Below are 72,089 nucleotides of genomic sequence, written 5' to 3'. Positions count from 1 at the left end.
AAGGGTTAGGGATGTGACAACTCACCCCCACTCAAGAGAATCTCGTCCCGAGATTTAGAAGTCGTCGGGAATAACACAGGATACTCAAGTCGGAGACGATCCTCTCTTTCCCAAGTTGCCTCCTTTTCGGAATGATTTGACCATTGGACTTTAAGAAACTTGAGGTTTCGACGTCGAGTGGTACGCTCAGCTTGATCAAGAATACGCACGGGGTATTCTCGGTATGAAAGGTTATCTTGGAGATCAAGCGTTTCGTGGTCCACTTCACGGATAGGATCCCAAAAGCAACGCCTGAGTTGCGAGACGTGGAAAACATCATGAACCTTGGAAAGATGCGGAGGAAGTTCCAACTGGTAGGCAACTTCTCCTCGTTTGGTAAGAATGCGAAAAGGACCAATGTAACGAGGAGCCAATTTGCCCTTGATACCGAATCAATGGGTACCCTTCAAAGGTGTAACCCGAAGGTAAGCCTTCTCGTCAACTTCAAAGGTCACAGCCTTATGATGACGATCATATTGGCTCTTTTGACGAGACTGGGCAGTTTTCAACTTTTCACGAATAATGCGAACCTGCTCTTCTGCATCCTGGATCATATCCGGGCCAAAGAGTTGCCTCTCTCCGGTTTTTGACCAATTTAGAGGTGTTCGACATCTTCATCCATAGAGAACTTCAAAAGGGGCTTTGCCCAAGCTTGATTGGTAACTATTGTTATAAGCGAATTCGGCGAATGGAAGGCACTTTTCCCAATTCATACCGAACGATATAACATAAGCTCGGAGCATATCTTCTAGGATTTGATTCACTCTTTCTACTTGACCACTTGATTGGGGATGGAAAGCAGTGCTAAAAGATAGGTGAGTCCCCATGGCATTCTGAAAACTTTCCCAGAAGCGAGAAGTAAAGATACTTCCATGGTCCGAGTTAATCTCCAGGGGAACACCATGAAGAGACACTATTCGAGAGATATATAATTCTGCTAGCTGGCTAGCTGTTATACTCTCACGAACAGGAAGAAAATGAGCCACTTTGGAAAGAAGGTCAATGACCACAAAGATAGCATTATTTCCTTTCTTGGTCTTGGGAAATCCGGTAATGAAATCCATGCTAACTTTATCCCATTTCCATTCAGGAATAGCTAGAGGTTGAAGGGTGCGAGCAGGCCTTTGATGCTCTGCCTTAACTCGACGACAAACGTCGCAGTTAGCAACGAACTCAGCAATTTCTCTCTTCATCCTAGTCCACCAGAACCTCTGGCGTAGGTCCTGATACATCTTAGTACTACCGGGATGAATGGTGAGAGGAGAATCATGAGCCTCCTTAAGGATTAACTTCCTTAGATGTGGGTTCTTAGGAACCACTAATCGATTCTAGAAGAACACAACACCTTGATCGTTCATGGAAAATTCTTTAGCGTTTCCGCTAAAAATATTCTCCTTGATCCGTGATATACCCTTGTCACGCTTTTGGCCAGCTATAATTTGATCCTTAAGAGTAGGCTTCGCCACCAGGGTAGAAAGGAATCCTTGAGGAACAATATGAAGATTCAGCTTCCGAAAGTCCTCATGGAGATGTGGTTGACCTTGCTGTAGCATCAAATTGTTACAATAAGATTTACGACTTAGCGCATCGGCCATAACATTGGCCTTCCCCGGGGTGTAAGTTATCCCTAAGTCGTAATCCGAGATCAACTCAACCCACCGTCTTTGCCTGAGATTCAAATCCGGCTGGGTGAAGATATATTTCAGACTTTGGTGATCAGTGAATATTTCGCAACGATTACCCAGAAGGTAATGTCGCCAGGTTTTTAGTGCATGGACCACAGCTGCAAGCGCAAGGTCATGTGTGGGATAATTTTCCTCATGTGGACGCAACTGTCGAGATGCGTGTGCGATCACATGACGATCTTGCATGAGAATGCAACCTAATCCTTGTCGCGAGGCGTCGCAGTAGATAACAAAGTCCTTTGAGAAATCTGGTGGTAGCAACACAGGTGCGGAAGTCAGGCGTCTTTTCAGTTCCTGAAAACTATGCTCACACTGTGGTGTCCACTCGAACTTTTTATCCTTCTTGAGGAGTTCAGTTAGAGGCTTTGCAACCTTGGAGAAATTCTCGACAAAGCGGCAGCAATAGCTCGCTAGACCAAGAAAACTCCTAACTTGCTTAACCGATTCAGGTTGAGTCCAATCAAGGACAGCTTGAACTCTCTCGGGATTGACAGAAATACCCTTACCAGAGATTACGTGGCCTAGATAGGTCACTTCTGGTAACCAGAATTCACATTTTGAAAATTTGGCATAAAGGCGATGCTCTCGAAGTTTCATCAATACCAGCCTTAGATGCTCGGCATGTTCTTGTTCATTCTTCGAGTAGATGAGAATATCATCGAGGTATACCACGACGAATTTATCCAAATACTCCATGAAGATTGAGTTCATCAGTCGAGAGAAGGTGGCTGGGGCATTGGTTAAACCGAAGGACATAACGGTGTACTCATATTGGCCATAACGAGTAACAAAAGCCGTTTTTGGAATGTCCCCGTTCTTAATCTTGATTTGATGGTATCCCAACCTCAAATGAATTTTGGAGAAGACTGAGGATCCAGCGAGCTGATCGTACAGATCGTTGATCCTGGGGAGCGGATACTTGTTCTTTATGGTGACCAGATTAACTCATCGATAATCTACAACCATCCGATCCGTTCCATCTTTCTTCTTGACGAAGAGGACAGGACAAGCCCAAGGAGAAGAGCTAGGACGAATGAAACCCTTGTTCAAGGCCTCATCTAATTGCTTCTTAAGTTCGGCTAGCTCCAGGGGTGCCATCTTATATGTTCTTCTAGCTATTGGGACAGTTCCCGGAACAAGATCTATCACAAACTCTACATCTCTGTCAGGTGGAATTCCTGGCAGTTCCTCTGGAAAAACATCCGGGAAGTCACGGACTACCGGAATGTCTTCAAGTTCCGGAAGAGGGTTGGCATTTAGGGAATAGAGTTGGCATTTGGCAACTCGAGTAGAGACAGTTACTATCTCACCCGAGGGATGGGTAAGCTGGACATTTCTAGAATGAGTATCAATCTTGGCATAGTGAGCTGACATCCAGTCCATGCCCAAGATGATATTAATATCCGAAGATTTCAAGGCTATCAAGGAGGCTAGAAAAACTAGCCTGTCTACTAGAATTTCATTGTCATAGGTTATCCTAGAGGTTTGCCATTTACTACCAGGGGTTTGGACAACCAATGGAATTGGCATATCACAAAAAGACATGTTATGCAACTGTGCATAATTTTCTGAAATGAAGGAATGAGAGGACCCAGTGTCAAAGAGAACAGACACTGGGTGATGATTAACAAGAAGCGTACCCAGCATGACGTCTGGATCCTCTACAGCTTCTTCTGCTGACACGTAGTTCACACGGCCACGTGCAGGAGTTGGCTTCACATAATAAGCTTTGCCCGACTTGGCCTGCCCGACGGACTTTTCGGGTTGCTTGGCACCCACATTCTGAGGACACTCACAGGAATAGTGCCCTGGTTCTCCACACTTGTAGCATATCACCTGGTTGGCACGTGGTGCAGCATTGCTAGCTGGACCACCATAAGCTTTTGCTGGAGGGTTGGCCTGATTCGTCTGAGGCGCCACGTAGGATGGCCTCGGAGTGTATCTTGGTGGCAGAGAACTGTTTGGAACCCACAGCCTGCGTTTTGGAAACGCGGAACCAGAAGATGAGCCAAAGTCACGGGAGTGCTTCCTTGTGGCTTCGAAGTCAGTATGACCAGTCTCGGCACTGATCGCTTTGTTGACTAGGGCTTGAAAGCTTGCACACTCATGGAGGCGCAGATCACGATGGAGCTCAGGGCTCAGACCCTTACGGAATCTTGCTTGCTTCCCGGCGTCAGTAGACACCTCCTCTGTTGCATCGCGGGCGAGATTACCGAACTCGCGGCTATAGGCTTCCGCAGACAACTTGCCCTGAGTGAAGGCACAGAACTCCTCTCTCTTTCTGTCCATCAGGCCCTCTGGAATATGGTGCAGACGAAAAGCGGCACTGAAGTCTGCCCATGTGGCCACTGGTTCAGCGGGACGCATAGCTTCAAAATTCTCCCACCACAGATTGGCGGGTCCTTCCAGGAAATACGCCGCAAAGGTCACCTTGTCGGCCTCAGACACATTCGCAGAGCGAATCTTGCGTGAAATGCTGCACAGCCAGTCATCAGCGTCGAGGGGATCGACGGAATGATGAAACTTTGGAGGATTCAGCTTCACAAAGTCATTGAGGGACACTACGGCATTCCTAGGCTGTCGAGCCGTATTCTGCTCAATACGCTCTAGTAGTCGATTGGTCTCCCGTTTTTTTCTTTCTGCCTCAAGCATCACTTCCACCGGAGAAGGCGGGTGAGGCAGGTCTTGCTGCGACGCTTGACTACCCTCGCCTTGCTCATGAGCAGGGGCATGGTTCAACCTGGTGAACACCATCCTGACAAACAAACTCATAGCTTAGACCAACATCATATCAATACTAGCCATGGATTAAGAATGTACTGGACACACGGAATGCGGAAATGAATATCCGAACAGCATGGTAACAAGCAACTGCTATATATACACCATGGTTCATACCCATCCTTACATAGTTCAGTACAAACTTACTCGAAGAGCAAACTACTGAAATTATGAAACTACTCATCAGAGGTTTACAAGCTTCCTATACATTATTTATCTAGGCCTCCGGAATTCATTTCACATTACAGACATACTTCACAAGTCATGCAGGACTGTGAACGTATGGCTACTACCATACTATCCTTCCGCTCACAGCTCAGGCATCCGCATAGAACATCTCATAGAGATTACCTCCATGACCTGGAAGCTCAACCTGCGGATCAGGAAACACTCTAGCCTGAGATCCCTAGGATCCATAAGGACACGGATGTGGCCTTGGTCCCCTGACTGGTGGTAAGAGGGGTCCCCGAAGAGGTGTGACTCCTCCTATAGCTGGCCAGTCAACGTGGGCCGGAAGATGGGTCCTAACAGGGTTCAGCATCTCCATCTCTCCATACCCTGTCTGGACTACCAGTGTCAGCTGCGTCAAAGCTGTCCACACACGGGCACGGGTAGCATAAAGCTCCATACGGAGAGCACGAGCATCCCTGTCTCTGTTCTCTAGCATCTCAACAGTGGACTGCAGTAGTGGATCCTCCATAGAAGAATCAAAATAGACTCCACTGAGGTATCCCTCTTCACCAGGCTGAGAGGCCGAAACATAGCAGAACTCTGAATTCTGTAGCAGTGCATGTCTCGCTCTCATAATAGACAGCATTGAATAGGCAGCATCTTGTACTGCCATGTCAACAGTGACTCCCAACCCATAGGACCAATGGATTGGCTCCTCAGCTCCAGGGTAGTCTGGAAATACCCTAACAGTGCAGATGTACTGGCTCTGGTTGAAGTCTCGGTACTGTTCCTCCACTTGGTACTCGAGGTACCAGCGGTAACCGCACACCGACATCACCCTGACCAGCATGGCCGTATGACCCGGCACATCAATGCACCTGGTCAGACGTACCACCTGACGAGAAGGGCGGCCAGGCATCTGTAAATAGAGAGTAATGCAAAAGCATTAGAGCTCCAAATGAAAAATTGGGCAGCATAACGGCTGTAAATGCTCAAAAACAAATTTTGAGACAACCCAAAAATGGAATAGCGTAACCACTCAACTATCAAGTTCAGCTCTCTGATCATCAAACCTACTTCCTTTTCCTAGGAATGACAAAAACCACATATCTCTTGACCCGTAGTCCTATAATCTACCGATCAGAAACACGAGCCTAGGAGAAGATGAGTAACCTAGTCCTTAATTCCCGCAGAAAAGACGAGGATGACCAGAATAGAATAACTTGAGAAGAGAACAAGAGCCTTACGTTCCCTTCCACAAACAATTCCCTTATATATAACTAAAGCAATTCTAGACTCAGCTTCGACCAGTTTGGCTTAGTAATCCTACAGTCAGTCAGGCTCTGATACCAACGCTGTCGGGACCCCGATCCTAAGCCATAGGAATCTAGCCTGTAACACATCGCATCCCTTTGCGGTCTCACACACGGTTAACTCCTCGGCTGCAGCCTTACCTTAGCCGGGACCGTTTGCGTCTTTTGACTCACGTATGCAATAGTGTCGCTAGCATTCCAATGTCAAAGAACCCGGATCGACATGTCTAGTCATAAACCAAAGTGGCAGTACCGCACAAGGACAGGCATACATGACCCAACAAAGCAGGTGTCGGTCATCAGCGAATGTAGACGAGTCGTAGCAAGCTAAAAGGACTCCATTACATCGCGTGACATTTCCCCAAAGAGGACAGACACAGCAGCTAAGAAGGACACATGCCGGTCAACCAATGTGTCCGGAGCAGTAGCGAACTACCAAGGCTCATTGGATCACAAAGGGGCATTTCCTTGTAAGGAGTGCTACTAAAGTTCACGACTAGGTAATCGAACCCCATACATATCAAGTACGACACACGTACGCATGGCATACCAATATGTATAGATACATCGATGGCATCACAACATAACCATAAACATACAACCTTTATTTAAGAGGCTCAGAAGAGCCACACACATAATATTACACATTAAGGGTCTCACGACCCATAATAGCAGTCATTCAGTTACAAGCCAGCGGAAGAGTTTAAACTGTCTGAGTACAGACAGGGCAACTAGAAGGCACATGGCCTGACTATACTACAGATCCAACGTAGGGCCAGATCGTAGCTGGGACACCAGCTACTCGTCATCGTCGATGTCTACGAAGAACCCTCCATTAGGGTCATTAGCAACCTCTGCAACATGTATTAAGCAAACATGAGTATGAAGGTACTCAGCAAGACTTTAGGATAACTAACTACTCATGCAAGGTATCAAAAGGTATTGTGGGGTTTCATGCGGAAAGCCAGCATTTGACTCGTGGCTAGACAACTTGCATTTTTAAATAATTTTGACAACTTGATTTCTCGCACACGAGTCCACTAACACCACAACAATACACTATCGTGGAATCATTCCGTCTCCATACGGAAATGCCGTCCACGACACTCACGCTTATCTTAGCAATTTTATGAGTAGCCATTGAAGTTATCTATGAACAACATATGTCTCCAAGTAGTCCATATCCGCGGACGCGGCTATTCGAATAGATCATAACCCTGCAGGGGTGTACTTCGTCACACACGCTCTCGCCACTTATCGCCATGTGCACGTCATGCACCTCGGCAACCTTCAAGCGGAAGCCCAGCGAGTGAGTCGGCCACGACCGTTAACCACACTAGTACCTAGTCCAGATTTATCGCCTATCTGAGAGTAACCCGTACGGAAGTCCGACCGAGGTTTCCGCCACGGCCTCAAACGATGTGCGCAGGGTTCCCAAGCCCACCATCCGGGTGCCACTTGGTACACCGTGCCACTGCCTACCGCATCACGGCCCACCTCTCAGGTCAGCACCATGCACGACCTCCAGCATTACTATAAACACCAGAAACTACTTGCAACTCCTGGACCGAGTACTACGCGATTAATAGGCCGAGCGGGGTCATATTTCAGGGCCCAGCATGTGGTAGTATCTAGTCTTGGATTACATACACGGAACTCAGTTCCTAAGGACGGTTCCAATGAAACAACCCGCCATGTACTCCTACACAGCCTTTCACCGGTACCTTTACCAAATCAAGTTCAACACACAAACTTTGCTCACCGAACACCTTCCACAATTCTGTTCATCTCCCAGATGACAAACCATACACAACTCTAAGCATAGCATGCATAGCAGGATAAGGCACATCATAGCTCAAGCAACTACCAGGTATGCTAGGTTGCAAGGTTCGGCTATTTACTGTGACAAGGTTAGGTCATGCAAAGGAAGTGGGTTCAACTAACGTGGAAAAAGCAGTTGTAACATTTGATCCTAATGCAATAAATAAGTGCAGGAGCAAGAACATGGGAATTATCGGAATGATCAAAAGGGTTGCTTGCCTTGTTGCTCAGAGGAGGGACGATATCCGTCAGACGGATATTCGGTGGAATCCGAGGGTGCGGAGCCTACCGAGATAAATGGCAACATTCAATAACAATCATATGCAATCAAAATGACGCATGAGCATGGCATGAGAATGCAGGGTGATAAGTTATTATAATCAACATGTATTAGGTTTAGAGTTGATTTGAATCATATTCGGTATCACTTCAAACGGGGTATTCACGGTTACCGATTTAATTGATTCGACCTGATGCTCAGATCAACTTGATGTTAGCATGCATGAAATGTCATGTTATGGTACTGATTTGTAAGTAGGACAATGTGTGATCATGGCATTCATATTGAAATTTGAATATTTTCCAAATTCCATTTAAAAAGTAATTATAAGAATCGATTTATTCCTTATTCCACATTTTAGGGTTCTGTAACTTTTTCAAACATGGTTGAAAATGGCATAATCAGAATCCTTGAATTTTTCTGATACTTTTTCATATATAAATTATTTTCATTGGAGTTACAGATTAATTTCTATGATTTTTACAAGTTTTAGCAATTTCCTGGAATTATTTCTATACTGGAAATTCTCTTTATTGCATCAGACTGACGTCAGCAGGTCAGCCGACCTGTTCAGGTCAAACCTGACAGGGGGGGCCCACTGGTCAGCCTCTCTGGGACTAATCCCGCGCTGACGAGTCCCTTAACTGTGTTGACTTGGCCTTGGGCCCACTATCAGCGAGAGATTAAGCTCCTAATCTGTTGGATTAGCTTTGCCACGTCGGCCCCCACCGAAGGGTGGTCGCCGGCAACCAAGCCCGCGGCGGAGGGCTCGCCGGAGACGACCTAAACGGCGCTGCACAGCACCAATTCGAACGCGGTTTGCAGCTACGGAACGCTGGCGAACTAGCCGATCTGGCAGGGGCATCAGGGGAGGCTAGGGTCGCCGGGAGAGGCACCGGCGACGAGCCGAAGCGGCGGCCGAAGCTCGGCCTCCCGCAGTTGATGGCTCTAGGGCACGGGGAGGACAGCGGAGGCGCTCATCACACTCCTGGAGGCTCCAGGAGCTCGAACCCTAGCTCGAGCGCGTGGATCAGACACCACAGCGACGGCGACGACATGACCGGCGGCGAGGAGCTCTCGGCCTTGGTGGGGAACGGGGCTACGATGCACGGAAGAGCGTGGGGGGAGAGGGGAAACGATGACGAGCTCACGGCGGTTCCGATGGTGTTGCTGAGGGGCTCGGGGGTGCGCCGGAGGGAGCGAATCGACGGGAGAGGTCCGGCGGCCGGAGGTGGAAGACGATGGCGTTGGGGGCAATGCAGAGCTCGGGGAAGCTTCGGCTTCTGCAGAGAGGACCAGAACGACGAGACGGAGCTAACGGACTACTCGGAGGAAGGTTCCCGTGGCTAGAAGCGCTGCGGCTCGAGCTCGAGCTCGTGGTAATGGCGGCAGCAGGAGGGAGGAAAAGATCCGAGAGGAGGGAGAGAGCTATCACTAGGAATGGATAGAGGAGGCCTCGGGGAGCTTATCCCCGTCGTCGCGCTGTCCCGGGGGGCTTTGGAGCTCGCCACGGCGAAGCAGGAGGTGGAGGGGCCGCCGTGGTCGATCTCCCCTCTGCCAGAAGGCAGAGGAAGAAGACGACCCTGCCCCTGGTGGGCTGGGCCTCCTCAGGCGACAGGTAATGTTTTTCTTCCTCTTATTTTTTTCTGTTTTGTTCTGTTTTGCTAACTAATGTTTTGCTATTTATTTCAGCTCCAAAATGGTGGTAAAAATTATTTTAAACACACCTAAATATTTGTTATAATATTCCCAACCATTTCCAAAGTTTTCAACATTTTTGAAAATTTATAGTTTCTGATTTCAAATTTAAAGTTTGAAACCAGTGGCTTTTGCATTAATTTAAAATGCTTAAAGTGTCAAGAAAATAGTTTTCTCGAATGCTCATTTACTTTCACGATTTATCAGAAAGTTTGAACATTTCTTGAAGCCATTTTGGGTTCATTGATTTCAACTAGTTTGAGATTTTCTTTATTTAAAGTAGTGGCTAGGGTTTTTGAGTTTTTCCTTTGCCACTTTCTTGTTCTTGATTGGATAATTATTAGATGCAAATGCAAAGAAGACATGAGCACAAGACTAACTTGCTTAAGGGTTAGGGATGTGACAATGATACTTCGAAAGAAATTGTCCGTTTTGTACACTAAGTGCATCCAGTTTTTGTTGTAACCCTCTCAACTTTTTAGCACATTCTATGTGGGTGAAATGATGATACCATGCAAACTTTCAACCTTTTCAGAGTTCATATGTAGTGATTTTCAATTTCATGGTCATTTAGCTCAAAAAAATCAGTAAATGCATGAAAAATACCAAATGAAGTCAGAAATTGTTGAAAATTGATGATGTGGCTTTGAATGGTGCATTTTGAACACAAAAAAGTCTCGAGTTCAAATTAGTTCAAAAAATGAAATCCCTTGTAATAGATGATTTTTCGTATGAAACCCTGATACTTCGAAAAAGATTGTCCGTTTTGTACACAAAGTGCGTCCAGTTTTTGCCGAAACCCTATCAACTTTTTATCTCATGCTATGTGGGTGAAATGATGATACCATGCCATCTTTCAACCTTTTCGGAGTTCATTTTTAGTGCTTTTCAATTTCATGGTCATTTAGCTCAAAAAATAGTAAATGCATGAAAAATACAAAATGAAGTCAGAAATTGTTGAAGATTGATGATGTGGCTTTGAATGGTGCATTTTGAACATACAAAAAGTCTGGAGTTCAAATAAGTTCAAAAAATGAAATCCATTTGTAAGAGATGAGTTTTCGTATAAAACCCTCATACTTCAAAAGAGATTGTCCGTTTTGTACACGAAGTGCGTCCAATTTTTGTCGTACCCTCTCAACTTTTTAGTACATGGGATGTGGGTAATATGATGATCCCATGCCAACTTTCAACCTTTTCAGAATTCATTTGTAGTGCTTTTCAATTTAAAGGTCATTTAGTTCAAAAAAATCAGTAAATGCATGAAAAATACCAAATGATGTCAAAAATGGTTGAAAATTGATGATGTGGCTTTGAATGGTGCATTTGATAATTTTTGTGACCTAAAAGCAAAAAGAATTACTGAAAAACAGTAAGTAGGAACAAAATAAAAAAAACAAAAAAAACACTAGAATTCTCATCAAAAAATGCCACCTACTGGGCCACCACGGCCTGAATACGACTAGAAACCCAACCAACTGGTTGGGCCAGGATTCAGGCCCGTAGAAGGCCCAATATGCACATACGCAGTGACAGATTAGGCCCGAAAGCCCGTAGTTGAGAGGAGCTTGACAGGGTGTGCGCAATAGCGCTTATAAACCACTCAGGAGCTCTCTCGGCTAGCGAGGTGGGATTAAAAATTTGGCCCCGGACGGCACCACACTTTGGTTCGGTTGGTGGCTCCAACCGGGACCAATACCACCCTTTCGTCGTGGTTTGAGCCACCAACCTATACTAAAGGCTCTTCTTCCCTTCCTTTTGGGCTGCTGAAAATTGACCGTTAGTCCCGGTTGGTGGCTCCAACCGGGACGAAAGGGTGGCATTGGTGTCGGTTTCAGCCACCAACCGGAACCAAAGGTGTTCACATATATGGCGGGACTTATCGAAATTTCCAACAACTCCCATTTCCCCCGTTCTCTTCTCTCCTCATCGTCACCGTCGCCCCCGAGCCCGTCCTAGTCGCTGCCCCGAGCCCGTCGCCGCTGGCCCACGCCTCCTCCATGAGCCCGTCGTCGTCATTGTCGTTGCCCTCGAGCCCGTAGTCGCCCCGAGCCCATCGTCGTCACTGTCGCCCACGAGCCTGTCGTCGCCGTTGCCCCCGAGCCCATCGCCGTCACCATCACCGTCGCCCATCGCCGTTGCCATCGCCTTGAGCCCGTCGTCGCCCCGAGCCCATCGGCATCGTCGTCGCCCCCGATCCCATCGCTGTCGTCGTCGCCCTGAGTCCATCGCCGTCGTCGTCGCCCCTGATCCCATTGTCGTTGTCGTCGCCCCCGAGCCCGTCGTCGCCCCCGAGCCCTTTGCCGCTGTCACATCCCTGACACTTTAAGCAAGTTAGTCTTGTGCTCATGTCTTCTTTGCATTTGCATCTAAGAATTTTTTTCAACAAGAACAAGAAAGTGGCAAAGGAAAAACTCAAAACCCTAGCCACTACTTTAAATAAAGAAAATCTCAAACTAGTTGAAATCAATGAACCCAAAATGGCCTCAAGAAATGTTCAAACTTTCTGATAAATCATGAAAGTAAATGAGCATTAGAGAAAACTATTTTCTTGACACTTTAAGCATTTTAAATTAATGCAAAAAGCCACTGGTTTCAAATTTTAAATTTGAAATCAGAAACTATAAATTTTCAAAAATGTTGAAAACTTTGGAAATGGTTGGGAATATTATAACAATATTTCAGGAGGTCTAAAATAGTTTTTACTTTTTGTTTTCGAGCTGAAATAAATAGCAAAACAATAGTTAGCAAAACAGAAAAACAAAAACAGAAAAAAAAATGGGAAACTCTTACCTGTCGCCTAGCCTGGCCCGGCCCATCTCCCTGGCTCGTCCCCTCCCTCGCGCCAGTAGGAGCAGGAGGTGGCCGCCGCCTCCTCCGGCGCGGCCACGCACCTGTGCGCCTGCCTGGCCGCCGCCTCGCGCTGGCAAGGCCGAGGATAAGCTCCCCGAAGCCTCCTCTATCCATTCCCAGCGCTAACTCTCTCTCTCCTCTCGGATCTTGCCCTCCTTCCTACTGCCGCCATTGGACCCGAGCTCGAGCTCGAGCCGCAGCACCTCTAGCCATGGGAACCCTCCTCCGAGTAGTCTGTTAGCTCCGCCTCGTCGCCCTGGTCATCTCTGCAGAAGCCGAAGCTTCCCCGAGCTCTGCATCGCCCCCAACGCCATCGTCTTCCACCTCCGGCCGCCGGACCTCTCCCGTCGATTCGCTACCTCCGGCGCATCCCCGAGCCCCTCAATAGAACCATCGGAACCGCTGGCATCAGGCTGACGTCAGCAGGTCAGCCGACCTGTTCAGGTCAAACCTGACAGGGGGGCCCCACTGGTCAGCCTCTCTGGGAATAATCCCGCGCTGACCAGCCCCTAATTGGGGTTTGACCAGGCGTGGGGCCCTCTGGCAGCGATGAGGGGAGGGAAATTACACCCTAATGGTCGGCCACGTCGACGCCCACCGGAGGGTGGTCGCCGGCGACCAAGCCCGCGGCGGAGGGCTCGCCGGAGATGACCTAATCGGCGCTGCACAGCACCAATTTGAACGCGGTTTGCAGCTACGGAACGCTGGTGAAGTGGCCGATCTGGCAGGGGCATCAGGGGAGGCTAGGGTCACCGGGAGAGGCACCGGTGACGAGCCGGAGCGGCGGCCGAAGCTCGGCCTTCTACGAGCGATGGCTCTAGGGCACGGGGAGGGCAGCTGGAGGGCTCATCGCACTCCTGGAGGCTCCAGGAGCTCGAATCCTAGCTCGAGCGCGTGGATCAGACACCAGAGCGACGACGACGACATGATCGCCGGCGAGAAGCTCTCGGCCTTGGTGGGGAACGAGGCTACGATGCACGGGAGAGCGTGGGGCGAGAGGGGAAACGACGACGAGCTCATAAATAGAATTTCCAGTATAGAAATAATTCCAATAAATTGCTAAAACTTGTAAAAATCATAGAAATTAATCTGTAACTCCAATTAAAATAATTTATATATGAAAAAGTATCAGAAAAATTCAAGGATTCTGATTATGCTATTTTCAACCATGTTTGAAAAAGTTACAGAACCCTAAAATGTGGAATAAGGAATAAATCAATTCTTATAATTACTTTTTAAATGGAATTTGGAAAATATTCAAATTTCAATATGAATGCCATGATCACACACTGTCCTACTTACAAATTAGTACCATAACATGACATTTCATGCATTCTAACATCAAGTTGATCTGAGCATCAGGTCGAATCAATTAAATCGGTAACCGTGAATACCCCGTTTGAAGTGATACCGAATATGATTCAAGTCAACTCTAAACCTAATACATGTTGATTATAATAACTTATCACCCTGCATTCTCATGCCATGCTCATGCATCATTTTGATTGCATATGATTGTTATTGAATGTTGCCATTTATCTCGGTAGGCTCCGCACCCTCGGATTCCACCGAATATCCGTCTGACGGATATCGTCCCTCCTCTGAGCAACAAGGCAAGCAACCCTTTTGATCATCCCGATAATTCCCATGTTCTTGCTCCTGCACTTATTTATTGCATTAGGATCAAATGCTTCAACTGCTTTTGCCACGATAGTTGAACCCACTTCCTTTGTATGACCTAACCTTGTCACAGTAAATAGCCGAACCTTGCAACATAGCATACCTGGTAGTTGCTTGAGCTATGATGTGCCTTATCCTGCTATGCATGCTATGCTTAGAGTTGTGTATGGCCTGTCATCTGGGAGATGAACAGAATTGTGGAATGTGTTTGGTGAGCAAAGGTTGTGTGTTGAACTTGATTTGGTAAAGGTACCGGTGAAAGGCTGTGTAGGAGTACATGGCGGGTTGTTTCATTGGAACCGTCCTTAGGAACTGAGTTCCGTGTATGTAATCCAAGACTAGATACTACCACATGCTGGGCCCTGAAATATGACCCCGCTCGGCCTATTAATCGCATAGTACTCGGTCCAGGAGTTGCAAGAAGTTTCTTGTGTTTATAGTAATGCTGGAGGCCGTGCATGGTGCTGACCTGAGAGGTGGGCCATGATGCGGTAGGCAGTGGCACGGTGTACCAAGTGGCACCCGGATGGTGGGCTTGGGAACCCTGCGCACATTGTTTGAGGCCGTGGCGGAAACCTCGGCCGGACTTCCGTACGGGTTACTCTCAGATAGGCGATAAACCTGGACTAGGTACTAGTGTGGTTAACGGTCGTGGCCGACTCCCTCGCTGGGCTTCCGCTTGAAGGTTGCCGAGGTGCATGACGTGCACATGGCGATAAGTGGCGAGAGCGTGTGTGACGAAGTACACCCCTGCAGGGTTATGATCTATTCGAATAGCCGCGTCCGCGGATATGGACTACTTGGAGACATATGTTGTTCATAGATAACTTCAATGGCAACTCATAAAATTGCCAAGATAAGCGTGAGTGTCGTGGACGGCATTTCCGTACAGAGACGGAATGATTCCACGATAGAGTATTGTTGTGGTGTTAGTGGACTCGTGTGCGAGAAATCAAGTTGTCAAAATTATTTGAAAATGCAAGTTGTCTAGCCACGAGTCAAATGCTGGCTTTCCGCATGAAACCCCACAACACCTTTTGATACCTTGCATGAGTAGTTAGTCATCCTAAAGTCTTGCTGAGTACCTTCGTACTCATGTTTGCTTAATAAATGTTGCAGAGGTTGCTAATGACGCTAATGGAGAGCTCTTCATAGACATCGACGACGACGAGTAGCTGGTGTCCCAGCTACGATCTGGCCCTACGTCGGCTCTGTAGTATAGTCAGGCCATGTGCCTTCTAGTTGCCCTGTCTGTACCCAGACAGTTTATAACTCTTCCGCTGGCTTGTAATTGAATGACTGCTATCATGGGTCGTGAGACCCTTGATGTGTAATATTATGTCTGTGGCTCTTCCGAGCCTCTTAAATAAACTTTGTATGTTTATGGTTATGTTGTGATGCCATCGATGTATCTATACATATCGGTATGACATGCGTACGTGTGTCGTACTTGATATGTATGGGGTTCGATTACCTAGTCGTGAACTTTAGTAGCACTCCTTACAAGGAAATGCCCCTTTGTGATCCAACGAGCCTTGGTAGTTCGCTACTGCTCCGGACACATTGGTTGACCGGCATGTGTCCTTCTTAGCTGCTGCGTCTGTCCCCTTTGGGGAAATGTGACGCGATGTAATGGAGTCCTTGTAGCTTGCTACGACTCGTCTACATTCGCTGATGACCGACACCTGCTTTGTTGGGTCATGTATGCCTGTCCTTGTGCGGTACTGCCACTTTGGTTTATGACTAGACATGTCGATCCGGGTTCTTTGACATTGGATTTCTAGCGACACTATCGCATACGTGAGTCAAAACACGGAAACGGTCCCGGCTAAGGTAAGGCTGCAGCCGTGGAGTTAACCGTGCGTGAGACCACAAAGCAATGCGATGTGTTACAGGCTGGATTCCTACGGCTTAGGATCGGAGTCCCGACAGCGTTGGTATCAGAGCCTGACTGACTGTAGGATTACTAAGCCAAACTGGTCGAAGTTGAGTCTAGAATTTCTTTAGTTATATATAAGGGAATTGTTTGTGGAAGGGAACGTAAGACTCTTGTTCTATTCTCAAGATATTCTATTCTGGTCATCCTCGTCTTTTCTGCGGGAATTAAGGACTAGGTTACTCATCTTGTCCTAGGCTCGTGTTTCTGATCGGTAGATTATAGGACTACAGGTCGAGAGATATTGGGTTTCTTTTATTCCTAGGAAGCAGGAAGTAAGTTTGATGATCAGAGAGTTGAACTTGATAGTTGAGTGGTTACGCTATTCCATTTTGGGTTGTCTCAAAATTTGTTTTGAGCATTTAGAGCCGTTATGCTGCCCAATTTTGCATTCGGAGCTCTAATGCTTTTGCATTACTCTCTATTACAGATGCCTGGCCGTCCTACTCGTCAGGTGGTACGTCTGACCAGGTGCATTGATGTACCGGGTCATACGGCCATGCTGGTCAGGGTGATGTCGGTATGCGGTTACCGCTGGTACCCCGAGTACACAGTGGAGGAACAGTACCGAGACTTCAACCAGAGCCAGTACATCTGCACTGTTAGGGTATTTCCAGACTACCCTGGAGCGGAGAAGCCAATCCATTGGTCCTATGGGTTGGGGGTCACTATTGACATGGCAGTACAGGATGCTGCCTTCTCAATGCTGACCATTATGAGAGCAGGACATGCACTGCTGCAGAATTCAGAGTTCTGCTATGTTCCGGCCTCTCAGCCTGGTGAAGAGGGATACCTCAGTGGAGTCTATTTTGATTCTTCTATGGAGGATCCACTACTGCAGTCCACTGTTGAGATGCTAGCGAACAGAGACAGGGATGCTCGTGCTCTCCGCATGGAGCTTTATGCTACCCGTGCCCGTCTGTGGACAGCTTTGACGCAGCTGGCACCGGTAGTCCAGACAGGGTATGGAGAGATCGAGATGCTGAACCCTGTTAGGACCCATCTTCCGGCCCACGTTGACTCGCCAGCTATAGGAGGAGTCACACCTCTTCGGGGACCCCTCTTACCACCAGTCAGGGGACCAAGGCCACATCCGTGTCCTTATGGATCCCAGGGATCTCAGACTAGAGTGTTTCCTGATCCGCAGGTTGAGCTTCCAGGTCATGGAGGTAATCTCTATGAGATGTTCTATGCGGATGCCTGAGCTGTGAGCGGAAGGATAGCATGGTAGTAGCCGTACGTTCACAGTCCTGCGTGACTTGTGAAGTATGCCCGTAATGTGAAATGAATTCCGGAGGCCTAGATAAATAATGTATAGGAAGATTGTAAGCCTCTGATGAGTAGTTTCATAATTTCAGTAGTTTGCTCTTCGGTTAAGTTTGTACTGAACTATGTAAGGGTGTGTATGAACCATGGTGTATATATAGCAGTTGCTTGTTACCATGCTGTTCGGATATTCATTTCCGCATTCCATGTGTTCAGTACATTCTTAATCCATAGTTAGTATTGATATGATATTGGTCTAAGCTATGAGTTTGTTTGTCAGGATGGTGTTCACCAGGTTGAACCGTGCCCCTGCTCATGAGCAAGGTGAGGGTAGTCAAGCGTCGCAGGAAGACCTGCCTCACCCACCTTCTCTGGTGGAAGTGATGCTTGAGGCTGAGAGAAATAAAAGGGAGACCAATCGACTGCTAGAGCGTATTGAGCAGAATACGGCTCGACAGCCTAGGAATGCTGCAGTGTCCCTCAATGACTTTGTGAAGCTGAATCCTCCAAAGTTTCATCATTCCGTCGATCCCCTCGACGCTGATGACTGGCTGTGTAGCATCTCACGCAAGATTCGCTCTGCGAATGTGTCTGAGGCCGACAAGGTGACCTTTGCGGCGTATTTCCTGGAAGGACCCGCCAATCTGTGGTGGGAGAATTTTGAAGCTATGCGTCCCGCTGAACCAGTGGCCACATGGGCAGACTTTAGTGCAGCTTTTCGTCTACACCATATTCCAGAGGGCCTGATGGACAGAAAGAGAGAGGAGTTCTGTGCCTTCACTCAGGGCAAGTTGTCTGTGGATGCCTATAGCCGCGAGTTCGGTAACCTCGCCCGCTATGCAATAGAGGAGGTGTCTACCAACGCCAAGAAGCAAGCAAGGTTTCGTAAGGGTCTGAGCCCTCAGCTCCGTCGTGATCTGCGCCTCCATGAGTGTGCAAGTTTTCAAGCCCTAGTCAACAAAGCGATCAGTGCCGAGACTGGTCATGCTGACTTCGAAGCCACAAGGAAGCATTCCCGTGACTTTGGCTCGTCTTCTGGTTCCGCGTTTCCAAAATGCAGGCTGTGGGTTCCAAACAGTTCTCTGCCGCCAAGATACACTCCGAGGCCATCCTACGTGGCGCCTCAGACGAATCAGGCCAACCCTCCAGCAAAAGCTTATGGTGGTCCCGCTAGCAATGCTGCACCACATGCCAACCAGGTGATATGCTACAAGTGTGGAGAACCAGGGCACTATTCCCGTGAGTGTCCTCAGAATGTGGGTGCCAAGCAACCCGGAAAGTCCGTCAGGCAAGCCAAGTCGGGCAAAGCTTTTTATGTGAAGCCAACTCCTGCACGTGGCCGTGTGAACTATGTGTCAGCAGAAGAAGGTGCAGAGGATCCCGACGTCATGCTGGGTACGCTTCTTGTTAATCATCACCCAGCGTCCGTTCTCTTTGACACTGGGTCTTCTCATTCCTTCATTTCAGAAAGTTATGCACAGTTGCATAACATGTCTTTTTGTGATATGCCAATCCCATTGGTTGTCCAAACCCCTGGTAGTAAATGGCAAACCTCTAGGATAACCTATGACAATGAAATTCTAGTAGATAGGCTAGTTTTTCTAGCCTCATTGATAGCATTGAAATCTTCGGATATTAATATCATCTTGGGCATGGACTGGATGTCAGCTCACTATGCCAAGATTGATACTCATTCTAGAAATGTCCAGCTTACCCATTCCTCGGGTGAGATAGTAAATGTCTCCACTCGAGTTGCCAAATGCCAACTCTATTCCCTAAATGCCAACCCTCTTCTGGAACTTGAAGACATTCCGGTAGTCCGTGACTTTCCGGATGTTTTTCCACAGGAACTGCCAGGAATTGCACCTGACAGAGATGTAGAATTTGTAATAGATCTTGTTCCGGGAACTATCCCAATAGCCAGAAGACCTTATAAGATGGCACCCCTGGAGCTAGCTGAACTTAAGAAGCAATTAGATGAGGCCTTGAACAAGGGTTTCATTCATCCTAGCTCTTCTCCTTGGGCTTGCCCCGTCCTCTTCGTCAAGAAGAAAGACGGAACGGATCGGATGGTTGTAGATTACCGACCAGTTAATCTGGTCACCATTAAGAACAAGTATCCGCTCCCCAGGATCAACGACTTGTATGATCAGCTCGCTGGATCCTCAGTCTTCTCCAAAATGGATTTGAGGTTGGGATACCATCAAATCAAGATCAAGAACGGGGACATTCCAAAAACGGCTTTTGTTACTCGTTATGGCCAATACGAGTACACCGTTATGTCCTTCGGTTTAACCAATGCCCCAGCCACCTTCTCTCGGCTGATGAATTCAATCTTCATGGAGTATTTGGATAAATTCGTCGTAGTATACCTCGATGATATTCTCATCTACTCGAAGAATGAACAAGAACATGCCGAGCATCTAAGGCTGGTATTGATGAAACTTCGAGAGCATCGCCTTTATGCCAAATTTTCAAAATGTGAATTCTGGTTACCTGAAGTGACATATCTAGGCCACGTAATCTCTGGTAAGGGTATTGCTGTCAATCCTGAGAGAGTTCAAGCTGTCCTTGATTGGACTCAACCTGAATCGGTTAAGCAAGTTAGGAGTTTTCTTGGTCTAGCGAGCTATTGTCGCCGCTTTGTCGAGAATTTCTCCAAGGTTGCAAAGCCTCTAACTGAACTCCTCAAGAAAGATAAAAGGTTCGAGTGGACACCACAGTGTGAGCATAGTTTTCAGGAACTGAAAAGACGCCTAACTTCCGCACCTGTGTTGCTACCACCAGATTTTTCTAAGGACTTTGTTATCTATTGCGACGCCTCGCGACAAGGATTAGGTTGCATTCTCATGCAAGATCGTCATCTGATCGCATACGCCTCTCGACAGTTGCGTCCACATGAGGATAATTATACCACACATGACCTTGAGCTTGCAGCAGTGGTCCATGCACTAAAAACCTGGCAACATTACCTTCTGGGTAATCGTTGCGAAATATTCACTGATCACCAAAGTCTGAAGTATATATTCACCCAGCCGGATTTGAATCTGAGTCGAAGACGGTGGGTTGAGTTGATCTCAGATTATGACTTAGGGATAACTTACACCCCGGGGAAGGCCAATGTTATGGCCGATGCGCTAAGTCGTAAATCTTATTGTAACAATTTGATGCTACAACAAGGTCAACCACATCTCCATGAGGACTTTCGGAAGTTGAATCTTCATATTGTTTCTCAAGGATTCCTTTCTACCCTGGTGGCGAAGCCTACTCTTAAGGATCAAATTATAGCTGGCCAAAAGCATGACAAAGGTATATCACGGATCAAGGAGAATATTTTTAGCGGAAACGCTAAAGAATTTTCCATGAACGATCATGGTGTTGTGTTCTTCTAGAATCGTTTAGTGGTTCCTAAGAACCCACATCTAAGGCAGTTAATCCTTAAGGAGGCTCAAGATTCTCCTCTCACCATTCATCTCGGTAGTACTAAGATGTATCAGGACCTACGCCAGAGGTTCTGGTGGACTAGGATGAAGAGGGAAATTGCTGAGTTCGTTGCTAACTGCGACGTCTATCGTCGAGTTAAGGCAGAACATCAAAGGCCTGCTGGCACCCTTCAACCTCTAGCTATTCCTGAATGGAAATGGGATAAAGTTAGCATGGATTTCATTACCGGATTTCCCAAGACCAAGAAAGGAAATAATGCTATCTTTGTGGTCATTGACAGTCTTTCCAAAGTGGCTCATTTTCTTCCTGTTCGTGAGAGTATAATAGCTAGCCAGCTAGCAGAGTTATATATCTCTCGAATAGTGTCTCTTCATGGTGTTCCCCTGGAGATTAACTCGGACCGTGGAAGTATCTTTACTTCTCGCTTCTGGGAAAGTTTTCAGAATGCCATGGGGACTCACCTATCTTTTAGCACTGCTTTCCATCCCCAATCAAGTGGTCAAGTAGAAAGAGTGAATCAAATCCTAGAAGATATGCTCCGAGCTTGTGTTATTTCATTCGGTATGAATTGGGAGAAGTGCCTTCCATTCGCCGAATTCGCTTATAACAATAATTACCAATCAAGTTTGGGCAAAGCACCTTTTGAAGTTCTCTATGGACGAAGATGTCAGACACCTCTTAATTGGTCAGAAACCGGAGAGAGGCAACTCTTTGGTCCGGATATGATCCAGGATGCAGAAGAGCAGGTTCGCATTATTCGTGAAAAGTTGAAAACAGCCCAGTCTCGTCAAAAGAGCCAATATGATCGTCATCATAAGGCTGTGACCTTTGAAATTGACGAGAAGGCTTACCTTCGGGTTACACCTTTCAAGGGTACCCATCGTTTCGGTATCAAGGGCAAGTTGGCTCCTCGTTACATTGGTCCTTTTCGCATTCTTGCCAAACGAGGAGAAGTTGCCTACCAGTTGGAACTTCCTCCGCATCTTTCCAAGGTTCATGATGTTTTCCACGTCTCGCAACTCAGGCGTTGCTTTTCGGATCCTATCCGTGAAGTGGACCACGAAACGCTTGATCTCCAAGATAACCTTTCATACCGAGAATACCCCGTGCGTATTCTTGATCAAGCTGAGCGTACCACTCGACTTCGAAACCTCAAGTTTCTTAAAGTTCAATGGTCAAATCATTCTGAAAAGGAGGCAACTTGGGAAAGAGAGGATCGTCTCCGACTTGAGTATCATGCGTTATTCCCGACAACTTCTATATCTCGGGACGAGATTCTTTTGAGTGGGGGTGAGTTGTCACATCCCTGACACTATAAGCAAGTTAGTCTTGTGCTCATGTCTTCTTTGCATTTGCATCTAAGAATTTTTTCAACAAGAACAAGAAAGTGGCAAAGGAAAAACTCAAAACCCTAGCCACTACTTTAAATAAAGAAAATCTCAAACTAGTTGAAATCAATGAACCCAAAATGGCCTCAAGAAATGTTCAAACTTTCTGATTAATCCTGAAAGTAAATGAGCATTGGAGAAAACTATTTTCTTGACACTTTAAGCATTTTAAATTAATGCAAAAAGCCACTCGTTTCAAATTTTAAATTTGAAATCAGAAACAATAAATTTTCAAAAATGTTGAAAACTTTGGAAATGGTTGGGAATATTATAACAATATTTCAGGAGGTCTAAAATAGTTTTTACTTTTTGTTTTGGAGCTGAAATAAATAGCAAAACAATAGTTAGCAAAACAGAAAAACAAAAACAGAAAAAAAAATGGGAAACTCTTACCTGTCGCCTAGCCTGGCCCGGCCCATCTCCCTGGCTCGTCCCCTCCCTCGCGCTAGTAGGAGCACGAGGTGGCCGCTGCCTCCTCCGGCGCGGCCACGCACCTGTGCGCCTGCCTGGCCGCCGCCTCGCGCTGGCAAGGCCGGGGATAAGCTCCCCGAGGCCTCCTCTATCCATTCCCAGCGCTAACTCTCTCTCTCTCCTCTCGGATCTTGCCCTCCTTCCTGCTGCCGCCATTGGAGCCAAGCTCGAGCTCGAGCCGCAGCACCTCTAGCCATGGGAGCCCTCCTCCGAGTAGTCTGTTAGCTCCGCCTTGTCGCCCTGGTCATCTCTGCAGAAGTCAAAGCTTCCCCGAGCTCTGCATCGCCCCCAACGCCATCGTCTTCCACCTCCGGCCGCCGGACCTCTCCCGTCGATTCGCTACCTTCGGCACATCCCCGAGCCCCTCAACAGCACCATCGGAACCGTTGTGAGCTCGTCGTCGTTTCCCCTCTCACCCCACGCTCTCCCGTGCATCGTAGCCTCGTTCCCCACCAAGGCCGAGAGCTTCTCGCCGCCGGTCATGTCGTCGTCGTCGCTGTGGTGTCTGATCCACGCGCTCGAGCTAGGATTCGAGCTCCTGGAGCCTCCAGGAGTGCGATGAGCCCTCCAGCTGCCCTCCCCGTGCCCTACAGCCATCGCTCGTAGAAGGCCGAGCTTCGGTCGTCGCTCCAGCTCGTCGCCGGCGCCTCTCCCGGCGACCCTAGCCTCCCCTGATGCCCCTGCCAGATCGACCACTTCACCAGCGTTCCGTAGCTGCAAACCGCGTTCAAATTGGTGTTGTGCAGCCCCGATTAGGTCGTCTCCGGCGAGCCCTCCGCCGCGGGCTTGGTCGCCGCGACCACCCTCCGGTGGGCGTCGACGTGGCCGACCATTAGGGCGTAATTGCCCTCCCCTCAGTCGCTGTCAGAGGGCCCCACGCCTGGTCAAACCCCAATTAGGGGCTGGTCAGCGCGGGATTAGTCCCAGAGAGGCTGACCAGTGGAGCCCCCCTGTCAGGTTTGACCTGAACAGGTCGGCTGACCTGCTGACGTCAGCCTGATGCAATAAATAGAATTTCCAGTATAGAAATAATTCCAGTAAATTGCTAAAACTTGTAAAAATCATAGAAATTAATCTGTAACTCCAATGAAAATAATTTATATATGAAAAAGTATCAGAAAAATTCAAGGATTCTGATTATGCTATTTTCAACCATGTTTGAAAAAGTTACAGAACCCTAAAATGTGGAATAACGAATAAATCAATTCTTATAATTACTTTTTAAATGGAATTTGGAAAATATTCAAATTTCAATATGAATGCCATGATCACACATTGTCCTACTTACAAATCAGTACCATAACATGACATTTCATGCATGGTAACATCAAGTTGATCTGAGCATCAGGTCGAATCAATTAAATCGGTAACCGTGAATACCCCGTTTGAAGTGATACCGAATATGATTCAAATCAACTCTAAACCTAATACATGTTGATTATAATAACTTATCACCCTGCATTCTCATGTCATGCTCATGCGTCATTTTGATTGCATATGATTGTTATTGAATGTTGCCATTTATCTCGGTAGGCTCCGCACCCTCGGATTCCACCGAATATCCGTCTGACGGATATCGTCCCTCCTCTGAGCAACAAGGCAAGCAACCCTTTTGATCATCCCGATAATTCCCATGTTCTTGCTCCTGCACTTATTTATTGCATTAGGATCAAATGCTTCAACTGCTTTTGCCACGATAGTTGAACCCACTTCCTTTGCATGACCTAACCTTGTCACAGTAAATAGCCGAACCTTGCAACATAGCATACCTGGTAGTTGCTTGAGCTATGATGTGCCTTATCCTGCTATGCATGCTATGCTTAGAGTTGTGTATGGTCTGTCATCTGGGAGATGAACAGAATTGTGGAATGTGTTTGGTGAGCAAAGGTTGTGTGTTGAACTTGATTTGGTAAAGGTACCGGTGAAAGGCTGTGTAGGAGTACATGGCGGGTTGTTTCATTGGAACCGTCCTTAGGAACTGAGTTCCGTGTATGTAATCCAAGACTAGATACTACCACATGCTGGGCCCCGAAATATGACCCCGCTCGGCCTATTAATCGCGTAGTACTCGGTCCAGGAGTTGCAAGTAGTTTCTGGTGTTTATAGTAATGCTGGAGGTCGTGCATGGTGCTGACCTGAGAGGTGGGCCGTGATGCGGTAGGCAGTGGCACGGTGTACCAAGTGGCACCCGGATGGTGGGCTTGGGAACCCTGCGCACATCGTTTGAGGCCGTGGCGGAAACCTCGGTCGGACTTCCGTACGGGTTACTCTCAGATAGGCGATAAACCTGGACTAGGTACTAGTGTGGTTAACGGTCGTGGCCGACTCCCTCGCTGGGCTTCCGCTTGAAGGTTGCCGAGGTGCATGACGTGCACATGGCGATAAGTGGCGAGAGCGTGTGTGACGAAGTACACCCCTGCAGGGTTATGATCTATTCGAATAGCCGCGTCCGCGGATATGGACTACTTGGAGACATATGTTGTTCATAGATAACTTCAATGGCTACTCATAAAATTGCCAAGATAAGCGTGAGTGTCGTGGAAGGAATTTCCGTACGGAGACGGAATGATTCCATGATAGAGTATTGTTGTGGTGTTAGTGGACTCGTGTGCGAGAAATCAAGTTGTCAAAATTATTTAAAAATGCAAGTTGTCTAGCCACGAGTCAAATGCTGGCTTTCCGCATGAAACCCCACAACACCTTTTGATACCTTGCATGAGTAGTTAGTCATCCTAAAGTCTTGCTGAGTACCTTCGTACTCATGTTTGCTTAATAAATGTTGCAGAGGTTGCTAATGACCCTAATGGAGGGTTCTTCGTAGACTTCGACGACGACGAGTAGCTGGTGTCCCAGCTACGATCTGGCCCTACGTCGGCTCTGTAGTATAGTCAGGCCATGTGCCTTCTAGTTGCCCTGTCTATACCCAGACAGTTTATAACTCTTCCGCTGGCTTGTAATTGAATGACTGCTATCATGGGTCGTGAGACCCTTGATGTGTGATATTATGTGTGTGGCTCTTCCGAGCCTCTTAAATAAAGTTTGTATGTTTATGGTTATGTTGTGATGCCATCGATGTATCTATATATATCGGTATGCCATGCGTACGTGTGTCATACTTGATATGTATGGGGTTCGATTACCTAGTCGTGAACTTTAGTAGCACTCCTGACAAGGAAATGCCCCTTTGTGATCCAACGAGCCTTGGTAGTTCGCTACTGCTCTGGACACATTGGTTGACCGGCATGTGTTCTTCTTAGCTGTTGTGTCTGTCCCCTTTGGGGAAATGTCACGCGATGTAATGGAGTCCTTGTAGCTTGCTACGACTCGTCTACATTCGCTGATGACCGACACCTGCTTTGTTGGGTCATGTATGCCTGTCCTTGTGCGGTACTGCCACTTTGGTTTATGACTAGACATGTCGATCCGGGTTCTTTGACATTGGATTGCTAGCGACACTATCGCATACGTGAGTCAAAAGACGCAAACGGTCCCGGCTAAGGTAAGGCTGCAGCCGTGGAGTTAACCGTGCGTGAGACCACAAAGCAATGCGATGTGTTATAGGCTGGATTCCTATGGCTTAGGATCGGGGTCCCGACAGCCGCCGCCCCGCGCCTCCTCCCCGATCCCGTCGTCATCGTCGCCCGCGCCACGCCCAACCCGTCGTTGTCACCCATCGTCGCGTGGAGCCTGCGCCACCCCGAGCCCGTCGTCGCTACATTTTGAAATATTCAATATGCATTTTTGTACATTTTCAAATATTCACTATGTACATTTGTTTATGTATAAGAATAACATGATAGATGTTTCTTGTTTATGATTATACATAAACAAATACTAAAATAGGACTCATGTCTACTCCATGATTGGTACCAAAATAGGACTCCTATAGCTCAGATGACATTTAGTACAACATCTTTGGTATGGGTCTTAAAAAAATTGAACATTGTTGGATCATGTTGTATTGCTAACCGATTTTGTTGATACCCCTCCAAGTAGTGTCGAGACACGGTTCAAATTTGAGTCCCTGACTTGTTAGCGATGAAATTGTAGAATCTGTGACTTGCAAAGATTCCTTCATGGATGAACTAAACACACCCCTTCAAGTAGTGACGAGACACGGTTTTTTGTTCATAGATGATTTTTTTTGTTTATAGAGGAAAGTTTTTGTATAGAATCCGTTGATTGACATTCATGAGAGAGGCGGTCCGGACGTCGGACATTCATGTTTGTATATTAATTGTCATGTTGTAATATTTGCAGAAACTATGGATCCAAGAAAGTTGGAACAAGAATAGTTGTTGGGTGAGATAATCGCGATGGAGGTGAGATCTCTTGGTATCTCAACAACACCGATGGTATGGAAAGAGAGGATGATGGCTCCAGTGATCGAACAATGGAGGCGGAAGGACATGATCATGATGACTCCGGTGACCGAATGCTGGAGGAAGAAGGAGACCATGATGACGGCTCCGATGACCGAATGGAGGAGGGAGCTGTTGCAAAGTCTGGATCGAGCCAAACTTCGGTTACGAGAAGAGTCCCGAAGAGAAGGTTGCGCAAGGATGAAAAGTTCATGATCACAGCACTCGTGGACGATGGCCTATCGATTCTACCCAAGCGGACTAAGGACACATTTTCTGCTCAGTGCGGAGCTATTGTTACGGACGACAACATCCCGATCAGCATCAAGCAATGGAATAAGCCTAAGGACGATGACGTTCCTGAAGGTGATTATGTCACCGATAGGCAGAAAGATTATCTTTGCACCATGCTAAAGACAAATTTCACCCTACCACCAGACGAGGATCCGAATAAGCCAGTTATAGAGCCACTGGTCAAGGCGTGTGCTCTTAAGAAGATGGCAGATCTATTCAGGAGGTGGAAGAAAGAGTTGAAATCAAAGTTTGTCGACAAAGGGAAGACTCCAGAATTCATAGGTCGATTTGAGAAGATGAGAGATCACTGGCCCGCATTTGTAGCCTACAAGACATCGGACAAGAGTAAGAAAATATTAGTGACAAACAAGAACAATGCTGCAAAGAAGCAGTATCACCATCACACGGGGTTAGGTGGCTACCTCACAGCCCGTCCATTGTGGGACAAAGCTGAGAATGACCTCATTGCTAAAGGGGTCAAACCACAAACATTTAACTAGCCATGCCGTTCAAAGACTTGGTTCTTTGGGGTTGGGGGAACTTTGGACCCTGAAATAGGGAAGTGCACTTGGACAGACGAGCAACTTGCAATACCCATCAAGGAGCTTTAGAAGTGTATCACCGCAGTGCAGGAAGGGATCGACGTTCATTCCCGACAGAGAGAAGGACAAGCGGACTAAGGCCCTAGGGAATGCTGAGCACCCTGGACGAACACGTGGGTCACCAGGCTCCATTCCGTGGAAGGTTAGGTTTCCTGGCGCAGGCGGTTACAGAAGACGATAGAGAAAGAGGAAAGCGGAGCTGAGCGACATGCAGAAGATCAATGCAAGACTACAAAAGCTAGAGGAACTTGAGAGCCAACGAGCTGCCAGACAAACATCTCAGCGGCACGAAGCTACCCCATAAGCTACCACGCCATCTCAGCGGAGAAGGAGCGTGGCTTCCACGAAGCTCATTCAGCCTGACTTCATAGCTCCTAGCTACCTCGTGGATACTATCACGGAGGCTCAACATTGTGAGCTGATGATGAAATGTCGGAACTTCATTTTCAAGGCTGCTATCGGCTCTGTTGCACCTCCTCAACCCAACGGAACTTTTCACTGCCTTCCGATTCCACATGGCTTTGTTGTTGTGATGGTGGATGAAGTAATGGAGAATTTGAGGAGATCGAGCTTGACCACCCTACAGGTGAAGGGGAGCATAAGCTGGTTCATGCTCTGAGAAGTACATGTCTATGGCAAAAGGAGTACATCAAGCTTCCAAACTGGACGCCTCCGCCTCCTCCTCCGGCGAGTCAAGGCACTCCGCCTCCTCCTCCTCATCATCCTCCGGCGAGTGATCACGGCCCTCCGCCTCCTCCTCCTCCTCGGGCGAGTGATCAGGGCACCCCTCCTCCTCCTCCTCCTCTCGCGAGTGATCAGGGTACTCCGCCTCCTCCTCCTCCAGCGAGTGATCAGGGAACTCCTCCTCCTCCTCCTTTGGAGTGTCAGGGCACTCCGCCTCCTCCTCCTCCTCCTCTGGCGAGTGATCAGGGCACTCCTCATCCTCCTCCTCCTTCTCTCAAGCGGAAGAGAGACGCCGCCGCTCCGACGGCTAACAGTGATGCAAGGTTAGCAAAACGAAGAAGTGGGAAAACAATTCCCCAGCTCGGCCAACAGGAGAAGCAATCGTCCCGCCCGCTCAAGGTGTCTAGCGATATCATCGTCGCTAATCATCCGGGGATGGTGCCCGGTACCAATCCTAATGATTACTTGGAGGATGATGTAATTTTTGAAACAGTTGAGGTAACAAAAGAAATATATAAATACATGCATGGGAAGCCTCTCGTCAAACCTGGTCATCCTCCTCTAACACCGATGATGCATAAATTGCATGAATATTACATGAAATCATGCAGGGGGTCTGGGAAAGATACTATCTATTTGACAATGAAACCAGAGCACAAATTCATTGGAGTTCCAGTGATGCATGTTGAATTTGTGGAGTTATTTCAGTTATACAATCAGCTGACCCTCGACAGACAACTCATGACTTCCTACTGTTTGTAAGTATTACTTCAATTGTGAAGTCTCTAGCTCAGCGTGTTCATTGCATGTATATATAATTATCCTCACTATATATTATGCAGATTGAAGATCGTCAAATTAAAAAGAGCAGGAATCATTGATGTTGGGTTCCTTAGCCGAGATGTCGTAAATGAATGGTCGGTACGAAAATGAATCAAAGAGACCGAGGAGAACTTGCTAAAGTCGTTCCTTATAAATCAAAACAAAAGGGAAATACTCTTTCCTTACAACTTCAAGTGAGTGTTGTTGTCTTCTCTGTTTACTCGGTTTCGCTTACTCGAGGTTAAGTAATGTAATTTATGAGTTATATATGCATGCACACTTACCACTTTATTCTGCTATCCATTAAGCTTGACGGGGCAAAAGTAATTGTCTTAGACTCGAGACGTAAAGATCCCTGGTATTATCCGAACATGACTTCAATGCTCAAGAAGTAAGTTCAGTCAATACCGCGACCATATCGGCATGCAACTTTCGTTAATTTCCTGATATCAAGTAATCATTTCTTTGCCTGGCAGGGTTTGGAAGAAGTTCATCAGAAAGGCTCCCGGTCTAAACAAAGAGTTGTAATTTACGCACCCTAAAGTATGTAGTACTTGATAGTTCCCCGCATCTCTAATTGATTCAAATTTTCATCAATATATCATTACCATGCTTGCTTATCAGTTTGATTGAACTCTATTCTCGTAAAGTGCTTGTATCACGAAGGTGGGACTGATTTATGTGTATACTACGTATGCGAGTTCATTCGCCTCTCGACCTCTGAGCGGGCGGGCTTATCTGAGAAACAATATCAAGTCCGTAAATAATATTCACAATTTTATTTTATATATTACCATCAATTCTTTTGAGTTTTATTCATATATATGCATGTATTGACCCCCTTCTATAAATTAGATCTCACATATGTGGGATGAACTCCTAACACATGATCGCATACGAGCAATTCAAGAGGAATTGACGGGATTCTTTATTGACCACGTCATACCTAAAGGCGGAGAATACTATGTGGATTATTTGTGATTGGATCTTAGGTAGATAATGTTAGGGATTGTAAAAGATGTTATATTGTAAAAGATGTTAGGCATTGTAAATGGTTTCTTTCATTTTCTTAGTAGCTAGCGTCAAGTTCTCTCTATATGTATAGTAGCTAGCGTCGACCAAGCAGAGAGAAAGAGAGGACACTTCTCTCCATTAGCTAGCTAACACAATATGAAACCATTAAATTAACCTTCCATAAACCCCCAACCCCCACCCCCATTCAAAAAAAACCCAGCTCCGGCCAGATGCTGACGCGTGGATGCCATTTGATCCCGGTTGGTGTGACCAAATAAACTCTTACCATGCGAAGTTCAGTTACGTCAACAGTAACAAAACAACTAGACTATCACACGATCAATAGCAAAAGAAGTACATATATGTCAACTACGGTCGGGCGATGAGACGACAAGCAACAGGTGTGACAGGAACGGGACCAAGCGGGAGGCACGTCGCCGGCGGCAGGGATGGACGGGGTGGCCCTGCTGACCCATTGGGCCAGTAGGTGCCGACTCCACTAACCCAAACTATGGTTCGAGGCCGACCCACATAACCCGTTGGCCTCGATTTTTTGGGTCGGGTCAGTGACCCGACGGGCTGACCTGGCCCATTCCCATCCTAACGGTATACTGGTCCTCCATGATGTGAGGAAAGTTGGAGTCACCGTACATGTTTGTGTCGGGCGCGAGGACGGGGGTACCATGCCGACTCCACCCAGGGCGCGCATCTGATGCCACTAGGAATGTCGTGGCCACACCTCTGAGTACTCGTGCAGGATCGAGATGGGGAATATCAGGGATAGCGTCGCACAGATGAGTTCGTGGGATCAAGCGTCAACTGTCGTGGAGGTAGGGCAACTAGGTTCCCATCCCCCGCGTCGCCCTCCGTGGCGACCCGTGGGAAACCCTAGATCGGGCGCCTACAACCCCCCCTCCCACCTTCCCCCAGGCTCGCCGCCACCTGAGGAGCGGCCAACGAAGCCTGCGCTGGCTCTGGTGAAGGTGGCGGCGGACCTGTTCCGTTTTCGTTGCTGCGACGCGCGGCTTGGGCGTGGCGAGTGCACGACGCGGGCGGGCAGTCGTGTGCGCGGTGTGAGCGCGGGAAGCATGCGGCGCTGGCGGAACGACGAGGGCGTGACGTGCATGCTGTGGGCGAGGCGAGCGTGCGACGAAGCGGTCCGAAGAGGGCGCGTCGAGGCACGAGGTGGCCGGGGCCATCGCGACGGTGTGTGTGTGGCGCCAGCTACGGGCGGGGACGGCCAGATCTAGGCCCTTCCTAGTCGTGGCGGGTGCGTGCAGCGGTGAGGAGGCGGTGGCTCCATACGGGTAGTGGACCGGTTTGCGGCGGTAGCGGCGGACGTGGCCCGTCAGATCTGGGCCCTTCCTGGTCGTGGCTGGTGCGTGCAACGGTGTGGACACGGTGGCTGCGGGCGGGGCCGGCCAGTTCGAGGCCCTTCCTGGCCCATATCTGGTGCGAGTGGTGGAGCTAACCGCGTTGTGCAGGTCCTGTGATGTCGGTTCTTCCGCCATGCTCCGGTCTGAATGTGAGGAGGGGTAGCTCCAGATCTTCCGGTGGGTGCGTTTAGGGTATTCTCTGTGACGTAGGTTTTGCAATTTCTCTGGACGAAAGTCCTGCTCTCTGCTGGTGATGTCAACACCCGCGGGTGTTGTTTCTTTGTTGAAGGCCTCACCGAGGAGATCTTCGACCTCTCTCATCCTCGAGTCAGTCTCCGAGTGAAAACCAAGATCTACTTTGTTAGATCGGCAATGACGGCGTCCTCGATGTCGTTTCTTTTTGGAAGCATCGTTTTGGAGATTTGACCTCTTGATGGGAGCACATGATTTGCGGCAAGGTGTCCAGTCCGGAGTTGGCGGTGGCGGGGGATGATCTAGTCTGTGGTGTCGTCTCGGGTGAGGGTCGGCTGTTGGCCGACGGTGTTTGGACACTCGAGCATTCTTGTCTTGCATACGGATTCAAACAAGCCATGTTGAATGTCATGTTGCCACCGGAGCGGCACATATTCGCTCCTTTATTGGATATGTCTTCACTCTCCGGTGCTGACGATGTTATTGGCATGCTTGTGTTCCTTGGCGCTCTTGTTCTCCATGTAGTACTTTAGGCCTAGTTTAGTTGAATGTTATGTGTCCCTTGTATAGGTTTTTGCCTGGTTTTCCTTTAATAAACCGAGCAGTTTTGAGCCATCATCGGCTTCTTCTTCTGCAATGGAATCTTAGCAGCTCTCCTGCTTAAAAAAACAATCGTGGAGGTTGTATCTTGGACCAGAGTGGCTTTTGTGCGCACTCGCACATTGCATCCACGGTGCACCCATAAAAAAAATTTAACAGAACATTTAAAAAAATCTTTATGGCTATGATAATGACCAAATGTTTTAGGTGTTTGTAAAATTTGGTGACCAAATGACATCCGAGGAGCTCTGTACAAAAAAATAAAGTTTATGTTGAAAACATGTAAACAGTAACATGGATGCAGCACATCATTTGTATTTCGTCTTGTATGAAGATCATTTGATGTTTTTTGGTGACCAAACTTTGCAAACTCGTAAAATATTTGCTCATAATAACATCCATCAAATTTCAGATTTATATTAATTTTCTTTCTTTTAGAAAAAAATATTGTTCACTTCATGGGTGCACCGGAGCTGGTGCAGCCACTACTTTCCGATTTTGGAGTCGCGTGCACGCAAATTCGTCGGGTCTAGTGCAGAGGCAACACAAATTGGGGGTCCCCTCGGTTTCGGGGGCCGGGGCGGGTCTGCATTTAATTAGCCATTTCTTTGTAGAAATAGGCATCGGTGTCTCAGAAAAAACTAATTTATTTTCTAAGCACCTAGCATTTGTACAAGACTTTAGGCATACTATTTGATAGAACCAATCTAACTAGTTTTTACATGCTTGCTTCGGCCAAATCTTGTACCTCTTGAAAAAAATAAAGAAAAAAATAGTGAAACAAAGTTTTTTTTTTAGAAAAGGAGGATGACACCCGGCCTCAACATCGGGGAGATGCATGCGGCCATTTTATTGATTATTCTCGAGGACCTTACAAAGTAGTACAAGAACATGCCTGAATCCGTCATCTTAGCAACATCTGCCGCTACGCCTATCCAAATGATGAAGGGGTGCAAGCTAGACCAAATATCCAGACCTCTCACCTAAGTCTAACATCTAAAGCCGGAGACCCTGACCGAGCCATATACCGGGTCCGGGGCACAAGCCAGTCCGACGCACTCACATGTGTCGTCGCCGCCATCTTTCACTAGTCCATCTTCAGATCAGATTGAGGTACCATCCTTGGAAGGTGCCTCCGTCATCGACGCCACCATGACGCCAAACGACGACCTCCACTTATGCGAGTCCATTTCCAAGCAACGGATGGAAATGCATTCTAGGATAGGGCCGCACCACCGCCGTCGCCCACCACCCACAAGCGCCACCCAGCCCCAAGGTTCCAAAGCGGCGCCTTCAAGAAGGGAACGACGCCGTGAGCGCCGCCGCCGCCGAACAAAGTTCAGGCTTTCGCCCGGGAGACCTAGGGGAAGGGGAAGTGATGCCCTCAGGCGTCGCGTCCACGCGGCCGGCGATGGCCGGCCAGGATTTTTGCCCGAACTAGATCCCCGCCACCACCAGCGCCTCTTGTACAAAACTGGCGATCCAAGGAAGCGCGGCCCGACCAAGCTGCCCCGCACGCCGAACAGGGGAGGAGGGGAGGCGCCAGATCGCGCGCACTGGCCATCGCAAAATTCGCCGCCGGACGCCAACGACCACCAGATCCGCCGCCCATGCCCGAGACGCCAGATCCACCGCCTACACAGCTGCTAGCCTGCCGTGCCTCGTCAATGAAGCCGCCGCTTCAGATCCGGGGCTCCCCACGCAGAGGCAGGGCAGCCTAGGCCCCGCCGCCACCATCCTTGGTGCCCCGGGCTTGCCCGGCGGCTTCCTCAGGCGGCGGCTAGGAAGGAAGGGGAAGGGGGAGGCGGCTAGGGTTGGGAGGGAGGGATGGAGACGTGCTTGTATGGAAAGAAATGCTCGCACCCAATAGTGAAACAAAGTGATTAGCAGTTTCGACCAACTTCAAACGTGTTATCTGTCAAGCGAGTAAATCACTTTCCGTCGAACCTAAATTGCAGTCGAAGCGGCTTTCCACCAGTCACATGCATATGAGCGGGTACGTGGGGGAATTTTGGTTCGATATCCAGATGTGTGAACTTCCGTAAAGGCCCCTCCTCCGGACCCGCGTTGATATGTCGATATAGACCCGCATTGAATATTGAACTGTGCCTCGACAACATGATCCGGACGGATGGGAAGTGTCTAAGGTCCGGCTTGGTGATGTCCGGCAAAATCGACAAATATAACCCCTAGAAACAAAAAATTCACAAACTAGACTACATTTGAAAAAAATTCACTCAGCTAACCCTTTTGTGTGGCACCCGGCACTTAGACGTCACACTGCACTGTGTGACGCCTTAGCCGTAGGCGTCACACCCCTGACCACGCTAGCATTTGACTCCACCCCACCCCCGCAGTGTGGCGCCTTAGTCACAGGCGTCACACTGCCACTTCTTTCGTTCGTCCACCCCGCATCCATTTTCCCTTCTTGTTTTGCACCGGTTGTCTGCTGTGTTTGTACATGAATGATGAATCTAGTTTCTTGCCATGTCTGTGCTGCTACTTATTGTGTAGCCAGGCCGTTGTACTTGCTGCCTGATGGGTTGTCCCAAGTAAGAGCCATTTGCAGGTGATTTTCTTCAGTCGCCATGCACCCATCACTCTTGTTTGCAATTATATTGTATGAATCTTATTCTTCCGTCCAGAGTACAAGACTGATTTCTCCCTGTTTGTTCTTTGTACTGAATATAGATGTACAGAGGTCCGAGCACTTGCAACAAGAAGAAATGTGAGAAATGAAAGCACTGTCATTTTGATTGCCATGCATCTTTCTTTACTTTTTGTGTGTACTTAATCAGCCTCACAAGTCATAGGTTTGCCTCCTTGTTTCCTGGGATAAGGCTGGTTGTAATGGGTAGTATCATATACTAATATCATACATATGATACTAGTGTATGATACCACATTCGTAATGCATAGTATCATATGTTAGTATCATAGGATAGTTTATTTATTATCATGCAAGACACATAGTAACACCTCATTTAATATAATACGGTATCATAGTATGATACTCAACTAGTATCTCTTTTCTTCATTTAATTCTATGTCACCTCATCAAAATTGTTTAGTACTTCCTACGTTTCAAAATAACTGTCTTAACTTTGTACTAGCTCAAGTATAAAATTGTACTAAGCTTAAGACACTTATTTTGAAACGGAGGGAGTAGTTGGTATGCATGATACTACTTATCATACTTCCATTACGGGCAGCCTAAGAGATGAATCCCTGTATATTCTTGTTATAAATTAGTTTGTCAACGCTTTTTTTTATCTTAGCTCCATTGCCTTTTTTACAATCTTTAGAAGCAAAGTTCACCTCCAAAACAGTACTAGTCCTGTTGAATATAACTCCACTCTCCACAGATAGTTCTACTAGCAGTGCTCATTTTTTTTTAGTTAAACATGGCCGTGCACAAAGGGATGCAAGGAAGCCAAGGAATCGGTGACACCAAGACCAGCGGCGTTGGCAACCAGTACTGCAATGATGATTACATACAAGCCATGGCCATGGAGAGAGGAATAAAGGAGGAGGGCCTCGGCAGCCGTGGCAGTGTGGCAGTGATTAAAATGGCAGTGTGGCGCCTGCGTCTAAGGCGCCACACCACAGAGGTGGGATGCGTCAGCGTGATCAGGGATGTGGCGCCTATGACTAAGACGTCATACAGTGTAGTGTGATGCCTAAGTGTCGGGCGCCACACAAGAGGGTCAGCTGAGTAAAAAAAATCAAACGTAGTCCAGCCTGTGAATTTTTTTCTGAATTTGGCTAATGAATTTGGCTCATAAATTATGCCTGCAACTTCTGAATTTTTTTCTCATAATTATGCCTGCAACTTCTGAATTTGGGTGATGAATTTACCATTACTGTTTACTACAATCTGCTTCCATCTTTTCATGAGGGGATCCTTATTGATCAAAGAACTATGTTTGATTGTAGATGTCCTCCGAGCCTCGTGAGTTCATCAAGACAGAAGCTGCTATACCTACTTCAACTTTGATAGTTGGTGATACAGTACCTATGGACATGGAAAAGGCTAGTGGGTGTGGTGTCGCTGGTGAGGTGCAAGTAGCACAAGCAGAGAAGGAGGATGACGGGAACGGGACGAGGAAGGGTGAAGTTGTGGAGGTTGAAAAGAAAGACGCCCGAAGGCGGATGGCTTCGAGATCAGAGATGTGGAACCACTTCGAAAAGGTTATAGTTGATGGTGTCTTGCAGAAGGGAAAATGCAACTACTGCAAGAATGACATCAGCGCTCATCCCGTGATTAATGGTACATCAGCTTTACGCAAACATTTTAATATTTGCAAGCGTAACCCCATAGGAATATTGGTGATGATAAGCAAGTTGTGCTTCAAGTTAATCATGGTGATAGTGTGCATGCTTGGAAATTTGATCCTGATGCTATTAGGGCTGCTTTTGCTGAAATGATAATAGAAGATGAACTCCCATTTGCATTTGGTGAAAAATATGGGTTTAAAAAGTTCATATCTAAAGCATGCCCACGTTTCTCTGTTCCATCTAGGAGAACATGCACTAGGGATGTTGTTCGCACATATTTTAAACAAAAGGCTAAACTCAAACTTTTCCTTAAAGAACAATGTGAAAGAGTGTGTCTCACAACTGATGGTTGGACTTCTGAACAAAAAGATAGCTACATGACTGTTACTGCACACTTCATTTGTAAAGAGTGGAAACTTCACAAGAAAGTCATTAGCTTTTTCAAGGTTAAGGGTCATAAAGGTGATGATATTGGGAAACACTTGCAAAAAACTTTGATCGATTGGGGGATAGAGAAGGTCATGACCATTACTGTTGATAATGCAAGTAATAATGATGGTGGTATTGGTTACATGAGAAAGGAACTGAAGAAAGCTAAGACTTGCATAGCTGGAGGCAAATATCTCCATATGAGGTGTGCTGCCCATATTGTCAACTTAATAGTTACAGATGGTCTAAAAGAAGTTGATATTTCAATCAAGCGTGTGCGTGCTGCTGTTAGATATGTGAGAAATAGCCCAAGTAGGATGATTAAGTTCAAAGAATGTGCTCACCTTGAGAAGCTTGAAACCAAGGCCTTCCTGATTCTTGATGTGAGCACTAGGTGGAACTCAGCATACTATATGTTGAAGGCTGTTGTTAGCTATGAGAAAGTTTTTGCAAGGTATGCGGATGAAGATCCTTACTTTGCAGTTGATCTACTTACCGATAAAGGTAAGGAGAAGGGTGTTGGAGTTCCGGATGAGATGGACTTTGAGAATGTCAAGAAGTTGGCAGATTTTCTTGCACATTTTGCAGATCTAACAACTCGTGTTTCTGCCTCATTGTACGTGATTGCTAATAGCTTTTCCCATGAGATTGGTGAGGTGAATATGTTAGTGAAAAGTTGGATGGAAAGTGAGGATTGGTTGAAAATTGGAATGGCAAAGAGGATGAAGGATAAGTTTGATAAATACTGGGGCAATTGGCATGAGCTCGATACCAGCAAGAAGGGGAAGGAAAAGGAGAACTTCAACTTGCTAATTTTCATTGCAACGACACTTGATCCAAGGTAAAAAAAAGTACAAGTATTATAGTCAACTATTCTTCATTATGTAATGTTTTCTTATATCGCAAGATCACAAATTAAAGTTTTTATTTTCATTTTGCGATGCAGGTACAAGCTTTTGGAATACACACAATTTGCCATTTTAGAAATGTATGGGGAGGACAAAGGGCCTAAGGTGTGGGCTGCAGTCAGTACTTGTCTTAGAGATTTATTCGGGGACTATAGGCTGATGTATGCTCCAAATGTTGCATCAGCTCAAAGTAGTGCTTCTCAAGAAGTTGAATCAATCGGAGGGCGTGCAAGCATGTTGAGATCCTTGATTGCCAAAAAAATGAGGTTGAACAGTGGCGGTAGCATCAACAGCAAGTCTGAGTTGGACAAGTTTCTTGCTGAGGAGCCTGAAGACGATGGCCCAAAATTTGACATATTAGATTGGTGGAAGGTTAACTCATCTAGGTTTCCTATATTGGCATGCTTGGCACGGGATGTTTTGGCAATCCCCATATCCACTGTTGCATCAGAGTCTGCATTCTCTACTAGTGGGCGTATTCTCGATGAGTTCAGATCTTCTCTGACTCCATTCATGGTTGAAGCCCTTGTGTGCACTCAGGATTGGCTTCGATATGGTACTCATGTCAGCATAGTAGAGAACGCTGAAGAATTGACCAAGCTCGAACAAGGTAACTTGATTCAATTAATATTCCATTATGTAATATGTGTTCGTTTGTTCTTATTTAATGCTTGCTTCCACCATTGTTGTTTATCAGAGTTAATCGCGGAATATAAGGAGAAAGTCGAGCCCCAAAGCAATCGCAAGCCCCCCACCACCGCAAAGCCTACTTAACGATTGGTGAGCTTCCACTTCTCGGTTATAAGAATTCATCTTGCTGCTTCAATTCAGATCAAAATAATAATATATTTATGTTTCTATATGTGAACAACTCAACTAAATTATTGTTCATATTCCAGATGTTCTTTTTGGTTGGCTGCGGTTCTGAATAAACTACTAATAGTTGCTGGAGCAGAAGCAATAATACTTGAAGTTTAGAAATTAGGGGATTGCAGCAATAATGCTATTGTACGCTGCGTGTTGCGTTTATTCCATGTTTTAAATTTAAGTCTTGAAAACTAAGTGTGTTTGTCGTCAAAATTTACCAGTTATTTTCAGTGTCGGGACCCAATTCATGTGCACGCTAAACTATTGTTTTGTGCTGATAATATTCTTATGTCGTATATCGGTATATGTACTAAGTCTACATCATGCTGCTATATGTTATCAATTGTTTGTTCTTCCTGATTGTTAAGAATAGATAGGAAAGTGGATAGTTTTGGCAAAAAGGAGCTGGAGAATAGTGTAGCCATTACTGCACTTATTAAATAATGAGGGTTGTTTCAGTGTGCAGCGATTCATGCCACTATTAAATTATTAAATGTTCAGGTTGCTCAGTGTACAGTGCAACTCTGCAAGTGTGCAGCGATTCCTGCCATCATTAAATACTCAGGGTTGTTTAGTGTGCAGTGTAAGTGTGCAATAATTCCTCTTAGTATTTAAATATTCGGGCTGTTCGGTCAGGACCAATGACCCAACCGAAATCTCGGTGCGGTTATTCATCGGTTACTGCTTTTGCCATTGACCGATCGGTCAGTATTTTTTGGACAACCGAATTTTCTAAAATACCGAAGCACCGACCCGAACGGTTCGGGGGAACCGAACGCCCAGCCCTAGTCCATGGATCAAATTTGTTGATTTTGCCGTGATGCCCTAACAATAGAACGAATTAACGACTTGGCATGAGTGGTCAGCCGTACTCAAGCCGGACGGCGCATCGGATCAACATAGAAACCCACGCAAGGACGACACGTTCATTCCACATGGAGACGGTCGATCTTTTGCCTCCTTGGCATGTCACAGGACCCGATGAATCATAATTCTCCACCGGTGACGAGTTTCGAGGGGTTCCTATTCACGCGGATACGTGCATTCGATACGCGAATATATAGCTAACTAAAAACCGTTCTTCTTGATTTCTTTGTTTAAAAACGTTCTTCTTCCCTGGCCTGAACCAAAACCCAGATCCAACCGAACCAAGCAGTCAAGCACACGATCGACTAGCACACGCGGCGACGACCGAGCGCGGGACACTGGTGGAAAAAGGGCCTTTGGTCGCGGTTCGCAACTGCCATTAGTCGCGGTTGCGCAACCGCGACCAAATAGGCGCGACTAAAGACCCCCCCCTTAGTCGCGGTTGCTTAAGAACCGCAACTAAAGGCCCGTCCACGTGGGCGCCAGGCGGCCGTCGGGGCGGAGGACCTTTAGTCGCGGTTTTTCTGGCCAACCGCGACTAAAGGCCGCCACAGGGTTTAGCCCCCCCCCCCCAAAACCTGTTTTCTGTTTAATTTGTATTGTTTTATTTCTTTTGTGCTTTATTTTAATTTTGAAGGAGTTTCACATATTCTACGGTACTACATACATGCATATGAATGTACAATTTCAAACAAATTTGAAATTAGAACCAAAAAGAATTCAAGAGGAATATACAATATATATTCAATATCATCAGATGACCATATACAATTTTGAACAAGTTTCCATACATAATTTAATGCATATAAAGTTCTACGTCCTCGTAATGGTGTTCTCCTTTACGATGGAGGACTTCCCTCCTGAACCATCCAGCTAGTTCCTCTTGAAGTGGTCGGAAGCGAGCTTCTGGACTAAGCATCACCCGGAGGTTATTCCGCTGAGCATTGGTATCACTCGGAACCCGCTCAGAGGTGTATCTCCGGATCATCTCACAGACATAGTATCCACATAGATTGGTCCCCGCTGGCTGAATATCCCCACCATTCTTAGCCTTTGACCTTTTGAATTCTAGCTCTTTTTTGAATTCACCGACCTTTGTATCTACGAACCGTCTCCAAACCCTACGAGGCAAAGAAAATTAAATGAACAAGAGAGTTATTAGTTACTTGATATTAGGAAATGAACGAAATAGGCCGATCGATATAGAGCGCAAATGAATGAAAATAATTACTTCTGCAGCATTCTTCTCATGCCGCCCCAAAGCTTTGGATCCATATTCAGAGAGTCGTGGACGAGACATTCTGAGGTGTCAACTTTAATTACTAGCAGAATCCAGTGGAACCTGCGGACACGATACATGCACAGTACGTCATGCATAACTCATCGATTAGCCGGCCACATACCATGCATGGAGTAAACAAAAGAGAATGTGCTCAAGACAGAAACACTCACCCAAAATGGTAAGGAAATAGAATATCACTTTTGAGTTCCTGCTTTGTAAGAAACTGCCACAGGTCTGCCTCCATGTCGGCGGGGTGATGCTCCAACACATATCCATTAATGATGTGTGGGTCAATGAACCCAACATCATGGATGTTCCTTACTCTGCATTCCTTAATCTTCATTCTGCATGTATAATAGCGGACACAACAATATAGTTACGACATATATATAGTGCAGGCAATATGAACGAGATGGGGTATAAATAAATCACTTACAGAACGTAGCAACTGATGATAGATTTGTCGAGCTCGCGCAGATTGAAAAGCTGGAACAATTCACTCAGATGAATTTGCACATAGTAATGTTTGAAGTGATGCTCATATCTAACTTCCGCATAAATATAATCTTTGGCGTTTTTATTTTTTATGTAACCCTTGTACCATTTCAGCAGACCTTTCATTTGTGGAGGTAGATCCTCTTCCTGCGCAGTATTCCTACAACTTAAACAATCCATGTCAAGAAAATTTATACTCCATCCATTCCATAATGTAGTATGTATAGATTTTTTTCAAAAGTCAAAAATCACAAACTTTGACCTTGTTTACACACAAATTATGTCCATTAACTTACGAAATGCATGTCATTGGATACACCATCAGTTATATTTTTGTATTGTATATGTTTGGAATTGTATATACAAAGTTTATACTCTGTAAACTCTATAGAAATTTGCGGCGTTGGGCGGGCGAGCGAGGCGGCGAGGGCGGGCGAGCGAGGCGGCAGTACCGAGGCCGGCCGGCGTCGTTGAGGGCGGGCAAGCGAGGCGGCGCGCGCGCGGTGGGCGAGGGCGACGGCGGGCGGCGTCGAGGGCGAGGGCGACGGCGGGCGGCGTCGAGGGCGAGGGCGACGGCGGCAGGCCTTCGGCGCGCGCGGCAGAGAATCGGAGAAGACGAGAATCGGAGAAGACGGCGGCAGGCCCTTGTATTTATAGCCCCCCCCCCTTTAGTCGCGGTTGGGGAGGCGACCCGCGACTAAAGTTTACCTTTAGTCGCGGGTCGCCTCCCCAACCGCGACTAAAGGGTTTTTGGCGGGTTTTTGCGTTCCCGCGCCCCCCCCCCCCCTTTAGTCGCGGTTGGGGAGGCGACCCGCGACTAAAGTTTGCCTTTAGTCGCGGGTCGCCTCCCCAACCGCGACTAAAGGGTTTTTGGCGGGTTTTTGCGTTCCCGTGCCCCCCCCCCTTTAGTCGCGGTTGGGGAGGCGACCCGCGACTAAAGGGTTTTTTCGTTCCCGCGCGCAACGACCTTTAGTCGCGGTTGGTCTGGCCAACCGCGACTAAAGGTATTTTTCAAAATACTTTTCTTTTTCAATATCTTAAAAATACAAATAATATATCAAAAAATTCAGAAAAATAAAACTAATTCAATTCAATATGTTAAAAACACAAAAATTATATGAAAAAATTAAGAAAAATAAAACTAATTCAATTCAAAATGTTAAAAATACAAATAATATATCAAAAATTAAGAAAAATAAAACTAATTCAATTCAAAATGTTATAGGCATTTCTTGACGCCTCTATCTTCCCGCGTATCGATGCTCCTTTTATAGGCACGGCGCCGCTTCTGCTTTGTCTTGTTCCTCCGACAGGGCGTCGTGCGCTACCCACGCGTCCTTATCCTGCCGACAGCTTTAATCACGGTTGCACCCTCCAGCCGGTACTAAAGCTTACCCAAACATCCTTATCCCACCGACAGTTTTCTTAGATGACACAAAAACCACATTTAGTCCCGGTTGCACCAACCAGCCGGGACTAAAGGTTAGATGACCAGCTCTGGATTCCTCTTCTTCCCGCCATTTCTTCCCTGTCTTCCCGCCTCTTTCTTCCCGCCACTTTCTTTCCGCCTCCTGTCTTCCCGCTCCCATTTTTCCCGCCATTTCTCACTACATATATGTAGCCCGGCTTGGCCAGCATTATCACATCTCTACAATCTCTCATCACTCTCTCATGGCTTCCACCGCACCCACTCTAACCTACCAGCAGGTGGAGGAGCTTTGCGCCTCGAACTACCCTTGTCCACCGGGCTACCGCGTCCCCCCCGGCTGGAGCCTAAGCGCCGGCGGCGTGCCGGTCCCTCCCGTCCCTCAGGGTACTGCGCGCCGGGCGGCCATCACGAACCACTACTACCTCGACCTCACGCCGGAGCAGCGGATGAATCCCCGCTGGCATCCCGATAACCAGCATACTTGGGACGCCTTCTTCATCAATCGGCGTGAGAGGGCGCTCGCCAGGTATGAGGAGGATGGTCTGCCTCCTGGGAACTTCCACGAGGCCGGCCGTCGGCTATGGTGGTACGGCCGGACTCTGCAGAGCGTCATGGACTACATCACGGCCGGCGATATCCCCCGCCTGCGCTACCCTCAGTTCGAGCCACGAGCGCCGCCCGACGACAGCGACGACAGCAGCGACGACGACGGCGGCAACTTAGAAGGCGACGACTACCAGTACAACGACGACGGCGGCTATGAAGACTACGAGTATGCATATTATACGCCTAGGCAGGAGTATGACTAAATCACTCCAAATTTCATGTATCATCAGTGGTATCTCGAATCATTCGAAAATGGACACCAAACACATCACGGGTAATATAATTCACATGATCCATTCAACAAAGTTTGGTACAATAAATTATTACACATCATTTCTTCCCTTGTGTCCCTGCTTGCTTACGATTGTGCCGTATCCATGGAGCATCCTCATCATTTAACTTAATGCTTGGGTCGGTGTTCACTTTGAAGGGCGGAATTTCAGCAAACATATTATAATCTTCTGACATGTCTGTCTTGTCCTCCACTCCCACGATGTTTCTTTTCCCTGAAAGAACAATGTGGCGCTTTGGATCATCGCATGATGTACTGATCGTTTTCTTATCTTTCCGTTTCCTCGGTTTGCTACTCATGTCCTTCACATAGAAAACCTGAGCGACATCTTTCTCTAGGACGAATGGTTCGTCAAGGTAACCAAGATTGTTGAAATCCACCATTGTCATTCCGTATTGCTGGTCCACCTTTACCCCACCTCCTGTTAGCTTGAACCATTTGCACCGGAACAAAGGCACCTTAAAGGAGGGTCCATAGTCAAGTTCCCATATCTCCTCTATGTAACCATAATATGTGACCTCTTGCCCATTCTCGGTTGCTGCATCAAAGCGGACACCACTGTTTTGGTTGGTGCTCTTTTTATCTTGGGCGATCGTGTAAAATGTATTCCCATTTATCTCGTACCCTTGGAAAGTCGTTATAGTCGAAGATGGTGTCTTGGCCAACATGTACAGCTGATCTACAACATCATTGTCATTCATTAAATGTTTTCTCAACCAACTGCCGAAAGTCTCCATGTGGGCCTTCCTAATCCAGGATTCAGGCTTCCCCGGGTTGTCCGAGCGTAAAATATTCTTGTGTTTCTCAAAGTACGGAGCCACCAAGCTGGAATTGGTCAGTACAGTGTGGTGTGCTTCAGTCAGAGAATGGCCGTCCATACATATCGTTGATTTCCTTCCGATCGTGCCTTTTCCACTTAGTCTCCCCTCGTGCCGCGATCGAGGAAGACCAATCGGCTTAAGGTCAGGAACAAAGTCAACACAAAACTCAATTACCTCCTCATTTCCATAGCCCTTGGCGATGCTTCCTTCTGGCCTAGCACGGTTACGAACATATTTCTTTAATACTCCCATGAACCTCTCGAAGGGGAACTTTTTCTCCGCCATGTTTATTATTCCCTTTATATTGGACGAGAATCCAGACGGGACCTTCATACTGCTCAGGCATTCAAAAAAGATGACCTTCTCTTCTTTGGTCAGAGCGTAGCTGGCACGACCTTGAAACCATTCCGGATGCCGGTCATCAGGGTCTTTCAAACGTTGCTGGTCCTGCCGTGCTTCCTTTGTATCATTTGTCTTCCCATACACGCCCAAGAAGCTTAGGAGGTTCACGCAAATATTCTTCGTAACGTGCATCACGTCGATTGCAGAGCGGACTTCTAGGACTTTCCAATATTCTAGCTCCCAGAATATAGATTTCTTCTTCCACATGGCTGCGTGCCCGTCAGCTCCCTTCGGAACTGATTGTCCGCCAGGACCCTTTCCAAAGATGACTTTCAAATCCTTGACCATATCAAATACCTCAGCACCAGTGCGTTCCGCAGGCTTCGGCCGGTGATCTGCCTTGCCGTTGTAATGCTTGCCTTTCTTTCTTACTGGATGAATTTTCGGAAGAAATCGACGATGCCCAAGGTACACGTTCTTCTTACAATTTGGCAAATGTACACTTTCAGTCTCATGTAAGCAGTGCGTGCATGCATTGTATCCCTTATTTGACAGTCCCGAAAGGTTACTAAGAGCAGGCCAATCGTTGATGGTTACGAAAAGCAACGCTCGTAGGTCAAATTCCTCTTCTTTGTGCTCATCCCACACACGGACACCAGGTCTGCCCCACAGCTGTAAAAGTTCATCAACTAATGGCCTTAGGTACACATCGATGTCGTTGCCGGGTTGCTTCGGACCTTGGATGAGCACTGGCATCATAATGAACTTCCACTTCATGCACAACCAAGGAGGAAGGTTGTAGATGCATAGAGTCACGGGCCAGGTGCTATGGCTGGAGCTCTGCTCGCCAAAAGGATTCATGCCATCTGTACTTAGACCAAATCTTATGTTCCTTGCGTCAGCTGCAAAATCTTTGAACTCTCTGTCGATCTTTCTCCATTGCGTTCCATCTGCGGTGTGTCTCAACTCCCCGTCCGACTTACGGTCCTCTTTGTGCCATCGCAATACTTGGCATGCTCTTTGTTCCTGAACAGACGTTTCAACCGTGGTATTATAGGAGCATACCACATCACCTTGGCGGGAACCCTCTTCCTGGGTTTCTCGCCCTCAACATCGTCACCAGGGTCATCGCCTCTGATCTTATAACGCAATGCAGTGCATACCGGGCATTCATTCAAATTGTCGTATTCACCGCGGTAGAGGATGCAGTCGTTGATGCATGCATGTATCTTCAGAACCTCTAAACCTAGAGGGCAGACAACCTTCTTTGCTTCGTACGTACTGGCGGGCAACTCGTTATTCTTTGGAAACATATTCTTCAACATTTTCAGCAAGTTTTCAAATGCCGAGTCAGCTACACCTGCCTGTGCCTTCCATTTCAGCAAATCCAGTGTGCAGCCCAGCTTTTTCAGACCATCATCGCATCCGGGGTACAACGACTTTCTGTGATCCTCTAACATGCGATCCAAATTCTCCCTCTCCTTTTCAGTTTCGCAGCGTCTCCGTGCATCAGCAATGGTCCGACCAAGATCATCAACGGTCTCATCACGTGCCTCTTCTTCACCTTCACCTTCCCCTTCACCTTCAGCATCCTCCATGAAAGTATCACCGAAATGAGCAAGATAGCTTTCATCCATGAAATCATCCCCTTCTTCATCTTCTTCCATTATAACCCCTCTTTCTTCATGCTTGGTCCAACAATTATAGCTTGGCATGAAACCGTGCCGAAGCAGGTGCAGGTGAACTTCTCTTGAGGAAGAGTAACCCTTCTGATTCTTACAGTCAACACATGGACAGATAACAAAACCCTTCTGCTTGTTCGCATTAGCCACTACGAGGAAATCTTTCAAACCCGTAGTGAACTCGCGGGAGAGTCGGTTACCGTACATCCATTGCCGATTCATCTGCATTATTATAATATAAAATATATAATTAACCATCATGCATTTGTTAAACTAACTAGCTATAAACAATAGAAATTAAACAATGAACAACACACATGCATATTTTATCAATGACACACATGCATGAAAGGTTCAAGTTGCTAACCGCGATCGAGTAGGAAAAAATAAATGAGGAACCTCAAGTGTGGCTCCAACACTTCATATCATGTTTGTTTCACGCTCTTGGGGCATTTCATCAAACACCTTGTGTGCATAAGAGGAACCAAAAGCAAACCTACACCCCCTTGTGAAGCTTGTGAAGAGAAGTGGCACCAAATGGCTAAGTGAGTGTGCTGAACTGGTATCTATAGGGGAGGAGATTTAGTCGCGGTTGGCATGGCAAACCGCGACTAAAGGCCTTTGGGCACCTTTAGTCGCGGTTGGCCTGGCCAACCGCGACTAAAGCCCCTCACGTGCACCAGCTGGCCACCGAGCGCCCTGGCCCAGGCCTTTGGTCGCGGTTCGTCTGCCGAACCGCGACTAAAGAAATCATTAGTCGCGGTTCCTACAGTGTCGCGACTTATGGGGCTGGACGGAAGCCTCTTTTTCTACCAGTGGGAGAAGCGCAATGCCGTTCGCCGGGGCCGTCCGCTCCACCGCCCTTCTTCTCCTCGTCGTCGTCTCCGCCGAGGGGCAGCCATTCAAAGCAGGCCTCGTGCCCGAGAACCGGAGCGCGGTGCACTAGTGGAGAAAGGGGTATTATAACCGGTTGGTAAGGGCCTTTGGACCCGGATACACATCTGGTGCTACGTATCCGGGACTAAAGCCCCCCCCCCTTTAGCACCGGTCTCTTACAAACCGGTGCTAAAGGCCTCCACGTGGGCGCCGAAGAGTGCGCGCAGGCGGAGGACCTTTAGAACCGGTTGGTAACATCAACCGGTTCTAATGCTTTTTTTTTCTTTTTTTTTTCCTTTTCTTTTCAGGGTTTCCGATTCCGTATTTCGGTGTTTTCGTGTTCCGTATTTTCAGGGTTTTCGTTTACGTGTTTCCGGTTCCGTATTTCCGTTTACGTCTTTCCGATTCCGTGTTTCCGTGTTCCGTTTTTTACGAACACGGAATCGGAAACACGTAATCGGAAACACGTATCCGGAAACACCGATTCCGTGTTTGCGGTTAAGTGTTTCCGATTCCGTGTTTGCGGTTAAATGTTGATGCACCAAATAAAAGTACATATATACATGTAACACGAAGTACTGGACCGATTATCATTACATAATTTGAAGTTCGTTTCCTATAGCTGTATACTTGCATAGAGAAGGGAGCTGGCTATTGGTTCATAGGATGGAAAAAATTTCCGCCTTCATCTATGATTTGCGTGAGGAGAAATCCTGCCAATTCCTCTGCAACTGCCTTGCAGCGTTGGATTGGTCTGAGCATCACCCGCTTTCGTTGCAGCTTTAAAAGAAGTAGATGAAAACAATTAAGTTATGAACAAAACTAAACATAATTGATGGCAACATAAATAAAGTTGTGAAGATCCGGTTACGTACCTCTAGATTTCTGGAAGTACGGGATTTCTCATTGATAATCCTGTGAATGTACTCGCAAACGTAGTATCCACAATAATCAGTGCCCTGTGGTTGTTGCGGGACGCCTTATATACGAGAACATAATTCAGTCAAATTAATAATAATCAAGAGAATGGTAATGGTATTGAAACCAGGGTACGTAGTACTACTTACTTTGTTAATCTGAAAGTGGAGCTTGTCTGCCCATGTACCGGGTTCTTCCTTGATGAACATTTGCCAAACCCTGGCCGACAAAGAAAAATGAATACAAGAGTTAATTATTACTTACTTGATATCAGGAAATGAACGAAAAAGAGGCCGATGAACGAAAGAGGCCGATATATATATACCTTTGAAGCATCTGACGCGCGCTCTTCCATGTGTCAGCGTCCCAGGTTAACGGGTCCCAGACTTCAACTTGTCCTTGATCGATTCTAATGATGAACAATATGAAGTGGGACCTGCGCACGTGTACACACGCAGTCATGCATACTCATCAATTACACTTAACATCAGGTAAGCAAAATGGAATGTGTACAAGACAGTAACACTCACTTGAATCCGTAGGGCCAAAGTATTTCTTTTTTGGTACTTTGTCGCTTCAAAAACCTTAGCAAATCATCCGGTGTATCCTTGTTGAACTTTTCTATTGTCTCTTGATGAAACGAATACGGGTCAATGAACCCAAAGTCCCAGATTTCTGCCAGCCTGCATTCACGAATCTTCATTCTGCATAGTAGCGTACAAAAAGAATGTCTCGTGAGTGATAATTATACGGGCAATGAACGCGAGCTTAACTAAATAATTAAATTACACAAATAAATCACTTACAAACAGTAGCAGCTGACGATAGCTTTGTCGAGGGCACGTTGATTGTACATCTGGAAAAAATCATCGAACCCAACCTCCACACCGTACTCTCCGAAGTAGTGTTGATCCTGAACTGCCGCCATGATACAGTCTCTCTTTTGCCTTGCGGCCTCCAAGTACCAAACATGTAAATTCCATAGTTGGGTTGTTAGAGCACTAGGATTTTCGACCAGAGGGTGCTCGGGCTTATATTTATATACCACATCAGCAATAGCGTAACCTACGTCGCCCATGCGTGGACCGAACACTGAAGCCTGGTCAGATAACACCTTGAGCGGGGCAATTGACTGTGCTCCTTGTTGTCCGAGCTGGGGAACTTGTTTCCCGCATTTCGTCTGCTCCGCCTGCTTCATCTGTGCGGTGTGCATCTTTTCAATGTACCGTTCATAGTCTGAAAGGGGCGGCGGTGGCGGCGGTTCAGGATAATATAAGTTGTCGATGGTGCGCTCAATTTTCCACTTTGGTACGTTCTTCAGAGTTTCCTTCCAGATGTCTGGAGGGGGCTTCAGGGGAAACCGTGCGAACCATGCTTTATTTTGGATTTCACGGCCTCGTCTAGTTCCTCCGGAGTCATCAGGCCTGGTAACTTCGGGGGAGTCTTGACTTTATTGGGTTTCCTTTCTCTCTTCTTGGGAGGAGTCCCGTTTCTTCTGAACTGCAGCTTCTGCTTTGCCGTACCCGTAGTGGGCGCATCCGTCGGCTCACTGGAGTGCACGGGCGATGGACTCTCGGCCTCGGGCTCCCAATCTTCGTTGTGGGGTGGACTTGGAGGTGCGTTGGGGAGTGGACTTGGAGGTCGTGCATTCTCTGTACGAAAGTGAAAAAACTATTAAAAATAGGCTTACATGTGGTGCAACATTCAGTAATTGTTGGAGGTGGTGCATTTGTACCTGGAGGAGTCGGTGGCCTTGGCACCGCGTTAGGAAACACGATGTGTTTCTTCTTCCACAAGATGATACCAAGCTCCATTTCTCCCAGTGTCTTCTCGCCTTCACCTCCAGGAATATCAAGCTCAATTGACTGGCATCCCGGCGTAATTGTTGACAACCCAACACGAGCATGGGATGCTGGAATCTGACCACCATGGTAGGTTGCTCCAGGTTGATTTGGTAAAGCATAGCCTGACGCCGCCATGAAGGATATGTTCCCCATTGGCATATGTATCTCACAGTTTGTCTTCTCCGTGACATCATCCACGGGGTAGTGAGGCGCCGACGGTTCGACTGTAGGACCGTCTTCTAGCTGCAGCTGCGTGGAACCCATGCTGCTTCTATGCTGAGATGGGACGGCATCTGCTACAGGTTCGTCTTCTAATTGCTGCTGATCAGCATCAGGTGCAGGATCTTCTTCCTCCTCTTCAGTGTCAGGTACAGGGTGTCCCCCTTTCTTCAAGAGAAACGCCACCTTTTCTTCTAATGTCGATATTCGTTCCAGCGACTTACTCTTGCTTCTACCACGGCTTCTGTAAGTGCCAAGGTCCGCCGGAAACCCTTGGTTCCACGGGGTAGTGGCTCCAAAGCCTCGTGTTCGTCCCCACTTTTCAGGGTTCCCGAGTGCCTTCGTCAACTCGTCGTTCTCTCTACCGGGAACAAAAGTTCCTTTTCGAACAGCTTCTATTGCCTTCTCTAGATCTGATACGACTTGTGTTATTTTTTCCGACCATGGTCCCTCCGCAACAATCATCCCAGTCTCAGCATCCAACGTTGCCCCATGCGCGAACAACCAGAACTTGGACCTATCGGGCCAGTCATGTGTCTGTGGAATGATATTTCTTTTCAGAAGCGCGGACGAGTAGCCAGACGGGACCTTGATACTGCTCAGGACTTGGAAAAAGATCTCCTTCTCTTCCTTGGTAAGAGCGTAGCTGGCAGGACCTTTGAAATTCTCTGGATTCATCAGGTCGTCTCGTTCGTGCATACGTTGGTGGTGCAGCCGTGCTTTTGGTGTATCTCTCGACTTCTTCCCATGCACGCCCAATAAGTTTAGCAGGTTCACGCAAATATTTTTCGTCACGTGCATCACGTCGATCGCAGAGCGAACCTCTAGGAATTTCCAATAGGGTAGTTCCCAGAATATAGATTTCTTCTTCCACATGGCTACGTGGTTGTCGGCGTCATTCGGAACAGATTGTGCGCCAGGACCCTTACCAAAGATTACTTTTATATCTTTGACCATGTCATATATATCAGTACCTTTAGGGAGGGTTGGCTTCCTCCGTGTATCTGCCTCGTCTTTGAAATGCTTTCCTTCCTTTCTTACGGGATGCCTGTCTGGAAGAAATCGACGATGCCCCGGGTACACATTCTTGCCTATATGTATACTTTCAGTCTCGCCTAAACAGTGTGTGCATGCGTTGTATCCCTTGTTTCACTGTCCTGAGATGTTACTAAGAGCGGGCCAATCATTGATGGTTACAAACAGCAACCCTCGTAGGTCAAATTCCTCCTGTTTGTACTCGTCCCACACACGTACACCTTCGTCAGCCCACAACTCTAAAAGTTCATCAACCAGTGGCCTCAGGTACACATCAATGTTGTTGCCGGGTTGCGACGGGCCTGGGATAAGCAGTGACATCATAATGAACTTACGCTTCATGCATAACCAAGGAGGAAGGTTATAGATACATAGAGTCACGGGCCAGGTGCTATGACTGCTACTCTGCTCCCCAAACGGATTCAGGCCATCTGTACTTAGACCAAACCTTAAGTTTCTTGGGTCACGTGCAAAGTCCTCGTACTTATCGTCGATGTTTCTCCACTGCGACCCATCAGCGGGTTGTCTCAGCATATCGTATTCCTTACGGTCTTCTTTGTGCCATCGCAGCAACTTGGCATGCTCTTTGTTTCGGAACAAACGTTTCAACCGTGGTATTATAGGAGCATGCCACATCACCTTGGCAGGAACCCTCTTCCTGGGGCGATCGTCGCCCTGAACATCACCAGGGTCATCTCGCCTGATCTTATACCGAAATGCACCGCATACCAGGCAGGCATTTAAATTCTCGTGCTGACCGCGGTAGAGGATGCAGTCATTGATGCATGCATGTATCTTATGCACTTCCAATCCTAGAGGGCAGACAACCTTCTTTGCTTCGTACGTACTGCAGGGCAGCACGTTATCTCTTGGAAGCATCTTCTTCATTATTTTCAGCAGCTTTTCAAATCCCTTGTCAGATATTCCATTCTCTGCCTTCCATTGCAGCAATTCCAGGGTGGTGCCCAGCTTTTTCTGGCCATCTTCGCAATTTGGGTACAATAATTTTTTGTGATCTTCTAACATGCGCTCCAACTTCAACCTCTCGTTTTCACTTCCGCAGTTTATCTGTTCTTCACGAATGACCTGACGAAGATCATCATCAGACTCATCAACAATGTCCTCAAGTTCAGGCTCGTCTTCCCCCATTTCAGTATCACCGTGTTCACCGAACATAGGATAGTTATCATTATCCTCTTCTTCTTCAATGTCTTCCATTACAACCCCTCTTTCTCCGTGCTTGGTCCAACAAAAATAACTGGGCATGAAGCCTTCTTGCAACAGGTGGGTGTGTATGGTTCTTGAGTTAGGGAAATTCCTCTTATTCTGGCATTTTTTACATGGACAAAAAATAAATTCATTCTGCCTGTTTTTCTCAGCCACATTGAGAAAACTATGCATGCCATTAAGGAATTCGGGACGACGTCGATCACTGTACATCCATTGCCGGTTCATCTGCATTATATAAAATTTATCAAAAACCATTATGCTAAATCATCATGACTAAATTAATTAATTAATACAAAAAGTTCATCACACGTTAAAACCAAAGTAGCGTAGTGACCATACATATATAGTTCTCATAAAAATACACACTGAAACCAACCATAAAAACTCTCTCTAATTAATGCATTTAAAAACAACAACAAATGCGATCAAAATCGCAACAAAGGTAACAATTGACCCGACGGCATAATGATACCAAGCCTCTTTACTAATTGCATATTTTCTAATCTTTCTAATCTTCAGGCGCATTGCGTCCATCTCGCTCTTGTGACCATCGACGACACCGGCAAGAACCTTTTCCAAGGTCATCTTCTCTCTTTCAGTTTTTTCCAATCTTTCTTCATTTTTTTCAATCTTTCTTTCAGGCCAACATTTTCTTGTTCAACTAAGTGTAACTTCTCAACAATAGGGTCGATTGGCATTTCCGGTTCCACTACCTCCTAGATAAAAATATCTATGTCAAGTTGGTCGGCGTAATTAATTGTCATATAATCAGGAAATGAAAATATGTAGTTATAAAAGATAATATACCACATCCGAATCATAGACTGGACGATGGCCAACGGGGACGGATATCAAAACCATGGCGCTATACATATAAAAAATATCTTACACAATAAGAAAATTATATACAAGTAAATATGTAAATCATACATATCAAAATTTGTTTTGTTAAATAAAAACAATAGGCTCACCAAGGTTGTGTCGGTGACGGGGCGATCGACGGCGGTGAGGAAGGGGACAAGGCGCGCGACACTAAAAAAAACCACAAATCATAATTAAATTTGAGCTCAAATTGCATATGTATACATAACAAATGATGAACTCTCTCTAGCTTAGGCATTTCATCAAACATCTAGCTAGCACAACAAAAATGAAATGAGCAAGAAAACGAGCAAAACTTGCAATGCCGGAAGAGGGAATGTTGATGCTAACCGTAGGACCGATGGGTGCCAACAATCTTGACAAATGATGGAGAAAAATGGGGATGGTTTAGAGCTCCCAAGTGAAAGGAGAGAGCAAAAATGGAGTTGAGCTCGAGCTGGAAAAAATGGAGCTGAGCTCGGAGTGGAATATAGGGGAGGGCTTTAGGACCGGTTTGTGTTAAAAAACCGGTGCTGAAGGGTCTGACAGCGGGGCCCCGCAGTTGCTGCATAAATGAGAAAAACTTTAGCACCGGTTTGTGATACAAACCGGTTCTAAAGGGTCTGTCCATTGGACCCCCCCTCCCTGCAGCAAACGGTCCAAAACCCTTTAGGACCGGTTTGTGTAAAGGCCTTGCGGCCATTTGCTGCAGGGAGGGGGCCCAGCGGACAGACCTTTTAGAACCGGTTTATATCCAATCCGGGTCCAATGTGGTTGGCTCAATGCCCTGTTTTCTACTGGTGGATCTTGGTCGGCAACAACGTCACCACTACGGCCGGCGGCGATGTGCTACAGAAGGAGCGGCGTCCACGAAGAGGCCAATACGAGCAAGACGGTCCTCGATGCAGCCCCGCTCGCCGTGTGCCTCGACGACGACGCCGTGTTGCCGCCGGGGACGCTGCTGCTCAACGTTAACGGCGAGGGCTTGAGCGGGCGAGCAAAGGCATGGTGTTGCTGGGGCCTCGCCGTGGCGATGACGATGGTCGTTTTCGTTGTGTGGTAAGTTTTCGCTTGATTCATCCATTCGTACTACGGTGTAGGGCACAGAGCGGAGATCTATTAATTTGATCGACGCAACGTACTCAACTCAATATTGTCTCGCGTGTGCTCAGGCCAGATACGTTCATCGTACCGCCCATCGATCCCGTGTTCACCCGTTATGACGACGCCTCATTTATCGATGGCGACGGCGAGGTCTTCGACTGCGCCATCTGCATGGAGACGGTGCCCGGCACCCTCAAGTTCAGCGTCGGCTCGTGTGGTCACGCCTTCTGCTCCGGCTGCGTCGGCCAGTACGTCGCTGTTAGCTGGGCGAGAACTTCGCTCGCGTCAAATGCCCCTATCCCGGCTGCAAGGAGGGCGCCGTCGAGCCGGAGAGCTGCTTCGGCATCATCTCCCCGGACCTGCTCGACAAGTGGGGTTTCCTGCTGTGCGAGTACTTGCTCGGGGACAAAATGGTGTACTGCCCATACAGGGAATGCTCGGCGCCTCTTCTCGCCGACGACGGCAAGGCCGGGGCGGCGGCGATCGCGGAGGCCGAATGCCCGCACTGCCACAGGATGTTCTGCGCCCGGTGCGCGACGCCGTGGCACACCGGCGTCGGGTGCAGGGAGTTTCAGGAGCTCGGGCAGGACGAGCGCGGCAGGGAGGACCTTTTGCTGAGGAGTCTCGCCGGACGGCTGAGGTGGCAGCGGTGCCCCAAGTGCAGGATGTACGTGGAGAAATCGGAAGGATGCAACAACATCCAATGCAGGTACAGAATGAGATCAGACTACAACTCTATTAATTTCTTCCTAACAAATCGCCCATTGCTATGCTTGAAAAATGGGTCGTCGGGACCGTGGTGGCCAGGCGGCCCTGGGTCGTCAAGTGCCGGCAGCTCACGGCGATGGTGACCGACGGCCTTCTTGCGGCGTGTTGAGGTGGGCAGTGGGGTAGTGGGTGGGTGGAGTGGCGAAGCCAGGATTTGAATACCACCGTTATTTTTTTTATTTTTTTGGTGGTGGTGGGGAAGGGAGGGGAGGAGCAAATAGGTATGTACTTGCTTATATCCATCAAATATACACTACTGGTCTGTTTGGGACTGCTCTACTCCATAAAAATCAGCTTCGCTCTAGAAAACATAAGCCAAACGGGGTAGCTCCACGATATACAACTTCACAAAAAAACTAGAATCTGGGATCCAACTTCTTGTTTTTTATGAAGCTCTCTAGGAGGTGTCCCATAAAATTTAGAAGCTGGATTTGGAACAAAATTACCCACCACTGCCACCAGTAAGTGGATACCCCCTTCATTTCTCCCCTCTCATTCAATGAAATAGATCATTTTCATCAAAATTTTCATTCGTGAAGCTGGAGCTGGATAAAAGCCAAACATTCTCTTTAAAAGAGCTACAACTCCTATATGAAACTGCTCCAAAATGGATTTGGTGGAGCGAAACTATTTTTGATGGAGCGGAGCGGTCCCAAACAAGGCCTACGTACTTCAGGTTTCGTCGATCGTTCGGAGGGGGGGGATGGAGTTGTTCAGTACCTTGGTCGACCTCCCATTTGGATCTGGGCTCCAATCTGATGGGGCGTCCGCCTCTTCATGTGTGTTGACTGAAAGTTGGGCTGGCAACATGGACAAGCCGTCGATGTGGGAGTTTGACGTAGACTTCCTATTCGGGGTTCATTGATCCTCACACAAGGTCCAGCGCTTGGTCGCCGGTGCTTGACTCTAGGTTGCCTTCGGCTTGACTAAGGTGGGAGCTTGCGTTTCGATTGGAGGGAATCCTCACGTTGCGTCATTGAAGGTCTCTGGTGGTGGTCGTCATGGTAGTGTTAATTAAGCCATCAGTTGGGTCAGTGTTGATGGTGGTGGACCATGTGAGCTATGGGGTCAATGATGGTCGTCAACATCCTTTGGGCCATGTCCCCCTTGTCCACCGGGATTAGAGGGGACTTCGGCCGTTGGTGCCACTATGATGGTGGCGCCGACCTTGCTCGGAGGCTGATGTCGGGCTTCTTCATTCATGGTTTGTTTATTGTGAAGCGGATAGTTAGCTTTGTCTCATGGCATGGATGCCGGGGCAGCGACCCTCGAAGGTGGTTCACATGGTTAGCTTTTCAGCGGGCACCATGGTGGTGGTGCCTCTTGGTCGTGTGGGCGGCGAGAGGCATATCAGAGATTGGCTCATGCGTGCTTTCTATATCTTGCAGTGGAGGTGCCCCGATCTGGATCTAGGGTTCTCATCTCCTCGTGTTCATCCTTCAGACCTCGTGGTTGCACGCCAGAGCTGTCGGACGAAAGCTCTGCGCTCTGGCGCTGCCGACGATGACGCTTGCCGGCGTCTCTCTCTTCTTGAAAATGTCCTCGTGGTGCTCCTTTTCGTGTCCGAGTTTCGTGTGAAAACTTTTTCCGTTATGGACTCGGCAATAGCGATCGGTTGCACCGGTTTCCTTCCCAAGGGCACTATTTTTGGAGCATAGGTGTACTAGGTGTGACACGGCGTTGCACTCACTTCCTTTTTTGTTCATATTAGTCAAATATACACTACATACTTCAGGTTTCGTCGGTCGTTGTGGGGAGGGGAGGGCAGGCCCCTGCTCGCCCCCCTTGTCTTCACCAATGGGTGGGATAACTTGGCCTCTGACAGTGGCGCGGTGTGCGTGGGGTGGGTGGGTGGGGGTGGAGCCGATGGGAGATGGGGATGCCATGGGTGTGGTGCGGCTGCCCTGCGACCGGAGTTGTTGACTACCCTGGTTGACCTCCCATCTGGATTTGGGCTCCGATCTGATGGGGCATCCGCCTCTTCAGGTGTGTTGACTGAAAGTGGGCTGGCAACACGGACAAGACGACGATGTGGGAGTTTGACGTAGACTTCCTGTTCGAGGTTCATTGATCCTTGCACAAGGTCGAGCGCTTGGTCGTTGGTGCTTGACTCTTGGTCGTCTTCGGCTTGACCAAGGTGGGAGCTTGCGTTTCGATTGGAGGGCATCCTCACGTTGCGTCACAGAAGGTCTGTGGTGGTGGTGCTCGTGGTAGTGCTAATTAAGCCGTCAGTCGGGTCAGTGTTGATGGTGGTGGACCGTGTGAGCTATGGGCTCAACGATGGCCGTCAATAGCCTTTGGGCCATGTCCCCCTTGTCCATCGGGATTAGAGGGGACTTCGTCCGTTGGTGCCACTATGATGGTGGCGCTGACCTTGGCTCGGAGGTTGATGTCGGGCTTCTCCATTCATGGTTTGTGCATTGTGAAGTGCATTGTGAAGCGGATAGTTAGCTTTTTCTCGTGGCATGGATGCCGGGGTAGCGATCGTGGAAGGCGGTTCACATTGTTAGCTTTTCGGCGACAACATGGTGGTGGTGGTGGTGGTGCCTCTTAGTCGTGTGGGCGGTGAGAGGCATATTAGAGATTGTCTTAGGCGTGCTTTCTATCTCTTGCAGTGGAGGTGTCCCGATCCGGATCTAGGGTTCTGATCTCCTCGTGTTCATCCTGAAGACGTTGTGGTGGCACGCCGGAGCGGTCGGACAAAAGATCTGTGCTCTAGCGCAGACGACAGTGACGCTTCCGGCGCCGCTCTCTTCTTGAAAACGTCCTCGTGGCGCTCCTCTTCGTGTGAAAACTTTTTTAATTATGGACTCGGCAATAGCGACTCGTTGCACCTATTTCCCTCCCGAGGGCACTGTTTGTGGAGCATAGGTGTACTAGGGTGACACACGGTGCTGCACTCAGTTCCTTTTTTGTTATCTTTCAGGAGCGTAGTGGCCTGAGGTGAGCGTCTGCCTATTTTCTAGGATCGGTTTTGTGAAAGAGCTACCATTCAAGTTTATATTGTATGACTATTTACCTTTTTTCGGTTGCCACTTTATATCTAAAGTGGGACGAAAGCCCCTGTTTTGAGATGCTTGAAAAAACAAAAAAAAAATTACGCAAATTGACTATCAAATTTATTAATCCACAAATGTGAAATATTTTTTCTGCTCTTGTTTGATTTACTTTAGGTGTGGAAGCCGCTTCTGCTACAGATGTGCATCCAAGGTGTCCTGGCTAACCCATTACTGCAAGAAGTGCGAGCGGTAGCGATTTGCATGGTTATGCATCCAAGGGGGCTTTAACCGGTCACCACCAAGGCCCAAATACTGAGCTCATTTTATTAAACAGCATTATTACATCGCTTCATTCTCTGAAAAAAAGAAACTACCAATACATGGCTTCATCTTGGTCGTGTTACAGAACTATACGAACAAAATCTCCTTGACTCGATTCAGCTTTCAGCTGTGCCTGTAAATATGTGAGGGGTTTGTGGAGCATGCTCAATATGTGGTCTGCTGGTTCTTGCGGTTACATTTCTTAAGAAATCGTAGAGATTTTCATTATTTGGTTGTCCATATATGGCGTCCATCAAAGTTGGCAAGGTAGTCACTCAAATTAAAAAAGTTTGCATGACAGTCGAGATGCCATATTTGATACTTACGTATATCTCAATGGGTGTAATTCCAAAAGTGTACAACACAAAACTGAACACTGTATCACAGAATTTTTACCGTTACATGTAGACATACACAGACTAGCGTGCCGCAGTAGACTCTCGAAGGTCGTCATACGATTATACGAACACAAAAACACACCACAACATACTACGTACGTATACAAAGGAGCATGGACGGCACGCACTGTGTCTCCGATAACGATCAATTCCGAGTATTGTGTCACAGCCCTCGTCGTCGATCATGGCTCCTCAGCCTCCGGCTCGGGAGCGCTGAACCCGGGAATCGTAGGCATCTCGGGCATGGGCGGCAGCTCGACTTTAGGGAACGACGGGAACGGCGGCAACAGCTCGTGCTCCGGCGCTACCTCCGGCGCCTCGGCAGAGTAATCGTCCTCAGGCGACGACTCCGGCGCCTCGGCCGGGTAATCGTCCTCAGGCGCCGTCTCCTCCAGGCCCCGTGCCGCGCGGCCCATGCCGGCGCACGAGAGCAGCAGCACGGCCAAGAAAAGAAGCGCGGTGCGGCGGGCGTTCTTGGAGTAAACCATGCCGAGTGGAGGTGTTCTCGCTATAGCTAGGTCGCTTTCTTGGCCTCTGCGTGGGATGATCTCTGTGATGTGATGTTAGCTCTCCAGTGCGCGCTCGTATTTATAGGACGTGACCGGACGAACGATGGTTCGTGAGCGTGGCGCCTTTTCTTTTCAAGTGGAGGTGTTTTTTTAGGAACTGGGCGGTGGTCCGGGGCTCTGGGTTGGTGATCTGCCTGAGTTTGTAGTTGGGTCCGGTGCGTTTTGGGAGGTTTTGGCGCATGTGTGCCTCACGGTTTGGTTGGAAGACTGCTGGCATATCAGGTTTGGTGAACGCGCCAATCAGTTTGTGGATCTTTTTCTTTAGGAAATGCCATCATGGCTAGTTTTATCTCCCCTAATAATAAAGCGCCGGAGCGCTTCTGCCGTCCGTCGTGGTTATTTTACAAAAAAGTTCCTTCGTTTTTGAGCATTCAACCCGCACTCCGTGATGTTTCAGATTTGCAAGAAAGCCCCTCGCCCCCGGATCAGATCCGCCCCACCGCCGCCAGGGCCGCCCCGCGCCAGCCACCCCCCGCGCCTCCCCCGCCCCCTGCCCCTCCTTTCCACCGACCGGCTCCTCCTAGGACCCGGCCACAGCCCCGCCGGCCACCACGTCGCCACCAGCCACCTCCTCCACCTTCGGCCCATGCGCCGGAGCTGCGTGAAACCGCGGGGGTGGCCGGTGACGGAGCGGACGGCCGGGACGAGGAGGCGGTCGTACACGGGCACCCAGAAAATGACGCTGAGAGGGTGTCGAAGGTAGAGAGCGAGGCAGAAGGGATGGAGAAGTGGGCGCCCATGCGCTTGTTGAGGGTGTCTCCCTGGAACACGAACATGGTGCTCATCTGCGGATCTGCCCGTACACCGCCGTGAAGACGATGCCGCCCGCCCAGATGGGCAGCAGCCTCACCACGCTCTTGAGCTCCTCCACCTGCGTCACCGTGCAGAGCCTCCACGCCGATGGCGCGGTCGCTGTCCTGTCCGCTGGCGTCTCCACGGCCGCCTTGTCGAGGAACCTGAACTGCTCGGTGTGCTCCAGCTTGCGGCTCCCCTCGATGCCGGAGTCCCTCTCCATCGTCTCGTACAGCGCCGACCCGTCGATGGGGACGCCCAGCTTGCGCGTGGCCGCGACGAGCACCTGCGCGATGCGGGTGAGCGGGCTGCCGTCGGGGCGCTGGTGGCGGTAGAGCGGCGTGCCGACGAAGAAGCTGCGGACGGCGATGGCCATGGCGACGGCGGGGATGCCGAAGCCCCAGCCCCAGCCGTAGTGGTCCTGCTCCTGCACATTCACCACCACGGATGACGCCACCAGCGCGCCGATGTTGATGGACAAGTAGAACCAGTTGAAGAAGGAACTCTTGCTCCGCCGCTCGCTTTCGTCGTGCTCGTCGAACTGGTCGGCTCCGAACGAGGACACGCAGGGCTTGATCCCGCCCGTGCCGAGAGCGACGAGGTAGAGACCCACGAACACCGCTGCCGTCTGCCCCGCCGTGGGGTCGCACACCCCCTTGGCCGCGCACGTAGGCACCAACCCTTTCACCGATGCCGCAATCGTCAGGAGGCCCAGGCCGATGATGTAGATGATTACGAAGGAGGCGATGGTCCAGAAGCGGCCGAGGTAGGCGTCGGCGAGGAAGGCGCCGATGAGGGGGGCGGCATAGCAGGTCCCCGTCCAGTTGGTGACATTGGCTGCGGCGGTTTTGTTCATGCCCATGTTGTCCATCATGAAGTTGCTCAGGTTGGCGCTCATGACGTAGTACGCCAGCCGCTCGCAACATTCGTTAGCTGCAATGCAATTCATGCCGTAGGCGTCCACGTGAACTCTATTCTCATCCTCCTTGCTAAGGCTTGATCACGTGAGACTAGCTAGCTATAGAAGCTAGCTATATATGATTACGACATCAGTTACACTATCAAGTCCATCAAGCGCATCATCAGTTTGATTCCTATGACTCTATGAGCCATGGTGTCCGCAACAGTCAATGGGAGATCGCAGTGAACGAATGATGTGACGGACAGATAAAAGGGTTATGGCAAAAACTGTCGAAGGATAAGTTAGTGGACCCATCGCTAGGTGATGCGGGGAAGGGGATTGCCCTATCCTATCACACGCTTCTCGGAGTCGACATCCATCGGAACATTGATAACCATGGAAGCCAACAAGATGAACATATTCCGATGTCCATAAAGTTGTTGTATGAAGCGATGCTCAGAGAAAAGGGGTGTATGATGAGGACATGAGGTATACTATCAAGTCCACCAAATGCATCATTGAGTTTGATCGCCATGAGCCATGGTGTCCGCAACGGTCAATGGGAGATTGCAGCGGATGAATGGTGTGATGGATAGATAGGAGGGTTACGACAAAAAACGTCAAAGGACAAGTCCAGTGGACCCGTCGCTAGGTGACGCAGAGCAGGGGATTGCGGTGGGCGAGCGGCATGGACGACATCACGTGGCCTCGTAAACATGTATGACACGGGAGCATAGAAAAAGAGACCGCAGTTTGTATGCATTCAATTGCATCGAACCAGCACTAGTGGAAAACGGGCCTTTGGCCTGGACCCTTTAGTCCCGGCCTGCCTCTGGGCCGGGACTAAAGGCCCGGCCACGTCGCCCCAATTCCCAATGCCTCCCTCGAGGCTTTAGTCCCGGACCGTAAGGAACCTTTAGTCCCGGTTCGTGTCCCAAACCGGGACTAAAGGGCTACGCGGTGGGCAGCCCGCATGTGCGCCACCTTTAGTCCCGGTTTATGTCCCAAACCGGGACTAAAGTCCTCTACCTATATATAGCACAGCCCCCCTCTCCCCTCTTCCTTGCATTTTTCTTGGATGGAGGATTGTGGGTGGGTGCTTGCTCTCCACTTTTTTTGATGCACTAGAGGTGTTTGTTGAAATATGTGTTAGAGCGATGCCGCTTCAGTTCACTGAACACAACTACGATATGAGATGCCTGAGCCACGCTTAAACCTCTTCCTCTTTATTTCTACTTATTCTAAAAGGTTAGCAACTATATTTCCTCGTTTAGACCGTGCATTACTAACTTTTAGGATCGTGATTGTATTTGATATACTGTCGTATAACACAGATGAGTCATCCATGGATGTACGGTGATCGACGCACAACCACTTACAGAGAAGGCGTGCATTCTTTTCGAGATGCAGCCGATGCGAACAAGCATGGTGGTGGCTATATGTTTTGTCCATGTGTTGAATGTCGGAATGAGAAGGATTACACTTCCTCAAGAGTCATTCAGAGCCACCTGCTTCGGTCCGGTTTTATGTCGGGCTATAATGTTTGGACCAAAAACGGAGAAAGAGGGGTTATGATGGAAGACGACGATGAAGAAGAAGAGAACGATGATGACAACTACCGATCTATGTTCCCTGAGTATGCTGATACCGCAATGGAAGACAATGAAGAAGAAGATCAGGATGAAGAACAGGAACCAGATGAGCCCGCTGATGATCTTGGCCGGGTCATTTCTGATGCACGACGAGGTTGCGACACAGAAAAGGAGAGGTTGCAGTTCGAGAAGATGTTATAGGACCACAACAAATTGTTGTACCCAACTTGTGAAGATGGCCACAAGAAGCTGGGTAGCACACCGAAATTGCTGAAGTAGAAGGCAGAGACCGGTGTGACTGACTCGTCATTCGAAAAGTTGCTGGTACTGATGAAGAAGATGCTTCCAAGAAAGAACGAATTGCCCGCCAGCATGTACGAAGCAACGAAGCTTGTCTGCCCTCTAGGATTAGACGTGCAGAAGATACATGCATGCCCTAATGACTGCATCCTCTACCGCGGTGAGAAGTACGAGAATATGGATAAATGCCCGGTATGCACTGCATTGCGGTATAAGATCAGAAAAGATGACCCTGGTGATATTGAGGGCGAGCCACCCAGTAAGAGGGTTCCTGCCAAGGTGATGTGGTATGCTCCTATAATACCACGGTTGAAACGTCTATTCATATATAAAGATCATGCGAAGTTGTTGCGATGGCACATGGAAGATCGTATGAAAGACGATAAGTTGAGGCACACCGCTGATGGTCGGCAGTGGAGAAAAATCGAGAGAGAGTTCCCGAGATTTGCAGCTGACGCAAGGAACTTATGGTTAGGTCTGAGTACAGATGGCATGAATCCTTTTGGGGAGCAGAGTTGCAATCACAGCACCTGGCCCGTTACTCTATGTATCTACAACCTTCCTCCTTGGTTGTGCATGAAGCGGAAGTTCATTATGATGTCAGTGCTTATACAAGGTCCAAAGCAACCCGACAACGATATTGATGTGTACCTAAGGCCATTAGTTGATGAACTTTTACAGCTGTGGGCCGAACCAGGTGTACGTGTGTGGGACGAGCACAAACAAGAGGAATTTGACATTCGAGCGTTGCTTTTCGTAACCATCAATGATTGGCCTGCTCTTAGTAACATTTCAGGACAGTCAAACAAGGGATACAATGCATGCACACACTGTTTGGATCAGACAAAAGGATATATCTCGACAACTTTAGGAAGAATGTGTATCCGTACAATCGTTGTTTTCTTCCGCCCAAGCATCCCTTAAAGAAAAAAGGCAAGCATTTCAATGGCAAGGCAGAACCCCGGGGGAAGCCTGTCATCCGTACTGGTGCTGAAGTATTTGATATGGTCAAAGATTTAAAAGTAATCTTTGGAAAGGATCCTGACAGCCAACCTGTTCCTAACAGCCCTGATAAGCGCGTACCCATGTGGAAGAAGAAATCTATATTTTGGGAGCTACCCTACTGGGAAGTCCATGAGGTCCGCTCGGCAATCGACGTGATGCACCTGACGAAGAATCTCTTCGTGAATATTCTAGGCTTCCTGGGCTTGTATGGGAAGTCAAAAGATACACCGGAAGCACGGGAGGACCAGGAACGTCATAAAGGAAGAGATGGCATGCATCCAGGGCAGTTTCAAGGGCGTGCCAGCTACGCTCTTACTAAGGAAGAGAAGGAAATCTTCTTTGAAGTCCTTTTCAGTATCAAGGTCCAGACTGGCTTCTCGTCGAATATAAAGAGAATCGTAAATATGAAAGACAAAAAATTCCAAAACCTAAAGTCTCATGACTGCCACGTGCTTATGACGCAATTGCTTCCAGTTGCATTGAGGGGAATTCTACCTGAAAATGTTCGCCTGGAAATTGTGAAGGTATGTGCATTCCTCAATGCAATTTCTCAGAAGGTAATCGATCGAGAAAGTCTATCAGGGTTACAGATTGATGTGGTCCAATGTCTGGTCAGCTTTGAGTTGTTGTTCCCGCCATCCTTCTTCAATATAATGACACACCTCCTAGTTCACCTAGTCGAAGAGATTAGAATTCTCGGTCCTGTGTTTCTACACAATATGTTCCCCTTCGAGAGGTTCATGGGAGTCTTAAAGAAATATGTTCGTAACCGTGCTAGGCCAGAAGGAAGCATCTCCAAGGGCTATGGAACAGAGGAGGTAATTGATTTTTGTGTGGACTTTCTTCCTGACCTTAAGCCGATTGGTGTTCCTGAATCTCGATATGAGGGTAGGCTGACAGGACAAGGCACACTAGGAATGAAAGAAGAAGTATGTATGGACGGGCATTCTTTCTCTCAAGCACACTACACAGTTCTACACAATTCCATCGTGGTGGCTCCGTATATCGTGAGACACAAGAATATTCTACGCTCCGAAAACCCGGGGAAGGCTGACTCTTGGATTAAAGGGGAACACGAGAAGACTTTCGGCAGTTGGTTGCAGACACATCTCATGAATGACGACACCGTTGGAGATGAGCTGTACTGTTTGGCCAGGCCACCATCTTCGACTATATGTACTTTCCAAGGGTATGAGATAAATGGGAATACATTTTACACGGTTGCCCAAGATAAAAAGAGCACCAACCAAAATAGTGGTGTCCGCTTTGATGCAACAGACGAGAATGGGCACTGTTTGGAAACATATTACGGGTACATAGAGGAGATATGGGAACTTGACTATGGACCTACTTTTATGATCCCTTTATTTTGGTGCAAATGGGTGAAGCTGACAGGAGGCGGGGTAGTTGTAGACCAAAAGTACGGCATGACAACAATGGATCTTAACAATCTTGCGTACATGGACGAACCATTTGTCCTAGCCAATGATGTCGCTCACGTTTTCTATGTGAAGGACATGTCTACATTAACGAGAAAAACAAATCAGCAAAAGAAGATATCATCCGATGAGCGAAAACGCCACATAGTTCTTTCAGGGAAAATAAACATCGTGGGAGTAGATGACAAGACAGACATGTCAGAAGATTATAATAAGTTTCATGAAATTCCACCCTTCAAAGTGAAAATTGACCCAAGCATCCTACTGAATGATGAAGATTCTCCATGACTACGACCCAGAAGAAAACAGAAATAATAGATAGGAATATTGGTGCAATAATGTAATAATGTATTAAACCTTTTATGTAATGCATGTATGGAACGTACTAAATTTCAGACACTTTTCATTTTCATATTATCCATGTAAGAGATGTGTTCTCGTTCGAAACCCTGATACTTCGAGAGAGATTGTCCGTTTTGTACACGAAGTGCATCCACTTTTTGTCGTAGCCCTCTCAACTTTTTAACACATGCTATGTGGGTGAAATGATGATAGCATGCCAACTTTTAACATTTTCAGAGTTCATTTGTAGTGCTTTTCAATTTCAGGGTCAACTAGCTCAAAAAAAATAAGTAAATCCACGAAATATACCAAATGAAGTCAGAAATTGTTGAAATTTTGTGATGTGCCTTTGAATGGTGCATTTTTAACACACAAAAAGTATGGAGTTCAAATAAGTTCACAAAAATGAAATCCCTTTGTAAGAGATGAGTTCTCGTTCGAAACCCTCATACTTCGAGAGAGATTGTCCGTTTTGTACACGAAGTGCATCCAGTTTTTGTCGTAGCCCTCTCAACTTTTTAACACATGCTATATGGGTGAAATGATGATAGCATGCCAACTTTCAACATTTTCAGAGTTCATTTATAGTGCTTTTCAATTTCAGGGTCAACTAGCTCGAAAAAAATAAGTAAATCCAAGAAATATACCAAATGAAGTCAGAAATTGTTGAAATTTTGTGCTGTGCCTTTGAATGGTGCATTTTGAACACACAAAAGTATGGAGTTCAAATAAGTTCACAAAAATGAAATCCCTTTGTAAGAGATGAGTTCTCGTGCGAAACCCTGATACTTCGAGAGAGATTGTCCGTTTTGTACACGAAGTGCATCCAGTTTTTGTTGTAGCCCTCTCAACTTTTTAACACATGCTATGTGGGTGAAATGATGATAGCATGCCAAATTTCAACATTTTCAGAGTTCATTTGTAGTGCTTTTCAATTTCAGGGTCAACTAGCTCAAAAAAAAAGTAAATCCACGAGATATACCAAATGAAGTCAGAAATTATTGAAATTTTGTGCTGTGCCTTTGAATGGTGCATTTTTAACACACAAAAAGTATGGAGTTCAAATTAGTTCACAAAAATGAAATCCCTTTGTAAGAGATGAGTTCTCGTTCGAAACCCTGATACTTCGAGAGAGATTGTCCGTTTTGTACACAAAGTGCATCCAGTTTTTGTCGTAGCCCTCTCAACTTTTTAACACATGCTATGTGGGTGAAATGATGATAGCATGCCAACTTTCAACATTTTCAGAGTTCATTTATAGTGCTTTTCAATTTCAGGGTCAACTAGCTCAAAAAAAATAAGTAAATCCACGAAATATACCAAATGAAGTCAGAAAATGTTGAAATTTTGTGCTGTGCCTTTGAATGGTGCATTTTGAACACACAAAAAGTATGGAGTTCAAATAAGTTCACAAAAATGAAATCCCTTTGTAAGAGATGAGTTCTCGTTCGAAACCCTGATACTTCGACAGAGATTGTCCGTTTTGTACACGAAGTGCATCCAGTTTTTGTCGTAGCCCTCTCAACTTTTTAACACATGCTATGTGGGTGAAATGATGATAGCATGCCAACTTTCAACATTTTCAGAGTTCATTTGTAGTGCTTTTCAATTTCAGGGTCAACTAGCTCAAAAAAAAGAGTAAATCCACGAGATATACCAAATGAAGTTAGAAATTGTTGAAATTTTGTGTTGTGCCTTTGAATGGTGCATTTTGAACACACAAAAAGTATGGAGTTCAAATAAGTTCACAAAAATGAAATCCCTTTGTAAGAGATGAGTTCTCGTTTGAAGCCCCGATACTTCGACAGAGATTGTCCGTTTTGTACACGAAGTGCATCCAGTTTTTGTCGTAGCCCTCTCAACTTTTTAACACATGCTATGTGGGTGAAATGATGATAGCATGCCAACTTTCAACATTTTCAGAGTTCATTTGTAGTGCTTTTCAATTTCAGGGTCAACTAGCTCAAAAAAAAAGTAAATCCACGAAATGTACCAAATGAAGTCAGAAAATTAATACAAGTTCATCTCTATTATGAAATCAAATATATCAAAAAACCATTGCAGAACATATGACCAAATTAATACAAGTTCATCATCACATTAGAGCCAAAGAATAGTAGTGATCAAATGTTATTATTGCAAAAAATAAATACATAAAGTTCTCTTATAAAACAACATACAACTATGTAAAACATTTAAATGCAACAACAAACGCGATCAAAATCACAACTAAGGTAACAATTGACCCAACAACATAATGATACCAAGCCTCTTTATCAATGGCATATTTTCTAATATTCCTAATCTTCAAGCGCATTTCATCCATCTTCAAGCGTATTGCATCCATCTTCAACCGCATCGCATCGATCTTCATCTTGCGATCATCGATGACATCGGCGACATTCAACTCCAGTTCCATATTCTTATCCTCAATTATTTTCAATTTTTTCTTCAAGTATTTGTTTTCTTTTTCAACCAAATTTAACTTCTCGACAAGAATTTTTATGTGGGTTGGAATTTCCGGTTCACATACCTCCTAGATTAAAAAAATATATGTCACATTGGTCGTCATAATTGTCATAAACACTAAATAAAACAAATAGTTATAAAAGATAATATATACCACATCCGAATCATAGACAGGACGAGGGCCGACGGAGGCGGATACCAAAACCATTGCACTATATAATAACAAAAAATAATGAAAGTGAGTAATTTATACAAGTATGTATCTAAATCATACAAGTAAGATTTTTTTGATTTTAAAAAGAAGATAAGAACAAGAGGCTCACCACGGTGGTGCTCGCAGTTGGTGCACGGCCAAACCTAGACAAATATTAAGGAAAATGGAGCTTGGAGGTCGAGCTTGGAGAGGAGAAAGCTTAAGTAGAGTGGCTCGGGCATTTCATCGAACACGTCATGTGCATGAACTAGAGTGGCAAGAGCATGGTATGGTCACACTTCAACAACCAAAAAACAGGGGATATGGTGGGCAGGGGCGAGGGTTTATATAGGCAAAACTTTAGTCCCGGTTCTTTCCACGCCCCGGGACTAAAGGCCCCTGCTTCCCGCTTTCTGGTCAGCGGAAAAAGGGCCTTTAGTCCCGGGTGGTTGCTCCACCCGAGACTAAAGGGGTGTCTTTAGTCCCGGTTCGAGCCACGCCCCGGGACTAAAGGCCCCTGCTTCCCGCCTTCTGGTCAGCCGAAAAAGGGCCTTTAGTCCCAGGTCGTGGCTCCACCCGAGACTAAAGGGGCTTTATTCCCGGATCGAGCCACGAACCGGGACTAAAGATCCACCTGTATAAGCGGGAGTTAGAAAATTTTGAACCCAAATCGTCCATTTCTCTTCTTCTTCCTCTCGTTCTCCTGCCCGGCGCGGCAAGCGACGAACTCGACGACGCCATCAGGCTGCCCGCTGTCCTGCTCGCCGCCGCCTGCCGTCCTCCTCGCCGTCGCCGTCGTCCTGCTCGCCGCCGCCGTCCTCCTCGCCGTGCGCCGCCCTCCTCGCCGCGCGCCGCCCCGTCCTCCTCGCCGTCGCCGTCGTCCTGCTCGCCGCCGCCGTCCTCCTCGCCGCGCGCCGCCCTCCTCGCCGCGCGCCGTCGACACCTCCGGCCGGTAAGCCCCACGCCCCCTCCTCCCCAACACTCCGGGCAGCACAAGCAAAGAAGAAAAAGGAGAAGAAAGGAAGAAAAAGGAGAAGAAAGGAAGAAAAAAGAGAAGAAAATAAAAAAAAAGAGAAGAAAGGAAGAAAAAGGAGAAGAAAAGAAGAAAAAGGAGAAGAAAGGAAGAAAAACGAGAAGAAAGGAAGAAAAGGAGAAGAAAGGAAGAAAAAGGAGAAGAAAGGAAGAAAAAGGGAAGAAAGGAAGAAAAAGGAGAAGAAAGGAAGAAAAAGGAGAATAAGAAGAGGAGGAGAAGAAAAGAAGAAAAAGGAGAATAAGAAGAGGAGGAGAGGAGAAGAAGAGGATAAGTAGAAGTAGAAGAAGAAGTAGAAGAAGAGGAGAAATAGAAGAAGAGGAAAAATTAGTTTAGGGTTACAAGAAGAAGAACTATTTTTTTTGTCATTTAATTTTGCTATTGTATAGTGTATATGCTTAAGTGTTAATAGTGTTTCTTAGAGTATTGCTTAGTTTTGCTATTGCATATGCTTAAGTGTTAATAGTTCAATTTTTCTATTGTATATGCTTAACTGTTAATAGTTTATTTTTAGCAAGAAAATTAATAGAACTAGTTTAATTTTGCTATTATATATGCTTAAGTGTCCGGGACTGGGCTCCGCCCGGCTGGTATTTTAGAGTTTAGGTTCTAGCCAAGACCCGGGACTAAAGGTCCTCGTATATAAAACGAGCCTTCGAAGTTTCCAACCCCTCTTATATAGTTTGTTAGTTTATTAGTTAATCAAATGTCCGTTTTTTGCAGAACTATGGATCCACATATCAGGAACCTCGAAGAGGAAGAACTTCTCGAAGATATAATCAAAGACGGCCCCGACATTGAACCAGCCGAATCTCCGTCGTCATATCTAAACCCCTCTGGATATGGAATGGAGGTCGAGCGACACGAAGATGAAGCCGCCGATGGGGCAGGAGATAGGTCCAATGACGGAGAAGGTGATAGCTCCACTGGTGGAGAAGCCGGTGAAGAAATAATAAAGTCCGGCGAGGTATACATATGAAGTTCGACAATCACTTGTAATATGTGAAAAATATTGGAGATAGCTCTATATTGTATACATATACATTCATTTGACGAATGTTTCTCCCTCTTAGGCCTCCACATCGAGCAAATCTACGAAACGAGGCCCGACTAGAAAGTTGGATGCACGGACGCATTACACCTTTGAGGTGATAATGCCTACGGGCGAACCCAAGCTTCCTAAGAATGCTGCTGACACATTCAAGAAGCAATGCGGAGTTCTCGTTAGGGATCACGTCCCGATCAGCGTTCGGAAGTGGAACAAGCGGAAAGGGGCAGCCGATAGTGACTATGTCGCCGAAAGGTACAAAGATAATCTTTGGAATGATCTCATGTCACATTTCAACCTGCCAGAATGTGAGAATGAAGACGCCGCAGACAAACTGAGGGCCAAAGTCAAGCAGTGGACTCTAAAGAAGATGGCCAAACTGTTCCGTAGCTGGAAGAAGAAGCTATGGAAAAACTATCTGAAGACAAAGAAAGTGCCAGTATTAGAGGGGTATCTAGCCAAGCAGGCGAATCACTGGAAGGAATTTCAAGAGTACAAGGAGTCAGAAGATGCCCAGGCATTATTAGAAAAGAACAAGATAAATGCCGACAAGAAGAAATATCACCACAAGCTGGGGCCAGGGGGCTATGAGACTGTCATCCCAAAGTTGGAAAAGAAAGAGCAAGATCTGATAGATAAAGGCATCGTACCTGAACCACTCCGTGATGAGTGGGAATTGAGAGCAAGAAATTGGTTCCTTGCGCATGGTGGGTCGTACGACGAAAAAACAGGGGACCTCATCTGCAATGACAACTTAGGATACCCAG

General features: G+C 47.2%; 2 pseudogenes; one reads left to right on the top strand and one right to left on the bottom strand.

Moving 5' to 3' along the window:
* The first annotated feature begins 54,896 nt into the window (after positions 1-54,896).
* Positions 54,897-59,176, top strand: LOC123425754 (annotated as a pseudogene).
* Positions 59,177-60,604: 1,428 nt separating this feature from the next.
* LOC123425753 lies at positions 60,605-62,477 on the bottom strand (annotated as a pseudogene).
* Positions 62,478-72,089: the final 9,612 nt, after the last annotated feature.

This window comes from Hordeum vulgare, chromosome 2H, assembly GCF_904849725.1.
Source record: "Hordeum vulgare subsp. vulgare chromosome 2H, MorexV3_pseudomolecules_assembly, whole genome shotgun sequence".
Taxonomy (NCBI): domain Eukaryota; kingdom Viridiplantae; phylum Streptophyta; class Magnoliopsida; order Poales; family Poaceae; genus Hordeum; species Hordeum vulgare.
Note: the sequence above shows the minus strand (reverse complement) of the source record. Positions and strands in the feature narration are given on the sequence as shown.